This window comes from Lycium barbarum, chromosome 8 (genome assembly GCF_019175385.1).
Source record: "Lycium barbarum isolate Lr01 chromosome 8, ASM1917538v2, whole genome shotgun sequence".
NCBI classification, from domain to species: Eukaryota; Viridiplantae; Streptophyta; class Magnoliopsida; order Solanales; family Solanaceae; genus Lycium; species Lycium barbarum.
Window position 1 is genome coordinate 118,239,842 of NC_083344.1, and position 72,089 is coordinate 118,311,930.

The 72,089-nt window shown below is 38.1% G+C and overlaps 1 protein-coding gene and 1 pseudogene across 2 annotated transcripts; both read left to right on the plus strand.

The window, feature by feature from the left end:
- The first annotated feature begins 2,119 nt into the window (after positions 1 to 2,119).
- LOC132606891 (auxin response factor 18-like) lies at positions 2,120 to 7,142 on the plus strand. Of its 2 annotated transcripts, none has more exons than XM_060320560.1 (5): positions 2,120 to 2,440; positions 2,548 to 2,631; positions 2,822 to 3,888; positions 5,687 to 6,582; positions 6,720 to 7,142. In XM_060320560.1, the coding sequence occupies exons 3-5, from the start codon at positions 2,839 to 2,841 to the stop codon at positions 6,793 to 6,795; spliced, it is 2,022 nt and encodes a 673-aa protein (XP_060176543.1). In that variant the 5' UTR covers positions 2,120 to 2,440; positions 2,548 to 2,631; positions 2,822 to 2,838; the 3' UTR covers positions 6,796 to 7,142. The 2 variants fall into 2 exon arrangements, with proteins under 2 accessions (XP_060176543.1, XP_060176544.1); XM_060320561.1 differs by having other exon boundaries at positions 3,258 to 3,888.
- A 940-nt stretch (positions 7,143 to 8,082) lies between these two features.
- On the plus strand, positions 8,083 to 25,539 carry LOC132608206 (polyubiquitin 11-like; annotated as a pseudogene).
- Positions 25,540 to 72,089: the final 46,550 nt, after the last annotated feature.

Genomic DNA, 72,089 nt, shown 5'->3' on the forward strand with positions numbered 1-72,089 from the left:
ATATTCAGTATTGTAAAACCTCGTAGATTCGGTTTAGGTTTGAACTCATTAAATGCTTGTCGTTAGACTTGAACCTTGGAGATCAAGCTAAATGTACAATAACATTGGACTTGAAAAGAATTAAAAGAAACAACATAAACTAACAATATCATTTTTAGAGAATTGTCTGGTGAGTTACAACGGACAATGAGATACAATATTTATTTACATTACTTAAATAAATATGTGTTTATTTTGATGTCAATTATATTGTAATTAAATTTTATATTTATTTTTACTGATTGACGTGAGACACACGTGTAGCCTCATTTACACTAACTCAGGCTTCATTTGTTTGCACTTAATGGAGGTTTGAATCTAAATTATTCAGATCTGTCCTATTAAGTGCATTTGTTTTTGTTAAAATTTTACCTCTTATTCGGTCTTGAAAGATCTGATTCGGTCAGATCTGGGGTAAAGTCTTAAAATCGTTCAGAGCTTAGCACACACTTTTTCTTAATTATTAATTATTAATTTTGTATTAAATGCCTTGAAGAAAAACTGACACTACAACCCCTTTAAACCTGATTCTTCCACAACCCTTTTTACCACTATATCTGTTCTCTTTTGGAAAATAACACAGCATCAGATCTTATACCTTCATCGGACTTTTTTTTTTATATCTTCCACATATTCTTCAGGTGAAGAGGCATTCTTCTATGTAAAGTAACAGACTCATTGAAGATAAAGAATACTATCATGAATAGATACTTTGGGTCTGGTTTAGAATACAAGGATTAAATTATGGCAAATTATAAGTCTTTGACCTTGAATGATTTTGGTGCTATTATTCTTTACTATTTTGTTCTCTTATTTCATGACAAATTCTGATGGGATTAACCTTTTTCGTTCAGAAATTTTGGGGGGTATATAGGAACACAATATATAAGAAAGGGAGAGGGGGAACAAGAGGGAGAGAGGCCTCAACGTACATTTATGGCTTTTCAATCAAATCTTGCTTGCATCTACGTATTGTTTGTAGTTTAGATATATTGAATTGTTATCAAATAGATATTATGTCAAATTTAAATTTTATGATTACATTTTATTACAATATCCTTTTTTATCGATATATATTTTTTAATAATTCAGATAGTTCAATAATTGTATCAAATATAAAATATTCATTTATATCTTTAAACACTTTAATGTATCTATCAAATAATAATTTTGGTGTTTAAGTTAATATTCTATCTAATATCTTCTTGATATAATGTTTAGTTACTTTTTTATTTGAATTACATATTTATTATGTTTAAATATTAATATATTACGCACATTCAAATGATGAAAAACAAACACACTTAATCATTCAGTCTTCAAATCTATAGACAGAATCATAATATTTAGATATGCATTCATATTGAGAGATGTTAGATCTTAAAAAAACAAATGCAACCTTAAGTACTAATAGTAAACATCTACCAGGTAATCGTATAACCAAGCTCTAACCCAACTAACCAAACTTTAAACCTGGAGTTAGGCAAACGTACAGTTAGTTAACCCCAATAAAAAGTTAAACTTCTTCCTAACCATGATTTATTAAATTTTTACTTTCATTAATATGCCTACTTAATTAAGCACAGCATTCGCCTTGCTTTTAATTTTTTGTACTATTGAGTGTTGACTTCACCTTCTTCACTCACCATCACATCTTGATATAATCAAATATCAGGATAATTACAATAAACTATTCCAACCTCTCTTATAATTAAATCAAAGAGAATAAATATATTAATTTTTTATCAATGGAAGAATTATAAATATGACACCCGAAACATGTAAGTACATATATATTATTAAATAAAGTGAATGTGTAAGCTTGCTTTAAGATCTTTCTTGTTTTGTTGGCTTCTGGAAGATAGAGTATGCTTTTCAGATCCGAAGAAAAAGGTCAGAAAAATCATTATTTAATCATGAAAATAGAACTGTAAATAACGCTTCCAAAGAGAGAGAAACAAAGAAAAAGACTACTACAGTACTTCATCCATATTTTGACACATAAATAAATGTCAACATGCATATATATATATATATATATATATATATATATATATATATATATAGTACTCCGCATAGTTGTATGAGATGAATCATGAGTATTTCTTTTTTGAAACATAAAGATGACAAGAATTTTTTAGCAAAAAAACACATCAAGTCCACCTCTTCCGATTTTCACTAGGGTTCTCTTTTTTTTTTTTCTTTCTTTTTCTCTTTCTATTTTTCAGCCTTGATTCTTGTGTTTTTGTTTTCTTCTTTTTGGTGAATTGTTAGTGGTTTCTGTTATTTTTTGTTGGTGCTAGAGAAACAGTGTCAAAGTTGGTTCTTGGAGAAGTGAATTGCTATTAGTTTGGATTCTTGATTTTTGATTCTTTTTTCTTGCTTGATTTTGTACTCAAAGGTGAGTCATAGCAGTTTAGACTTCAAGATTTTGGAATTTTTTGTGTTTCAAATATGTTTTGCTATTCTGAAGTGATCATTGAATTCTTTTTTGTGTTAAATTTGCAGCAATTCAACAATTTTTTTGAGTTTTGGAGGTACTTTTCAAGAATTTGACTTTCAGATACTTATGAGTAGTTCAGATATAGAAAGGTATGAATATTTCTAATCCATTCAAGTTGAATTTATTTGTTTTGTTTACCTTTGTTTCCTTCTATTTTGGTTTTCCTATTGGTACAATTAATATACCAAAAGAATGTGTTCAATATGACGATAGTAACATATTCCATTACAAGTGTGAAAATACGTCAATTAATGAAAAGGGTGTTTTCCATTTCTACAGAATCTGTTAATTTCAAGATGATTACTTTTATGGATTCAAAGGACAAAGTAATGGAAGAAGAGAACTTGTTAGATTCTCAATTGTGGCATGCCTGTGCTGGTACTATGGTAAAAATGCCGGCAATTAATTCGATAGTGTTCTACTTTCCTCAGGGACACGCAGAGCACGCGTGTGGAAATGTAGAATTTAGGAATGACATTAGGATTCCATCATACATGCCTTGTAGAGTCTCGGGTATTAAATACATGGCAGAACAAGAAACCGACGAGATTTTTGCCAAAATTAGGCTAACACCTATTAGTCATAATGAAGTTGAAATTGCTGACGATGGGATGGTTGCGAAAATCGGGTCGGAGAATCCGTATAAACCCCCTTCATTTGCTAAGACATTGACTCAATCAGATGCGAATAACGGTGGGGGTTTTTCTGTCCCTAGGTATTGTGCAGATACGATTTTCCCTCTCTTGGACTACGATGCAGATCCTCCTGTTCAGACCCTCATAGTGAAGGATGTTCATGGGAATACATGGGAATTCAGGCATATTTTCCGAGGGACACCAAAGCGTCATCTTTTAACGACCGGTTGGAGTAATTTTGTGAATGCAAAAAAGCTCGTTGCAGGTGATTCAATTGTGTTCCTAAGGGCTGAAAATGAGGACGTTTGTGTAGGCATCCGCCGGGTAAAGAAGGGAATTACAAGTGGTGGGATTCCACCTGGTGGGATACCATATGAGAATAAATTGATGAGATATGGAAATACGAACTTGAACGAGAACTTGATGAACAGGAGAAAAGTGAAGGCAGAATCAGTTATTGAAGCTGCAAATCTTGCAGCTATCGGAAAGCCCTTTGAAGTTACCTTCTATCCCAGTGCTAGCACTCCGGAGTTCTTTTTGAATGCGTCGCGTGTGAAGGCAGCGTTGCAGATCCCTTGGTGCTCGGGGATGAGGTTCAAGATGCCCTTTGAAACCGAAGACTCAATGTTGAGCTGGTTCATGGGAACTATATGTTCTGTTCAAGTTGCTGATCCCACTCGATGGCCAGATTCGCCCTGGAGGATTCTTCAGGTAATATGATCTCTATTCAGTGTATCATGTTATGATCTGTCATACTACATCTAATGTAACTCGTTGGCATTTTTGTTAAAATCATTTATTACTTCCCAAACTTTGTTAAAGAGTCGCTGGGCTAGGATTCTAATGTGATTGACTTTCCCGTAGCTTATATAAATTTTGGCTTTTGAATTACAGCAAAAGATGCTTTTCTAGTCTCCTAAAGTAGCTTACTCTGTGTTTCTGGATAGCACTAGGCTAATTGATAACCACCTTCTTGGCATCAAACTACCGGAAATGACCCACAATCAACATTAAAATGATGAAACTGCCAGCAAAGTATCCTTCTTGAAGGGTTTGATTTAACGTCTTTATCATCAATCTCTCAGTTATTAATCTGCAATTACTGTCACGTTTATTTTTAAATGTATTACCCTTTAATATAGAAAAACATAGACTCCTGTTGCATGTCAAGGATCAACCAGTGCCAGATTCTTAGTTCCGACTGAACCAAGTGGTTCAGATTAGATTGGAGATTGCTTGATGTTAAAACTTAAATGTTCCCCAAGGTTAGAGGCTGTCATTAAACATGCATAATTTATAAGAGGTCCACTTCTTGGGTATTTTGCTGTTTCATGCAACCTTACAAGCCTTCATCACTCTAATAGCTGAATGGGGAAGTGTAGTGCATCTTGTTTTTTCTAGCAGAGAAACATTTACCCTGCATTTAAAGATCCAAGATAACTTATACTTCTCTTTGATGCATTATATGGTTTTGGTTTGGCCATATTTTTGTTGGATTCTCCATAGACAGTTAGAAACGTAAGGCTAGTTATATTTGTTGCAATATGTATTTGCTAGTGCATATCGGTGTATCTCATTGTTCTTCTGACATTATGTTTAGGCCCTTTAAAATCATTTGAGAAAAAAGAAAAAAGCTCCACTTTCATTGTGAAACGTGTTTGCTCTCTGCTGGAGTTGCTGCAAATTATATTCTTGTGTCATATGACGGTTAAGTCGTCAAATCCACATTCCTTTAAACTGGTTCTTGTTCGGATTAGCTGTTTGTTTATAAAAGGTTCAATGGTTTAAGAGCTTTCCAAGTTTTCGCTTTAAGATTTGATGTGGGTCATTTCGGACAGATTGACACTAAGGAGGTCTTGTTCAACTACCTAGTATCTCCAGGTAAATCTTGTAGGCTGCAGTCGATGACCGTGTAAAAGTAGGTTTTAAATGTCCTACAAAGACATCTAGTTATATGTTCGTTCTTGTTATTGTTACGTTAATTGTAAACAATAATGTTAATTCAGTCGTGTTTAGTCATTGAGCTTTTCCTAAAACCCATTAGGCAATAATTTTATACATCTTTTTGCTGGCTCTTTCTTTCTCTTCCTTAGGATTCAAGTCCATCCAGACCCCACTTGTGGGATCACACTTGATATGCTATTGTTGTTAAAATCTTTTCTAAGGAAAAAATACTCTTTTTCTTATCTTTGTTATTCAGTGAGCTTTTATGCTGCAACGAGCATTTTGATGAGTTGTGACCTCATGAAGTTAGAGAGTTGGGATAAATTTTATGTGAACTCACTTGAACAATAACTGCAAACTTTATCTGTATGACTCTGTATAATATCCTTTACCAAGTGGTAAAAGATGTTAGGTGTTATTTTCCAAATAGGGAGCTGATTTACACATTGATTCTTTTTTTGGTAAACTTTTAGCAAATGATAATTCATTTCTAATGTTCAATTCAAAGTTCACTCTTTATGCTTCTTTAATATGTTTATCTCTAAGTAAAGGTGTATTGTTGCAGGTGACATGGGACGAGCCAGAATTGCTTCAAAATTTGAAATGTGTCAACCCATGGCTTGTGGAATTAGTCTCAAACATGCCCACAATCCACTTTTCTCCCTACCAGCCTTCACTAAAGAGACTTCGATTACCTCAAGATTCATATTTTCCTTTTAATGGTCATCTTCCTATGTCAAGTTTTCGCGGCGACCGCCTTTTGAGGCCTAATGGCCCCTTTGGTTGTCTTCCTAACGACACCCCTGTCGGCATGCAGGGAGCCAGGCATGCTCAATATGGTTTATCATTACCGGATCTCCACCCCAATCAGTTGCACTCAAGTCTGTTTTCTCTTGGTTTTCCTCCACATGATCGTGCAGCTACAACCTCTACCCCCTCCAATAGTACAATGATTCCCAAGCCAAGTAACAACCATCATATGTCTTGTTTGCTAACCCTTGGAAGTTCCACCCAAACTGTGGTGAAATCTGACTGTGAGAAAGCACCACAACTCGTACTCTTTGGTCAACCCATAGTTATTAATCATCAGATCTCTCTAAGCAGCCCAGGGGATACTATTTCTCCTGATCGTGCAGGGAATAGTTCTTCAGATGAGAATGCATGTAAAAAAGGGAACATATCTGATGAATCGGTTATGACATTTGATCACCGCAGCCTACCAGACCGCTTACCATGTGAATCATTTCAATCAAAGCATACTGTGGAGATTGAACACTGTGAAGTTTTCATAGAATCAAAAGATGTAGGAAAAACATTGGATTTATCATTGTTGGAATCATACGACGAGTTGCACACGGAGTTGTCCAATATGTCAGGCATTGAAATTTTAGAGATGCTTAATCATGTCATTTATGAAGATGTCACTGGTGCAGTGAAGCAACTTGGTGATGAACCATTTAGGTATGTGTTTAACCTCCTTAAGTGTGATACTCTAGACTCTGACTTCACAAAAATTTACTCGAATATTTCTCAGTATTGGTGTTGTAAGGAGCTATCGTTGATGCCCTTTTGTTTGTGTGTTTGCATTTGTTTTGTAGTGACTTCGCGAAAATAGCACGGAGGTTAACAATTTTAAGGGATGCAAGCAATGATAATATAGGAGCTAGGGAGTAAAGAGATCTCCTTTTTCATATCAAACTGTATAGCTGATGATTGTGAGCGCTATTTTGCAACTTTTCAGTCTAAATCTCCTTATGTTGGTCACATTATATTGTCTAGGTTTCGCGATTATTTTACGTTTTGTTTTCAGACAATACCTCAAACAAACATGATATGTGCTTTTTGTAGGCTGTCTGCTCATTCTAGAGTTGTTGATGAAGCCTTTTAAGAAGAGGCTGCTTTTAGCGTGTTTGTTACTTGATGGTGGAATTGTATATGGTTTTCAGTTTAGTACATTTAGTGCTTTATGTACAATTTAAAATTTGAGAAATATAAACTACCATGTTGGCTTTGACTCTTCATCAATTATTTCTTGATAAAAAATTCATGATCATACTCGTAAGAAAGGCGGGGCAAATAATATAATCAAATAGGATTATGTTAAAAGAAAAAATTCCACCAGTTACATTTTATTTCAATGAATGAATTTGGAATAATTCGAGTTGACCTTGTTAATTGTGCTAATCTATTAATATAATCAAATAAGAGGTCAATGGAAAGTGATGAAAATAATATACAAAGATGAGGAATATGCAAGTACATGGTAATTGTGAATCGAACCTTGGTAGAAACATTGAGAAGATCAATGATGTGGATCAAACTTGGTAGAATGCTAGCCATGTGTTTGCAATACATTACCTTGGATGTTATTGTAAACCTAAATTGTAATATGAAGATTTAAGTAGTTTAATATAAAGATTTCAAATATTTTTAATGTTAAAAAATAGTACTTCCTAACCAGGTAACCAAACAACCCCTTAAGTTTCCCTCACTATCGGTTAGTAATTTTATGAGTTGGGCTTGGAATTTCACTTGTAATCTTGAGTTGGGAGACTTGGGTGTTGGAACAATGTAACCATGATAGATTTGGTAAACTTTAGCAATAATAAAATATAAAATTGATATGAGTAATATTAATTATGAATTATTATGGAGTTATTTGATTAACAATTCCTAGGTTGTGTTTGTAGGAACTGGTAAAATACTAACCGCACATGTTACACCAAATTAAATAATTTAACTATAAGTGAGATACATTCATCCAAGTGTCAGATAAATTTTTATCATAGGAAAAAATTGTAGAGCTAGGATTGACGGGGAGGAATAGCCTAATTAAGGCCATTTCGAGTGGCTGAATGGCTGTATATATTTACTTAATTACGAGTTTTTCTCCTAATCTTTGATTTGACAATTTCTTAGGAGCATCTCCTATTTAATGGCTCCTTCATCATTAGCTTTAGTGTCCTGTTTTTTCCTCGTTAATTCTCTCTCTCTCTCGCTCACTTGATTTACAGAAGCTTTTAAGGTAAGTTCTTTTGTTGCTCATCTCGATCCTTTGTTTCCTTCTTTTTCATTTCGTTTTCCTTGATTCCCTCCATCTCGAAAAAGAATGGCGAAATTCAAATTATGATAATTTACCATCTAATTTTCTTTTTAATTAGAATGTTTAATATATATATATATTAAAACACTGCAAAAAAAAAAAAAAACGAAGTTTGAAGAACAACGATTCTCAACACGCACTTGTTTTGAGTGTCTATTATCTTCTATTTGTATATATGAATTATCACAAGTTGAAATATAGTTAGAGCTCTATTATGTGTTTTGAATTTACATTGGATACAGTTAATATAAATTTTGTAACATTTTCTTACAGTAATTGTACCTTTTTCTTTTGATAAAAAGTAAACTACATTTTATGTATCGATTTGATCATCTTATTGTTCAATCAATGTTGGTGTCTGCTTCTTGTCTTTTATCAATCTAACACTGTTAGTTTCGTCCTGATCGATCTCATTCTGGTCTCATATCAACTTTTTTTTATAGTTCGTAAATTCATATAGCTCTATAAGACTCTGTAATCTGATTGGCTCCATGTAAATTTTTGAATTTGCTTGGTTATCAATATTGTATCGCAGAGGCAGATCTAGAAGAGAGCCTAGGGGTTCATGAGAACTCAGTATGAAAAATAACTTTATATTTATAAATATTTAATTGTGAATCTAGTCATTATTATATAGTAACTTGAAGTTGATGTAGGATCCATAAATTCTAAATTCTGAATCTGCCCCTCTTGTATCGTGATCTAATGATGATTTTTTTGGTATGGGAAAAGCGTTTGAAAGTTTTAATCATATTTGTGTCATTAGTCAAGCCTAAATCTTAATATATCATCTATTTTTTAAAATCTCGTTCCTAATTATATAGTCTTATCATATACTTAGTCATACTACCTCTCTTTCATCGATTGTGTAAAAAAAATTCAAAGTGTTTACAACGGTCTTACTACTTCATCTATTGCCTGATTAGGATTTTGAAGATTATTAGATTCTTTCACATGTTATTAAAGGCATTCTTTGGTAAATCGTTTTCAACAATCGCTTTCTCCCTATGAATTCAACATGTAATAAATAATTAGCGATTGTTTTAGACAATATGCTTGTCTCACCTCTGTTTTGTATAGTTCAAAGGAGTTTATTATGTGGTTAGTTACTTCACATGCATTTTTAAGTTGTTGAGTTTAGATGTTCAATTCTTTCACCCGTTCTAACTTTTTCATTTTTAAATATTAACACCCTTTAATTGAATATTATTTAGATTATGTTTGCCATTTGAATGTATTGTAATAAGTTATTGTGCTCTAAACTTAATAATGATTTTCTATAATATCAAATAGTTTCTCTTTTTGTATGCAATTCCAGATGCAAATCTTCATTAAGACCCTCAATGGAAAGACCATAACTCTCGAGGTTGAGAATTTTGACATCATTGATAATGTTAAAGCAAAGATTCAAGATAAGGAAGGAATTCCACGAGATCAGCAAAGGCTGATATTTGCTGGAAAACAACTCGAGGATGATCGATCACTTGTCGATTACAATATTCAAAAGGAGTCCACCCTCCATCTTGTCTTACGTCTTCGTGGAGGTTATAGGGAAGATGAAGTTTATCCAATTATTATTAGAACATATAAGGCGGAAAAGTATATCTTAGAAGTCAGGACTAGCTTTACAATCGAAAACATTATAAAGGAGGTTCAAGAAAAAGGAGGTTATAAGGATAGGCTACATATGCTCTTAGATGGTCGACATCTACGAAATGACAAGAGTCTTTCTGAGTATCACATTCGAAAAAATTGGATACTCCATCTTATACGTCGATAGAATGATGGATTTCAAATCCTTGTCAAGAATCAGAATGTGAAACAGTGACAGGATTTTTGCTCGAGTTTTTTTTGTGCATGTTATTGTCAATGTGATTCATTTTGTAAAACAAATTAGACCTTTTATTTTATCCAACACTAGGTCCCGCTACCTTCATGAAAACTTTTTAAGTTATTGGGTTAGCGCTGCTCAATTCTTTCACATTTTCTAGCATTTCCCTTTTTAAATGTTAACTCCCTTTAATTGAATAATGTGTTTTCCAATCGACTCTACATCCTGTTAAAACTTGAATCTATGGTCAGTGGAAGCCATAGACAGTTAAGAAGTAGAGAAGAGAGGAGAGCCAAGTAGAGAGAGAGCAAAGTAGAGAGAGAATATTTGTATATTGATCTGTGTAAAAATGAAAGTTCAATTCTTACAAAATATCTCCTAGTCTATGTATACTGTTGACTACATCTAAACTAATTGACCAATCATAATCAGCAATCCAACTAATCTCCTACTTACTTTACTCATTAATGGTGTACAACATAATTAACCACGTGTATAATCCTAATACTTCTAACACTCCCCCTCAAGTTGAGAATGGAAAATGTTTTTCATTCCCAACTTGGAAAGCAGATAGTTGTGCTGTTGATGTCCAAGTGCTTTTGTTAGTATGTCTGCCAGTTGCTCCTTGCTGCCTACATGGTCAGTTTTGATCAAGCCTTCTTGTATCTTGTCTCTAATAAAGTGGCAATCAATCTCAATGTGTTTTGTTCTCTCATGATACATTGGATTGGCTGTTATTTGAAGTGCAGCTTTGTTGTCACAAAATAGTTTCATGGGTAACTCAATTTGCATTCTCAATTCTTTCAACAACCCTGCAATCCAGACCAGTTCAGAGACAGTGTATGCCATAGCTCTATATTCAGCCTCTGCTGAGCTTCTAGATACAGTGCTTTGTTTCTTGGACTTCCAGGAGACTAGTGAATCACCAATCTTAATGCAATATCCAGTGACTGGCCTTCTAGTCATTGGACAAGAGGCCCAATCCGAGTCACAGAAGGCTACTACATCAGTTGACCTTGTACTTGGCATTATCAGCCCTATACCTGGCTGTTTCTTGATGTATCTTACTATGTTCAGTGCTGCTTCATAGTGAGATTGTTTGGGTGATGACATAATGTAACACCCCGTACCTTTAACCTAAGCTTTGACCATGATCCTAGACTTAGAAAACCAGATAAAGAATGTGGGAATTGGAAATTTCCTCTTCAGCTGTAAGATGGTGGTTTACGCCCATGAACAGTGACCGTATTTCAGTTTACGGGCCGTAAATCAAATCGTAAACTGGTAGTTGAATGTCATATGGTTAAATACGGACCATATTTCACAATACGGCCCGTATTTCAAATCGTAAACTGAAACCAAGGATTTCTGAGCATTCTGGAATTTGGCAATTTGATGTCAAATGGTTAAATACGGACCGTATTTCAAAATACGGCCCGTATTTGAAAATGTATTTGGAATTGGGAAAAACTTCCTTCATGAGAGTTGTATAGATTTGAAACACCTTTCCAACGGTATATTATGGGCGTCAAACGGACATCTGTGCAAAGCGTTATGGCCATTTTACTAAAGAGACGCAGTGCAGTCCATATGTCAAAATACGGTCAGTATTTAACTGGGCCGAAAATCTAATTTTTTCAGAACAGTATATATTCATCCATATCAGTTCAAATCATTATTTTTCATTCCTTCAAGCCCTAGAACGACTTCCTACCCTCTTCCATCATCAAGAACACCAAGGTAAGCCTACTCTAATTATTCCAAATCAATTCTAATACCTATCCTTGTAATCTAAACAAGAAATTATCATTCCTAAACTAGGGTTTTCAAGAAAACCCATCTCAAGGTTCAAGAATTCAAGATTTTGGAAATCTTCTTCAAAGCTCAAGTCTTTAATTCAAGTTTTGGAGCAATTAAGGTATGTAGAACTTCCATCCACATGTGGGAATCTCTACGTTCTTCCCCATGCTCCGTTTCTTGATATCCATGAAGTTCAAACCCTAGGGCATTAAACCCAACATATTGGTAGCCCGTATTTATGTACATGAATTTTGTATCTATATTCGTTATTGTATTCCTAATCTTTCATTACGGTTATTAGGAACCCTAGCTTAATCCATGAATCATGAATTCTTCCTCATGTATTCTCATTATGTTTATATGAAACTTTATGATTTTATGTAGCAAGTTACAAGCATGTTTTCAATTCAATTATATATATATAATTATGAACTATTGTTATTACTCATGAATCAAGAACATGTTTGCAAAACTATGACAAGTTATCTCATGAAACCATATTACAAGATATTTCATGAAACCATGTTTACAAGTTATTTCATGAAATCATGATTACAAGTTATTTCACGAAAATCATGGGCTTCTTAGCCAACTATATCATGTTCATGTTTTTGGGAATTGCTTAGTTAACCGAGAAGGCTCAGATAGCCTGAAACTACGTTGCCACCGTAGGATAAGGGTTGTCAGCAAGGAGGCAACACCTTCATTATGCAGTTTGGATCCTTACATGCTTATTATTACTTAAATCTCATATCCCTGGCAAGGTTGTGAGTGTTCTGCTGGTAGGACGCAAGTACCAGACCATGTTGTCGGTTATACTATAGCATTCCCCACGTTACAAGTAGTTTTACATACAAGTATTTCTATTAATTACTGTTTTAAGACTTCACTCACGTTTCATGTTCATGTTCATGTTCAAGTTACATTCAATTTCAGTTCATATCCTATACCTATACTGTGCCATGTTCTTCATTTCAGCAGGTTTTACATACTAGTACTATTCACCATGTACTAACGTCCCTTTTGCCCGGGGCCTGCACTTCACGGTGCAGATACCGGTTTTCAGGAGCATACATCTGCGCAGTAGGATCACTTCAGTTATCAGCTTATTGGTGAGCCCGACTTCTCTCGGGGTTCAAAATGGAGTCTGCATTAGTATTCAGTTTATGGTAGTCCAGGGCCAGGTCCTGATAGTTAGTATTCAGACATGTTTTTAGAGGTTTCATAGACAGATATTAGTTCACAGAGTCAGTGGTGTTTTTCCTATTTGCAGACTATTATGTTTTCATGATATTTTATGCTAAGAGATAAATTCAAGACTTTATTCCGCAAATTTACATTTTCATGATTTATTTAAATTGCATCATATAGATTATATTGTTTTGATGCCCATGTTGACAAGCAAGCCATGAGGTTCGCTCGGACACATGCAAGCAAGGCCCGAGTGCCGTGTTACGCCCAGGCCATGGTTCGGGGCGTGACAAAGCTTGGTATCAGAGCCCTAGGTTCAAGTGTCTTAGGGAGTCTATGAAACCGTGTCCAGTGGGGTCACTTTTATATGTGTGTGGCGCCCACACATATAAACAGTTGACCACCAAGACATTTAAGATTGTCTCACTTCTTTCAAACTCTAGATCATGCAATAGAGCTGTGTTCTCAGAAATCACTCGAACTCATGTTTATTTCCCATTCTACCGAATACGCCTAGTCTCAATGGATGAGGAAGATGTAAATCTAGTCGTTATCGATGTGTTTCTCTCCGATAGAGGCATCAGGAATTATTCTAACTCGTGTCATGAAGCTTAGAGTAGTAAGTAACATTCTCTTTCCATCGAATTCTAAACGTATCGAATGCGTAAGTGGCGAGAAGGAAAATTCGAGACCCAAGACTTACCAAATAGTGCATGGTGTGTTTATCAGGTGATAATACCCTTTTAAAAACAAGTTTCGGCATGGCAGTATACATAGGTGATATACCTTACAGAATAAGCTTATTTGGATTATCTAACCATGAAGCTACCATATAAGGGTGATGGTTCATATTTAAGACCCCACGAGGTAGGATGTTATGAAGTTAACCGCAGCAGGCATAAATTGTCCACGATAGTTTTAAGTAGGAAATAGCCTAAGAGCCAATCACCTGTAATACTAGAAAGTATCGACTTTTTTTTAAGGATATGTATATTTTTGTCATATGATCTATGCACAGGACTAAGAAGGGACTGATGCAATAAGAAAACCACGAGCAGACGATATAAATTTTTGTAGGGCTAGTTTTAAATTATTTCAGCTTATTCAGATCAGACCTAGAGAGTATGACGTTAGTAAGCTACTAAAAGAAGCAGATATTACTACGAGATAAAAGATATGACAATTCTCTCTTAGGTTATGTGATTAAATATTTATCCCTGGTGTATAGTATGATATAAATTTTGAAAGTGTATAGAGAGTTTGGGGTTAGTTGATCCAATTCCTTGTTTAAGACAGATGAAATTTCCCTAAGTGTGATCCATGTCTATAGTTCAGAAAGATAGTATACAACTCCAGAATAGAGTCAGATAAGGAGGAAAAGTTAGAAATAACCTTATGCTTCACTTTAGTACTCAGAGAAGAATTAGAGATTATGATGCTAGTAAGTGGTCAACAGAAGCATAGTGAGTAAGTTTGAATAGACACAGTGAATTAGAAAATTTCAGCAGAGTTAGTAGAAGTACGATTTGAGTTACTTAGTCAAGTTAGCACTACTAAGGTAACTGCCTGAATACACCGAAGGCGTGTTCGAACCCAAAGGGTTTAAGATAAATTTGAGGTATAGAAATTGGTGAAAGAACAAAACCATCTAAGAAGTAAGAGAGCAAGCTACAGAAGAAGAGTCTTTAAGATTTATCATAAAAGAGTTTTCCCCAAGACTGACAAAGCTAGCATGCGAGTTATGTACATTAGAAACCCGCTCATTTAAGTAATCCAGTTTTCCCTGTAAGTAAGACTTGCTTGAAGTAAGCGGAAGAAATGAGTCGTCAGTATTTTTGAGGAGATTAGCAGAGCCACTAGATGACCACTTATCGCTAACTCGAGAGATCCACAGGCTTTAAATGTTAAGTTTTGAACTAAGGGGGAGATTGTGTGATAAGGTACCGATATAGATTATGTGTTTCGTAAATTGATAGGTGTTGAGGAGATTATGTTAGAGCATCACAGTTTTATGAACCCAAAATAAGATGCATAAAATGTGATTTTTATCATATTGTTGAGATCAAGTACTAGGTAATTATGTTATAAGATAAAGTTCTAGAGCGAATAGTGGGTTTTAAGGGTATAACGGTTCCAATTCCAGAGTAATTCATGTACTATGTGGTACTAATGCCCAGACGTACTCTACTCTAGCCTTTCGTACCCATATCATGCCCATGTTAGAGATTGATACTCTGCGTTTAAGATACAAGAATTAAGACTTCATACGATAGTAAGGTATGCAAGGGAATGTCCTTTCATGTTTCGCACATCAGGTGTGCTCGTGTCTAAAGTTAAAAAAAAACTGCATTCAGGTCTCACGTATCTGTCATGCTTTTATACTCATGTCCATGTTCTAGCATCTAAGTGCTTTTCAAATCTGATGATGATCTTGACCCCTATGATTATGTTATCCATGTTACCACATACTCGTGCCCCAATTCATTTCGCTATGCATTCCATTTATAACGGTATTGTAACAATGATTTTGTGAGATAATAATGAAGGTGAACCAAGATGGATGTCCTACCCATGCTTCTATGTAATTCATGCTTATGTTCCTTTAGCTAATGTTTTACGATCATGACGACATGATTCCTTTTTTCCTTTCGCTAAGTATCTAGGTCTCGTTATGTTCAAGGTGACTTTCTATCCATGTCTTAGATGCTCGAGGAACGAGTTATACATGCCTATAATCCATTCTTTCATGTGCCTTATTTATAACACGAGCGTTTACTCACGGTGATAAGAGTAAGCTATGTTGAACCATGTCCTATTTTTTCGGTATATCTAAATTCTAAAGGTAATGTTTTATCCATGCCTTAGTCTCTGAGTACCCAAGAGTTAGCCTACAACTTGTGCTCTATGCAAGTCAGACTAACGCCTTAGTCTTACTTCAATACTCATGAACACAAGTCCATATGCTATGGTATGTAGGTACTCATATAAACGCCATATTCTTCATGGTCCTATGCCCCATGTCATCCTATTCACGTTTCATGTCATATGAATCACGTTCCTATATACGCATGTTCCATGTTACGTCCTCCATGTATAATGCACCATGCCATGTCTGTTCTCTAGAGCAAAGTATCTCATGTGAATAGTACCAATAATTCTTTTTCTCTCAGTCCTCTATAATTCGCTTATGATAATGAGCAAGATGAGCTAAGGAATTCATAATCATGATTAACAGCTAACAAGATAAGCAGAAGTAAGATGCATTCCTATATTCAAATAGATAACTTTTCATATAACATGTGGTACTTATCTCAAGAGTATTCTACTCAGATTTGACGTATTCATGTCATGCCTATGCTAGAGATTTATGAATACCTATGTTAGGATCATATTCTTGTTATACGACTCAAGTCTGTTGCATTCGCATCGAGTTGCGCTTACATTCAAAGCCTAAGTCAAACTCCTATCTCATATTACCATGGTGACATACGAACGCCTATAATTAAGTCTCTAAGTATCCATTCCTACGCGCGCTTAGTATTCAACCCTCATGTTGTAACAATCATGTTTTCGACATTCAGATCCCATGTTACGATATCCATTTTCACACGTATTCGTATCTCATGACAGTTTAGCACTCATGTATTCATGTCATTCAGTATTCGTGTATTTATGTCCCACGTCATGCGTCTCATGCCTAGGTAATCATGTCATGTTCGTGCCTATTTCCAGTACTTCTGTCATTCATACCTATGGATTTTCTTCCAAACCCCATGCATAGTAATCATGTAATCATTCAGCCAATATCCGTGTGTTCAAGCCAGCTCAGTATATATGTTAGCTACATTCAAGATCCAGTAATCACGTTATGTCACATCAAGCGTATTAAGATACCGTGTGAGTTGTGTGTTGGTACTTTAGTTAGTTGGCAGGCGTTTGAGAAATGTCGTGAGGGTCCGGATTATGAAGGAAGTCCTACCATAAATTTTGTAGATTCCAGAGTTAGTAGCGATTCTTAACCACTAGTCATAAATCGAGGACAAATGTTTCATGATTCTCATTCATGTAGGCGCTACTCAGTTTCATGTTCCCCATGTACATGTTTCCATGTAATCACGTATTCAGTTCTCATGATCCATGACCATGTTCCCATGTAACCATGTCAAGCTCTTATGTTTTATGTCATGTTTCTTTCATGTTCATGAATTCAAGCCATGTCCAGCCATGTTCTTAACCATGACCCATCATTCGAGGACGAATGATCCCAAGGGTGATGACATAATGTAACACCCCGTACCTTTAACCTAAGCTTTGACCATGATCCTAGACTTAGAAAACCAGATAAAGAATGTGGGAATTGGAAATTTCCTCTTCAGCTGTAAGATGGTGGTTTACGCCCATGAACAGTGACCGTATTTCAGTTTACGGGCCGTAAATCAAATCGTAAACTGGTAGTTGAATGTCATATGGTTAAATACGGACCGTATTTCACAATACGGCCCGTATTTCAAATCGTAAACTGAAACCAAGGATTTCTGAGCATTCTGGAATTTGGCAATTTGATGTCAAATGGTTAAATACGGACCGTATTTCAAAATACGGCCCGTATTTGAAAATGTATTTGGAATTGGGAAAAACTTCCTTCATGAGAGTTGTATAGATTTGAAATACCTTTCCAACGGTATATTATGGGCGTCAAACGGACATCTGTGCAAAGCTTTATGACCATTTTACTAAAGAGACGCAGTGCAGTCCATATGTCAAAATACGGCCAGTATTTAACTGGGCCGAAAATCTAATTTTTCCAGAACAGTATATATTCATCCATATCAGTTCAAATCATTATTTTTCATTCCTTCAAGCCCTAGAACGACTTCCTACCCTCTTCCATCATCAAGAACACCAAGGTAAGCCTACTCTAATTATTCCAAATCAATTCTAATACCTATCCTTGTAATCTAAACAAGAAATTATCATTCCTAAACTAGGGTTTTCAAGAAAACCCATCTCAAGGTTCAAGAATTCAAGATTTTGGAAATCTTCTTCAAAGCTCAAGTCTTTAATTCAAGTTTTGGAGCAATTAAGGTATGTAGAACTTCCATCCACATGTGGGAATCTCTACGTTCTTCCCCATGCTCCGTTTCTTGATATCCATGAAGTTCAAACCCTAGGGCATTAAACCCAACATATTGGTAGCCCGTATTTATGTACATGAATTTTGTATCTATATTCGTTATTGTATTCCTAATCTTTCATTACGGTTATTAGGAACCCTAGCTTAATCCATGAATCATGAATTCTTCCTCATGTATTCTCATTATGTTTATATGAAACTTTATGATTTTATGTAGCAAGTTACAAGCATGTTTTCAATTCAATTATATATATATAATTATGAACTATTGTTATTACTCATGAATCAAGAACATGTTTGCAAAACTATGACAAGTTATCTCATGAAACCATATTACAAGATATTTCATGAAACCATGTTTACAAGTTATTTCATGAAATCATGATTACAAGTTATTTCACGAAAATCATGGGCTTCTTAGCCAACTATATCATGTTCATGTTTTTGGGAATTGCTTAGTTAACCGAGAAGGCTCAGATAGCCTGAAACTACGTTGCCACCGTAGGATAAGGGTTGTCAGCAAGGAGGCAACACCTTCATTATGCAGTTTGGATCCTTACATGCTTATTATTACTTAAATCTCATATCCCTGGCAAGGTTGTGAGTGTTCTGCTGGTAGGACGCAAGTACCAGACCATGTTGTCGGTTATACTATAGCATTCCCCACGTTACAAGTAGTTTTACATACAAGTATTTCTATTGATTACTGTTTTAAGACTTCACTCACGTTTCATGTTCATGTTCAAGTTACATTCAATTTCAGTTCATATCCTATACCTATACTGTGCCATGTTCTTCATTTCAGCAGGTTTTACATACTAGTACTATTCACCATGTACTAACGTCCCTTTTGCCCGGGGCCTGCACTTCACGGTGCAGATACCGGTTTTCAGGAGCATACATCTGCACAGTAGGATCACTTCAGTTATCAGCTTATTGGTGAGCCCCACTTCTCTCGGGGTTCAACATGGAGTCTGCATTAGTATTCAGTTTATGGTAGTCCAGGGCCAGGTCCTGATAGTTAGTATTTAGACATGTTTTTAGAGGTTTCATAGACAGATATTAGTTCACAGAGTCAGTGGTGTTTTTCCTGTTTGCAGACTATTATGTTTTCATGATATTTTATGCTAAGAGATAAATTCAAGACTTTATTCCGCAAATTTACATTTTCATGATTTATTTAAATTGCATCATATAGATTATATTGTTTTGATGCCCATGTTGACAAGCAAGCCATGAGGTTCGCTCGGACACATGCAAGCAAGGCCCGAGTGTCGTGTTACGCTCAGGCCATGGTTCGGGGCGTGACACATAAATTGACTGAGGCATTGTACTGAGTATGAGATGTCAGGCCTAGTTATTGTTAGATACAACAACTTCCCAATCAATTTTTGATAGCTCCCCATGTCTTGAAGCAAGGGATCTGTCACCGCTTCACCAACATAAGCATCATACTCCCTACTTGTAACTTTCACATGCTTTTCCAATGGTGCATTTTTGGGTTTGGATCCTGCTAACCCCAACTCTGAGATCAAACTGAGTGCATACTTCCTTTGCGACATCACAATCCCATCTTTGGATCTTGCACATTCTATACCCATGAAGTACCTAAGCTCCTCTAGATCCTTCACTTTGAAGCTTTGTTGCAGTTGCTGCTTTGCCGTTTGAATCTCTGTACTATCATTTCCTGTTAATAGAAGACCATCAACATATACAAGCAGAATAACAAGTTTGCTCCCAACAGCTTTGGTAAAAAGTGAATAGTCATGTTTGCTTTGAACAAATCCTGATTGCAAAAGCGACTCAGTTAATTTTAGATTCCACTGTCTACTAGCCTGTTTCAATCCATACAAGGATTTGAGCAATCTACACACTTTCTGAGAGGACTCCCCCTGAGTGCCAAATCCTTGGGGTAAAGACATGTAGACCTCCTCACTGAGGTCACCATTGAGGAAGGCATTGTGTACATCCATCTGGAGAATGGGCCAAGAGTAGGAAGCAGCTAAAGCAATAATAGTCTGAACTGTTACCATCTTGGCAACAGGGGAAAAGGTGTCATGAAAGTCAAGGCCTTCCTGTTGGGTGTAGCCTTTAGCCACCAATCTGGCCTTATACCTCTCTACCGAGCCATCAGCATTATATTTGACTTTAAACACCCATTTACAACCTATTGGGGTCTTACTAGGAGGCAAGTCAACAATGTCCCAAATATGGTTGTGTTCAAGGGCATCAATATCAAGCTTTATAGCCTGAACCCAGTTATGATCCTTGACAACCTGAGCATATGTAGAGGGTTCAATGTGAGCAGAAAAGGCTGAGAGTGAGGACTGATAAGGTTTGGATAGATGAGAATAGGAAACAAAAGATTCAATAGGATTAGGAGAAGAAGCAGAGGAGGCTGTTGAAGGTAACGGGGGGTGGACATAATCTGTCAACCAAATGGAAGGTTTGGACTGTCTAGAGGACTTCCTAGTTGGCAAAGGAAGTGTAGTGGATGAAGGAGGAATACTAGCAGGAGCAGGAGAAGGAGAAGGAGCAGGTACAGATGGAGAATCACAAGCATCAGGAGAAGAAGAAGAGATAGGTGTAGAAGTAGGAGAAGAAACAGAATTATCAGAGGAATGAGAGTCCGAGAGAGCAGGACAAGGGCTGGGAAAAAGGGAGGAATCAGAGGTAGAAGGAGATGGAACAACTGGAGGGAGAGGATCAGAAAATGGAGCAGGAGAGGAGGAATGGAGGAGAAACTGGGCTTTGGGGTGTTTGAAGGGAAAAATGTATTCTTTAAAGACAACATCCCGATTAACAAAAAATGTATTGGTTTCAATATCAAGAAGCCTATAACCTTTTTGTGTGGAAGAATAGCCCATGAAGACTGCAGGAATAGATTTAGGAGAGAATTTATCAGAAAAGTTTGGTTTGGTAGCATAGCAGAGACAACCCAGGTTCTAAAATGATCAAGACTGGGTGTGTGACCATGGAAACACTCAAAAGGACTTTTGTCATACAAAACAGAAGTTGGAAGCCTATTTATAATGTATGTAGCAGTCAATATACAATCCCCCCAGTATTTTAGAGGAATTTGAGCTTGAAATCTTAAAGCCCTAGCAACTTCTAGCAAGTGTCTATGCTTGCGTTCCACAAGGACATTTTGTTGGGGGGTATGGACACAGCTACTTTGATGGATGATTCCCTTAGAAGAAAATAAGGTGGAACAGTGTTGATTAAAGAACTCAAAACCATTATCAGATCTGAATTTCTTGATAGATTTGTGAAACTGTGTCTCAATCATTTGAATAAAATTTCTCAGAACCACAATTGAATCACTTTTTAATCTCAAAAGAAATGTCTAAGTGAGTCTGGTACAATCATCAACTAGAGTAAGAAAGTACTTGAAACCATTATAAGTACAGACTCTATATGGACCCCAAGTGTCCATGTGAATGAGATCGAAAGGATTTAAGGACTAATGGACATACAAGACAATCACAAAAATTGAAATAAGGAACATATTGCTTCAGAGTTGGAATTTTTTGCAACACTGAGGTGGGGGCATGACCCAGTCTGCAATGCCATACAGCTGGAGAGGATGATGTAGAGGTAGTAGCCAAGCAGTGAGGAGGTGGTGTAGCAGTCGATGTGGAAGGATTGAAGATGTACAATCCCCCTTTCACTCTACCAATCCCCTTCACCTGACCACTGGACAGATCCTAGAATAGGCAGAAATCAGGAAAAAATGAAACAAAGCAATGTAGTTCCCTGGTTAGTTTGGATACTGATAAAAGATTGAATTTAAAATCAGGAATGTACAGTACATCATGAATGGACTGGTCAACAGTTAAAGAAAATGAACCAGTGTGTGTAATGCTAGTACTAGTTCCATCTGGTAAGTGGACTGATTTAGGTATGGAAGCTTTGATAGGATCATTTAACAGGCTCAGTGATGAAGCCATATGATTGGAGGCTCCTGAGTCCACAATCCAAGAGTTATGGTTCGTAGTTAACTTACCTGCCATGTTGCACATGTCTGCAGTTTATTTGTCCTTTTCCAGCATGTGCAAGATCTGCCGGTATTGATCTGGTGTGAAGTGCCTCGGTGTAGCAAAATTGGCAGAAAGTGATGGTGTGAATGCATGATCCACAAAGGTAGCACTGTTAGCTGCTGCCCCCGCACCCTGGTTTTGATAGGCCATGCTGGTGTTTCCATAGTTTTGAGGAATTGGAGGTGGTTGTGTGTATGCATATCCATGACCCCAGCATTATTAGCCACTGGCCTCACACCATTTCCTCTATATGCCTTGTTTCTACCCCCAAATTTGGTATTATTGCTCTCATTGACCTTGTTTTTATTACTGGTGTGCTTGAAATTGTTTGGATATCCGATAAGTTTATAACAAAAGTCCATTACATGCCCTGATCTCTTACAGAAGGTGCAGTATAATTCTGCATTTGAACTTGAACTGGTGTTAGGTCTATAATTGGGATAGACATTAGGCTTGTAGTGGTTGGGAGTGTGATTAGGTTTGTAATTTGTGTTTGGCTTATAATTCGCAGCATTGACAGATATCATAGCACTACTCTCCCCTTCTATATTCACGTTGCCTAGAATTCCAGCTTGTGCTGAATATACATCACTAACTCTTTGGCTCTCTTCATGTATTATCATGGAATATACTTGGTTGAGTCCCGGTGTAGGATCCATCATTAGAATATGGCTTTTCTGTGCCGACTAAGTTTCATTAAGCCCAATAAGGAATTTCATAGTTTTCTGTAAGTGCAGATATTCCACGAGCCTTCGACTTATCACAGTCACATGGAACTGGGATTATCGCTTCAAACTCATCCCACAAATCATTCAACTTTGAAAAGTAAATGGATACACTCGAAGTCCTTGAGCTAAGCAAGCTATTTCTTTGTTCAAATGATAAATTTTGGTAGCATTTACCTTGTCGAACCGCTCCTTGAATGCCTTCCAGACTTTCTGTGCACTATCCGAGTATACAATTCCTCTCCGCAACTCCTTTGCTACAAATGACATGATCCATGACTGCACTATCGCGTTGCAGCGATCCCATTGATGCAGCTTATACTCATTCCCTGCATATTTTTCTCTAGTGCATGTGCCATCGATGAATCCTATCTTATTCTTCACAAGCAGCGACAACTTCACCGCTCTACTCCACTCTGAATAATTCTCTGTTCCCACCAACAACTGAGGAACTAAAGATATTCCCGGAGCATCGGATGGATGAACATAAATAAAATCATTACAATCAATTTTTTGACTGGTCGCATTCATTGTTCCAGCCATTTCAACATTAGAATCGACCGCCATTGTAGAGAATTAGGTCAAACTCAATATTTGAGAAACAAATTAGGGCAAATTGATATCGAAAATTTGGGGAAAAGAACTAGAATCAATTAATTGTGAGATTGAGACAATGAATCAAAGAATAAACCGAGGAAATAATGGCAGCAAAAGGACCAAATTTCGATCGTACGCGAAATCGAAGAAGAGCAGATTGAAGAGCAAAATTTGGGTAAGAACTAAAGAAATATCTAGGTCTCGATCTTAATTGATGAAGCCTAGCTCTGACACCATGTTGAAACTTGAATCTATAGTCAGTGGAAGCCATTGACAGTTAAGAAGTAGAGAAGAGAGGAGAGCCAAGTAGAGAGAGAATTTTTGTATATTGATCTGTGTAAAAATGAAGGTTCAATTCTTACAAAATATCTCCTAGTCTATGTATACTGTTGACTACATCTAAACTAATTGACCAATCATAATCAGCAATCCAACTAATCTCCTACTTACTTTACTCATTAATGGTGTACAACATAATTAACCACATGTACAATCCTAATACTTCTAACACATCCATTTCATAAGTTATAGGCTTTATGAGTTTAGTTTTCCTTCTCTTCACTTAATAATGATTTTCTATAAAGCCCAATATTTTCTGTTTGTATGCAATTACAGATGCAAATCTTCGTTAAGACCCTCAATGGAAAGACCATAACTCTCGAGGTTGAGAATTTTGACATCATTGATAATGTTAAAGCAAAGATTCAAGGCGAGAAGGAATTCCTTCACAAAGGTTAATATTTGCTGGAAAACAACTTGAGGTTGATCGAGCAGTTGTTGATTACAATATTCAAAAGGAGTCCACCCTCGATCTTGTGGTGCGTCTTCGTGGAGGTTATAGGGAAGATGAAGTTTATCCGATCATTATTAGGACATATAAGGCGAAAAACTTTATCTTAGAAGTCAGGATTAGCTTTACAATCAAACATTATAAAGGAGGTCCAAGAAAAAAGAGATTATAGGGATAGGCTACATATGCTCTTAGATGGTCAACATCTAGAAAATGAGAAGAGTTTATTTGATTATAACATTCGAAAAAATTGGACACTCCATCTTAGAGTCCGGAGCCTAAAGGTATAACAATACACGGTATAAACCAAAAGGGGGTAGCAAAAAATTTACAGACCAAAACGGGTATAACGTGGACTGCTCCACGTTATACCCCAATTTGTTTTCCATTGTCAGATCACGGAAAAATTAAAAAAAAATTAAAAGGTATAACGTGGACGGATCCACGTTATACAAATAATTTTGTATAACGTGGATCAGTCCACGTTTTATAAATATATGTTGTAAAACGTGGACTGATCCACGTTATACAAAATTATTTGTATAACGTGGATCAGTCCACGTTATACCTGTCATTAATTTTTTCCCCCAGCGTTTTACAAATACTTTGTAAGACGTTGCCTCTATTTAAATCATATTCGGCTGTGTTTTTAATTTTTTTTTTTTAATTTTTAAAGCATATAGGTAATTTCAGTGATTAACTCAAATAAATATTTTAACACATGCAATAATTAAATATGTGTTATAAATGCGAACATAAATAAAAAATAAAATATAAGTTAAATAAACGTCACACATTAACTGAGTAGTAAATGTTAAATTACATACTAACTATTAAACGGCACAAGACATGTTATATATTCGTGGAAGATTACATAAGGAAACAACAATCGTACAACTTAAGAAAAACATAAAAACCAACAAGCAACAACAACTACTGATTTCTGTCGGGGCAGCGATTCTTGTTATGACCTGTTTGCTTGCACGTACTACACTTTCTAGCCATGCGAGCAGGAGCTCTATCCATTTCATTCCTCCTTCTAGTTGTAGTCCGCGCTCCTGAAGTTCGCTCGTATTCAGTATTTGCAATTAAACTGAAGGGAGAAGGTGGCCAATATGCCTCATCACCCATCGGTGAAAAATTTTCACTGTACGTTTGCTTGTAAAACCTGTAACTGTGGTACTTGCTAACATAGGTCTTTGATTGAATTCCGCGGATATCACAAAATTTATGTTCCAAAGTAAGCAAGGACAAATTCTCACTTCCAACTCTCTCTCCCTTTCAATTTACCTTTCCCAATCCAATTAGGGTTCTTCTACAAACTTCCTAATTCTCTATACTGAATTCCCCACAAATGTCTAAACTATAATTCCAAGTATAAAAGGGGACACACGCAGAGAGAATTATACTAGTGAAAGTTAGGAAGTACTCATGAAATAGTTGAGTTGCAATCAACTAATTGGAGCTGTAAATAAGTCATCTCGAATAGTTTTTGTGAATATGTGAATTAATGCAATTGTCATCTTAGCAATTTTCATGTGCATTTTCTCTTCTCAATAAAGGAAAAATAATATATGTGTGGGTATATATATATATATATATATATAATATTAAAAGTTAAATTACTAAAACACCCCTTTCAATCCACCTAAATACCTTATTTAATTTTTTCTTAAAAATTATCCAACAAAGATACTCAACGTTTCAAAGTTTTGAAGAGAAGCCAGAAACGTTGTTCCTCTAGCAGTTGCCATCGCTTGCGATAACGATACACTAATTTTTTAGTTTGTGTCAAGCGTTGCTACCTGCCTTTCCAAAGAGAAATTGGCGGTTGGTTTTATAAAATGAATCCATATTTATTATACCACTCTTTAAATATTTATAATGGTCTAAGGTGCTTGATTTAGGCTTTGGTCCGAAATGATATGCTTGATATACAACTAACTGTACATGTTAGAGGATGCCTTCTTTAATTTTCGGTGTATGAACATTGTGTCAGTTACATGTGCAGTGTTTCTCATCTTCACAATAATGGTCATTACCCTTGTTCTCAATAATATACTTGCCTACAAATGTCCCTTCTAAAAATAAATGAAACAGGGATACACATTGGGGATTCGAAAGGAATATAATTGACATACAGGTGAAGTATGATGACCAACATTATGTGGTTATAAAGGTTTACATGGATCTGTGTATTTATTTATTTGCACGGAGAGACGGATTTCTTGCGCATGATGTCTTTGCCATGTTTCAGGTTCTTCAACCATTCGGACAACAAATCTTGTAAGAATATAAATCAAATACTCTTCGCAATCATGCAACGTTAGATACATGAGATACCGACCAATATATCTTCATCTTAGCGAAATAATCAATTGTGGTTGTTTTATAAGATATATGATTTTGATTTCTTCTTCTTCATTCAGGCCATGAAAGGAAATATTTGATGCTACCACTCTGGAAGATCATCTTTTGAGAAAAGGATTGTAGAAAAAGTGATAATGAAAATCAGATCCTAAAATTAATTCTTAGTACTTTTGGTTTTACTCATATTAATTTCCTACCATCTGTGAATTTTATGAAAATCATTTGCATGAATATTATTTTAGATGAACTACTTCATGATGATCATGAAAGACATAATGTTAAGATAAAATTAACATTTATGACATATTTTAAATTATTATTCCTTCTCGGACAAAGTATTTAATTACATACACATATAATAATATATTTAATGTATGAAATCATGTAGAGTTTACTTTCTTTTGCCCCGCCATATGGAGTTTACAAGCAGTAAAATGATATGAGGTACATTCTTCGCATACATAATATCTATAATTGAAAGTTCTTGTTACATCCCTTTGAGATCTTGAAAAGGAAAATGATGACATTATATATATATATATCTACTTTTAAAAGTTTAAAATATGGGTTTATATTAAATAACGTGTGAATTATTTACAACTCCAAATTTATTTTGAAGCTAGAATATTATAAATAAGCTAATAAAGTTATGTGTCTCATGTCATAATGTATTTTAAGCTTATGCTTATCAGAAATCAAATTTTAATATGTGGTGAAACATCATATTGTTACATTGGTTGAATCATACGAAGACAAGTGTTAAAAATAACATTTGGTTGAAGTTTTCTATAAAATAAAATTATTATAAGCAAGCATGTATTTCTCACCTCTCTCTGTCTCTCTCTGTGTATATATATATTTAAATTTTGACATGATAAACTTTAATGTGACTACGCAATAGTTGCTAATGAAAAATGCAATAAAAAGATATATTTGAATGAGCAAGAGAGACATGCAAGCTAATTAAGATAGCATAATGCCGACCACAAAAGGATATGGTGCAGCAGATGAGCTACTCCTCCCTTAACCAAAAGTTTTGGGTTCGAGTTTTAGGCATGAATTTTTTTTGGTAGGAGCGTTTTCCCTCCTAATGGGGCCTTACTCGGCGCGAATCCGGATATAATTGAGCTCCAATGCGAATACCCGACGCCGGAAAGAAAAAAGAAAAAGAAAAAAGATAGCATAATGCCAAATTAAATATTTCAGGATACTCGCGTTGAATTATATTCCTTCTTCAATAAAATATTACAGATCCACTCATGAGAGAACTTGCCAAAAAGCAGTCATAGAAATTATCGAAAGGGGTGGGACTAAAGCCCTATAATAAAAAATTATCGGCGGTGACAACCGAATCTTACTAATTGAAGCTATCATGACGAAATTTTAATGTGGTAACATTGTCTAGTAACATGATAATTGAGTCACCATATAACTTTTCATATTACCTTATTCCCATCTAAATTAATTTATGTGGCACTTAATGTAACCATTCAGAAGGACACAAACTTTGATTGAATTCTTCAAAAATTATAAAGGGCATGTTTCCGTTACACTTCCTTGGAGAAGCAAACAACAAGATGCTAGTGTAATTTCACAAGTGGGATCTGGAAAGGGTAAGATGTATGCAGACCTTACCTCTAACTTTATGGGTCCATGGAGAAGCAAAATTGAATATTATATGATAGCATACACATGCAATGCACGTGATAAACAAGAATTGAAAGTCTATCAATGGGATAAGGGCGTAATGAGCCAGTTTACTATCAGCAAGGGTAATTTGATCATATTTCCAGTTAATTCAAACGTATTCTTTTACCAAAATTAAATGAAAGGCATTTTTGTTTTTCGACCATATTCCTAATAAAAATATGTTCGTGAAAACAACACCTTACATAAATGCAGGATAAGACTGCGTATAGTAGATCCTTATAGTCCAGCCTTTTTCCAGATCTCATGCGTAGCGGGAGCTTAGTGCACCAGACTGTTTTTTGCCTAATAAAAACGTGTCACGTTAGATTCATGTATTTAGCCTTTTGTTGTGTTCCAAGGCAAGGGGGCAAATGTAACTAAAGTGTCATTACATTACACTTTCAAAGTCTCAAATTTCCAAAGTCCAACTAAAATTGGCTTCTCTTTCACTAATAATAACAACCAAACAAATTCTGACCTCCACCTCTTCCTTTTCCTTTACTATTACCAAAATCCCATTTAGGGCCTGTTTGGAAAGCTACCCAGGTAATTGGAATTGAGTATAATTACACAGTTTGACCTGTTTATTAGACCAAGTAATTACTTGGCTAGGTGGGAATTGGGTGTAATTTAGAGGGTGTAATTACACTCTCCAATTCTCAAGGAGGGGTTGAGAATTGGTTGTAATTACATACTGTAGTTACGGGGTTACTTTTTAGTTTCTTTCTTCTTTGTTTCTTAAAATTAAAAACGGATGGAGTTGTACTCACTATCAAACATGTATTGGACACTGAGGAATATTTCAGGACTTAAATTGTAATTGAATTTTGGATTCGCTACTCTCTTCTTACACATACATCTTTAATATTGAATTATATGCCCTATACAAAGGCTTACAAATTGCAGAACAACGCAGCTTCCAAAAGTTGGTAATCTCTATTGAAGCCAAGGAAGTAGTAATACTACTCACATCACACACCTTACACACTAACAATCTGCTTCATGACTGTAGGTCCCTCATGCACAAGCTGGGCAACCTAATCGTCTTCCATTCATATAGGAAAACTAATTGTGTAGCGGATAAGTTAGCTAGTTATGGTAGCCAACTACGCCCTCCCACAACCATCATGTATTTTGAAGAACCATAACCTTTTCTAACTAGAATTCTCAAGAAGGATACAACAGGCAACTCACTCCCACGTAGTATCAATATGAGCCACGAGAATACTCTCCCAGACTTTACTTTTGAGAAGCAGTAATGCACTAGTGTAGAGAATATACCACATCATAGACGGACGAGAACCTTGGACTTTTAGAAGGCTTGGGCAATCCTTTAGCTTTTGGGGTGTGAGTTAGGCCTCAATGCCTAATTTGACATGGTATCAGAGCCAGACCCATGCCTAATCCGATGTGAGTCCTCGAAAAAAAAAGAGGCAGAATGTCCCGGACCGATGAGAGGTGAAAATGGCCCCGACCCATTAATTTGCACGCTCTAGTCCAGACATTGGACCCCGGATAAAAAAAATGTTTGGATCTGGGCGTGAGGGGGATGTAGAGAAATATACCACATCGTTGACGATCGAGAACCCTGGCTTCTTAAAAGGTTTGGGTAATCCTCCTCCCTTTGAGCTAGCTTTTGGGGTGTGAGTTAGGCCCAATGCCTAATTTGAAAACTATTATTAGTACTAACCCCCCCCCCCCCCCTTCCTCCCAAATTTTGTACTCATACTTTCTTTGGAAGTTCTCCCCCTTTTATCTCGAATAGTAGTAGTAGTATTGTTCCCTCTATTTTTTTCTTGTAATTATACCAGTTGTTGCTTACTTACTGCTTTTCATTGTCATGTAATATTCCCATACATGTGTGTATAGGCCCCTCTGTATGAGTATAACATAATATCAATATCTGTTTGGAAAAAAAAAACATTTTTATCTTATTTCTAATAGTTTATAGACATTTTTTACTCTATTCCGAGTTGGTGTTTGGACATGAACTAAAATCATGATTTGAAAATATTAATATGGGTAAGGTTGATTTGAATTTGACATTGTATTTGAACGTGCAATTTAGCTTTAAAAAATTATACTTTTTCTCATAAACATGAAAAGTTCACAATTTATAAAGATTATGAAAACTTCCCCGAATTACCGTCAAAGAGTTTTGTCGCAAATGATGGTGCTGCTAGAGATAACTCTTGTCGGTGGATTGGGAAAACCACAACTTAGCTGAATTGAGCAGATTCGACCTTTTGGAGAAGCAGATTGGGCCCAAGATTTGAGAGTAGTGTGGGCACTACTAGTCTGTGGCTACAAAAATGTCGGGAAATTTTGTTTGTGCAGATGTTCGAGTGGGAATCGATCCTAAGCCCGCAAACAAAAGGATCATTTGTTCACCTTGTATCATCTCATGCAACTATCGACCCTTGTGAATGAGGGTGTCTATCAAAATATATATCTCTTTTAATATATATATATATATATATATATATATGTATTTTTTGAGAACCGGGGTCCCCTAGTCTAGGGGTAGGTCCGCCTCTGTGGCGAAGGAGACTTGTTTTTACTAAATTTAAAATTTAAAATTAAGTTTTAAATTCCCAACCCGTCTACAAAATGGGGCTATCACATATTTGAAATTCTGACGTTTAGAAATGTTTTATTCAAAATGTCATAAATAAATATAAATTTCAAATTCAAAATCTAAATTACTTGTCAAAATTCCAAACATCTCGTAAGTGACGGTCATGTATTCTGTCTTTTGTTCTGTTCCAAAGTAAGCAATGGGACTCCAAATGTCATTTTGTTTGGCAAATGTCACTACTAAAGTTCCATTACAAATTTACATACACTTTCAAAGTCCTACTTGGTTTGCTTCTCTTTCACTAAAATAACAAGGACAAATTCTCACCTCCACTCTCTCTTTCTTTCCCTTACCTTTACCAATTTCATTAGGGCTCTTCTAACAAATTCTCCATACCTTAATTCCTCACAAATGTCTAAAACTATAATTCCAACTCGAAGTATAAAAGGGAGACACACACAGAGAGAAAAATACTAGTGGATATATATATATACACACACTTTATATTTTTCATGCATAATTATTTCTCAACTTTCTCTCTTTTACTCTCTCTCTCCTCTCTCTAACTTTTTCTCTCCTCTTCCCTTAACCATTCAGATCTGAGATTTAGATCAGATTAGATCTGATATCTGATATTTCAGATCCTTTTCCGGCCACTATCACACCCAGGTAATACCGGCGACCAGGTAACGCCGGCGACTTTTCCGGCTACATTTACTTTGCTTTCGTTTTTTCCTTTTTCTTCTCCTCTTCTTCTTCTCTTCTCCTTTTTTCCCTTTTTATCTGCCAGATAGTCGTTGCTCAGTCGCCGGTGAATTTTTCCGGCAGCTTTTTTTCGGACAGTAGTTTTTTTTTTTTTTGGTTGTTGCTGTGAACAGTACCCCCGCCGTGAACAGTACATCGTGAACAGTATTTCCCGGCGGCGATCAGGTTCATTTCGACTGGAGTTGGTACCTCCGGTTCTCATATCTATGCTTTGTTCATACATTTGTAGCTACATTTTGCTGACTTTAGACCTTTGACTAATTTATTAGTTCAAATGCGTTTTCGTGGCTTTGGATATTGATGGTAGACTAGGGTCATGTTCTCGTTCAGGGACGGGGACGGGGACGAGGGTTAGGAGGAGTAAGTGGGTTAAAGGAGCATCTAGACTGAGAGTAGGTTCTTGGAACATTGGGACGTTAACGGGAAAGTCCATAGAGCTAGTTAAGATCCTTAAGAAGAGGAAGATTAATATAGCTTGTGTCCAAGAGACCAAATGGGTAGGACCTAAAGCTAAGGAGGTAGACGGGTATAAGCTTTGGTTCTCTGGTAGATCGAAGTATAGGAATAGGGTAGGCATTTTAGTAGATAGTGATTTAAGAGATCAGGTGGTGGAGGTTAGGAGAGTCAACGATAGGATGATGTCGATTAAGGTGATCATTGAAGGGACCACTTTGAACATTATTAGTGCTTATGCGCCGCAAGCGGGCTTACGCGAGGAGGAGAAGAGGCGCTTTTGGGAGGATTTGGACGAGTTAGTGGGAGGCATACCGCCTACTGAGAAACTTTTCGTGGGAGGGGATTTCAATGGGCACATCGGTTCTATTTTGGGAGGTTATGATGATGTGCATGGAGGCTTTGGCTTCGGGGACAGAAATGGAGGAGGAGTTTCACATTTGGATTTCGCAAGAGCTTTTGGGTTGGTGATAGCCAATTCGAGTTTTCCAAAGAAGGAAGAGCACTTGGTAACCTTCCGTAGTTCGGCGGCTAAGACTCAGATAGATTTTTTACTTCTTAGGAAGGATGATAAAGGTTTGTGCAAAGACTGTAAGGTCATTCCGAGGGACAACCTTACAACCCGACATAAGCTCTTGGTGATGGATTTAGGGATCAAGATGACGAGGAAGAAGAGGGTCGGGGATGATCGACCTAGGATTAGATGGGGGAGTTTGACCACGGCTAGTGCCTTGGAGATGGAAGAGAAATTGAAGGATATGGGGGCCTGGGATAGTAGTGGGGATGCGACCAGTATGTGGGATAGGACAGCTAGTTGTATTAGGGTTGTAGCAAGGGAAGTGTTGGGAGTCTCGACAGGTAGTCGTGGTCGGCATCGAGGGGACTGGTGGTGGAATGGAGAAGTGCAAGGGAAGGTGGAAGCAAAGAAGATGGCGTATGCGAAGCTGATAGAAAGCAAGGATGAGGTGGAGACGTGGACGAATAGGGAACTTTATAAGATAGCGAGGAAGGAGGCGAAGTCGGCGGTTTCGACGGCAAAAACGGCAGCTTTTGAACGCCTCTATGCTGAACTAGAAGAGAAAGGTGGGGATAGGAAATTGTTCAGGCTAGCCAGGGTACGGGAGAGAAGAGCGCGCGATGTGGATCAAGTGAAGTGCATTAAAGATGAGCATGGAAAAGTATTGGTAGAGGAGACTCTCATTAAACAGAGATGGCAGTCATATTTTTACAAACTCTTGAATGAAGAAGGGGAGAGAGACATCGTGTTGGGAGATTTGGAGCATACAGGGAGGCGTCACGATTTTGGGTATTGCAGGAATATTAAGGTCGAGGAGGTTAAGGGTGCTGTCCGTAGGATGCGCAGGGGAAGAGCGACCGGACTTGACGAGATCCCTGGGGAATTTTGGAAGAGCGCGAGCTCGACAGGTTTGGAGTGGCTGACTAGGTTGTTTAATGTCATCTTTAAGACGGCAACGATGCCCGAAGAATGGAGGTCGAGCGTAATGATCCTTCTATACAAAAACAAAGGGGATATCCAGAGTTTCGAAAACTATAGAGGTATCAAGCTACTAAGCCATACTATGAAAGTGTGGGAAAGAGTGGTGGAGATGAGGGTGAGGAGAGGCGTGTCTATTTCAGAGAACCAGTTCGGATTTATGCCGGGACACTCAACTACAGAAGCCATTCATCTTGTGAGGAGACTGGTGGAGCAGTATAGGGAGAGGAAGAGGGACTTGCATATGGTATTCATCGACCTAGAAAAAGCTTACGATAAAGTTCCAAGAGAAATCCTATGGAGATGTTTGGAGGCTAAAGGTGTACCTGTAGCATACATTAGGGTGATCAAAGACATGTATGAGGAAGCCAAAACTAGAGTAAGGACAGTAGGAGGGGACTTAGAGCACTTTCCAGTTGTGATGGGGTTGCATCAAGGATCAACTCTTAGTCCGTTTTTATTTGCCTTGGTGATGGATAGATTGACGCGACAAATTCAAGGTGAGGTGCCATGGTGTATGCTTTTCGCGGACGACATAGTCCTGATCGATGAGACTCGTAGCGGAGTTAACGCTAAGCTGGAGGATTGGAGACATACCTTGGAGTCTAAAGGATTTAAGCTGAGTAGGACCAAGACAGAGTACTTAGAGTGTAAGTTCAGTGAGACACCTCAGGAGGTTGGCGTGGAAGTTAGGCTTGGTGCTCAGGTCATCCAAAAGAAAAGTAGTTTCAAGTACCTTGGGTCTATCATGCAAGGCAGCGGGGAGATTGACGATGATGTCACACATCGTATTGGGATAGGGTGGATGAAATGGAGGCTAGCTTCCGGAGTGCTATGTGACAAGAAGGTGCCACCACAACTCAAGGGCAAGTTCTACAGAGTAGTGGTTAGACCGGCTATGTTGTATGGGGCGGAGTGTTGGCCAGTTAAGATCTCTCACGTTCAAAAGATGAAAGTTGCCGAGATGAGAATGTTGAGATGGATGTGTGGGCACACTAGGAGTGACAGGATTAGAAATGAGGCTATTCGGGATAAGGTGGGAGTGGCCTCGGTGGAAGACAAGATGCGGGAAATGCGACTGAGATGGTTTGGGCATGTGAAGAGGAGAGACATAGATGCCCCAGTGCGAAGGTGTGAGAGGTTAGCCATGGATGGTTTCAGAAGAGGTAGGGGTAGGCCAAAGAAATATTGGGGAGAGGTGATTAGACAGGACATGACGCAGTTACAACTTACCGAGGACATGACCTTAGATAGGAGGGTGTGGAGGACCCACATTAGGGTAGAAGGCTAGTAGATAAGTCTCGTTATCTTTCCTTATTAGTAGGCGCATTAGCGCATTATAATTTCTTGTGCTCTGATTTATGTTATTATTTGCTACTTTGATTACTCTATTTTATCTGTGCCGCTGTCGTTATTTGCATTTCCATATCGCTTTGAATTCCTTGATTATCCTGTTTTACTGTGTCGCTTGCATTATTTCATTGCAATATCGTTTTGAATCTTTTAACCTTATCTGACTCCCTTTTTATGCTTCTATTGAGCCGAGGGTCTCTCGGAAACAGCCATCCTACCTTGGTAGGAGTAAGGTCTGCGTACATTCTACCCTCCCCAGACCCCACGATGTGGGATTTCACTGGGTTGTTGTTGTTGTTGTTGTTGTATGCATAATTATTTCTCAAACTTTTGTTTTGATAATATCAATATTATTTTGTAAAATCGTGTAGTGCATGACTCGGTATACACGTGCAATGCACGTGTCGAGAAACTAGTGTGTATATATATATATACACACACTATGTTGAAAATTTGAATTACCAAAATGTCCATGCAAAGTTGAAAGACATTTTTGCCCTTCAATCAAACATTATATCAATATTATTTTTGTACAAAGAGGTAAGTGTACATCTAATAAAGATAATAAAAAACTGAATTAGAAATTAGAAAAGGAAAACGTGGGACATTAAATGGTCAAGCTTTTGGTTTTCTTGAGAAAAATGTATCTAATTTTGGAGCGATTTATTTCTTTAGAGTAATTAATAATGACTATCAACCTTTTCATCCCATCTTCCACGTACATATCACTTTGTCATAAATTTACATTTTAGTTTTTTGCCTTATATCTTCCACCTTGTAATAATCAGTTATAAATTTGTTAATAATTAGTCATAACCATTTTCACTTACACATTTTCTTTCATCTTTCACTGTACAACACGCTTTATTTTACACTATAAAGTGCACAGTAATTACCGAAGCACTGCATCATTTTTTTTCACTTAAAAGACTATCGATTTTGCAGCAAGTATACTTTTTTGCCCTTTTCCACTTTTCCACTTTTCTTTATTCACTTACGTCTTCATCTCTATGTGTGTGTATGGGTTACTGGGCTTGGAATTGTTTTGCTCCATAGTCTACTTACTTTTCAATTTCTTATCCAATTTGTGGCTATCAAATTACATGAGTTCTTTACATTCAAGTATGAAAAAAAAAAAAAAATTAAGACCATTTGGGTTATACACTAAACATTAAAATACAAAATACTGATATGAAACCGCACTTAGAAATAGCCTAGCTAGCTACTTCCAAACGAATTCCCTAAAAGAATATACAACCCTTAAATTGATTGCAATGGGTTTTTCGCAAGAAAAAAATGATTGATTATTGTGTTATATTTCATAATATGATTATTGTTTACCCCGAATTTAGGTAATTAATTAAATTTATGAGTGAGGTATAGGATATGTGGTTGAACTTTAGTCTATTTGGTTGAAAAAAGATATATATGGATATGCTATGAAGAAGTGAATAATAATCGAAGGTTTACACTAAATATATGTATTTAATAATGTATGAATATTGTCTAATTGAACAAAGCTAAAGAATAACACACTAAATCCGGACCAAAATCAGAGAATGAGAGAGAGAGATTTTATATATTTTTCTATTACAATGTTCTAGAACTTAAGAAGTCAACCCTTGAAAGTAAAATAATGCCTCATATTTATAGCTTTGCCTTATGGGCCTCTTACAACATAAAGCCTTTTTGAATAAAGAAAAACCCTAAAAGGATAAGGTTGGTCGTACGGTCTGACACCCGTACGATTGGCAATACAATGTGGAAAAACGGTCTTGAGGCGTGGCAATTGTGTAACGGATCACCCGGACCAACGGCCACGATCAACTGGGCCAACGGCCACGATTGTCACGCCCCGAACCATGGCCTGGGCGTAACACGGCACTCGGGCCTTGCTTGCATGTAGGGCTGTTCACAGTTTTGGTTAAAACCAAAACCAAACCGAAAATTTAACCAAACCGAATAAAATAACCGACACTTGGTTTAGTTTGGTTTGGTTTGGTTTTAAATTTGAAAAACCGATAATATTTGGTTTGCTTATGGTTATAGTAAAAAATAACCGAATAAATAACCGAACCAAACCGATAATTATATACATAAAATTTATAATTATTTATATGCATAATATTAGCTTTTATAAATAATTAAAGATAGTTTATACCTTTTAATTATTAATTTAATTTTGGTATACTTATTTTTAAGGCCCATGTCTTAAAAGAATATGTCCAACAATCCAAACTCAACTCTAATAAGTCGTAAGCATAAGGGTTGTTTGTATTTTGAAACCTCTGTTTGACTTGTTCTTTTGAATCTAAACTGCGTTGCAAGTTTGGTCCACCTGATTTGCCAACAACGTGTCTTTCCCTCAATATGCAGCAAAGTTCACCCTTGTGGGCTATGAGGAAAAAAGAGTTTCATAAGAAATTTGAAGAATGTAGAGAGAGAATATTTGAATTGTCACGGCTAGTCATAAACCGAAAAACCGAACCAAACCGAACCAAACCGATAATTATATACATAAAATTTATAATTATTTATATGTATAATATTAGCTTTTTATAAATAATTAAAGATAGTTTATACCTTTTAATTATTAATTTAATTTTGGTCTACTTATTTTTAAGGCCCATGTCTTAAAAGAATATGTCCAACAATCCAAACTCAACTCTAATAAGTCGTAAGCATAAGGGTTGTTTGTATTTTGAAACCTCTGTTTGACTTGTTCTTTTGAATCTAAACTGCGTTGCAAGTTTGGTCCACCTGATTTGCCAACAACGTGTCTTTCCCTCAATATGCAGCAAAGTTCACCCTTGTGGGCTATGAGGAAAAAAGAGTTTCATAAGAAATTTGAAGAATGTAGAGAGAGAATATTTGAATTGTCACGGCTAGTCATAAACCGAAAAACCGAACCAAACCGAACCAAACCGACAATAACCAAACCGGTGGTTATTATTTTACTTGGTTTGGTTATGGTTTTAGACATTTAAAAACCGACTAAATTGGTTTGGTTATGGTTTTAACCAATAACCGACCCAAACCGAACCATGAACACCCCTACTTGCATGTGTCCGAGCGAACCTCATGGCTTGCTTGTCAACATGGGCATCAAAACAATATAATCTATATGATGCAATTTAAATAAACCATGAAAATGTAAATTTGCGGAATAAAGTCTTGAATTTATCTCTTAGCATAAAATATCATGAAAACATAATAGTCTGCAAACAGGAAAAACACCACTAACTCTGTGAACTAATATCTGTCTATGAAACCTCTAAAAACATGTCTGAATACTAACTATCAGGACCTGGCCCTGGACTACCATAAACTGAATACAAATGCAGACTCCATGTTGAACCCCGAGAGAAGTGGGGCGCACCAATAAGCTGATAACTGAAGTGATCCTACTGCGCAGATGTATGCTCCTGAAAACCGGTATCTGCACCGTGAAGTGCAGGCCCCGGGCAAAAGGGACGTTAGTCCATGGTGAATAGTACTAGTATGTAAAACCTGCTGAAATGAAGAACATGGCACAGTATAGGTATAGGATATGAACTGAAATTGAATGTAATTTGAACATGAACATGAAACGTGAGTGAAGTCTTAAAACAGTAATTAATAGAAATACTTGTATGTAAAACTACTTGTAACGTGGGAAATACTATAGTATAACCGACAACATGGTCTGGTACTTGCGTCCTACCAGCAGAACACTCACAACCTTGCCAGGGATATGAGATTTAAGTAATAATAAGCATGTAAGGATCCAAACTGCATAATGAAGGTGTTGCCTCCTTGCTGACAACCCTTATCCTACGGTGGCAACGTAGTTTCAGGCTATCTGAGCCTTCTCGGTTAACTAAGCAATTCCCAAAAACATGAACATGATATAGTTGGCTAAGAAGCCCATGATTTTCGTGAAATAACTTGTAATCATGATTTCATGAAATAACTTGTAAACATGGTTTCATGAAATATCTTGTAATATGGTTTCATGAGATAACTTGTCATAGTTTTGCAAACATGTTCTTGATTCATGAGTAATAACAATAGTTCATAATTATATATATATAATTGAATTGAAAACATGCTTGTAACTTGCTACATAAAATCATAAAGTTTCATATAAACATAATGAGAATACATGAGGAAGAATTCATGATTCATGGATTAAGTTAGGGTTCCTAATAACCGTAATGGAAGATTAGGAATACAATAACGAATATAGATACAAAATTCATGTACATAAATACATAAATACGGGCTACCAATATGTTGGGTTTAATGCCCTAGGGTTTGAACTTCATGGATATCAAGAAACGGAGCATGGGGAAGAACGTAGAGATTCCCACATGTGGATGGAAGTTCTACATACCTTAATTGCTCCAAAACTTGAATTAAAGACTTGAGCTTTGAAGAAGATTTCCAAAATCTTGAATTCTTGAACCTTGAGATGGGTTTTCTTGAAAACCCTAGTTTAGGAATGATAATTTCTTGTTTAGATTACAAGGATAGGTATTAGAATTGATTTGGAATAATTAAAGTAGGCTTACCTTGGTGTTCTTGATGATGGAAGAGGGTAGGAAGTCGTTCTAGGGCTTGAAGGAATGAAAAATAATGATTTGAACTGATATGGATGAATATATACTGTTCTGGAAAAATTAGATTTTCGGCCCAGTTAAATACTGGCCGTATTTTGAAATAGGGGCCGTATTTTTAAATACGGGCCGTATTTTGAAATACGGTCCGTATTTTGACATATGGACTGCACTGCGTCTCTTTAGTAACATGGCCATAACTCTTTGCACAGATGTCCGTTTGACGCCCATAATATACCGTTGGAAAGGTATTTCAAATATCTACAACTTTCATGAAGGAAGTTTTCCCAAATTCCAAATATATTTTAAAATACGGGCCGTATTTTGAAATACGGTCCGTATTTAACCATTTGACATCAAATTGCCAAATTCCAGAATGCTCAGAAATCCTTGGTTTCAGTTTACGATTTGAAATACGAGACGTATTGTGAAATACGGTCCGTATTTAACCATATGACATTCAACTACCAGTTTACGATTTGATTTACGGCCCGTAAACTGAAATACGGTCACTGTTCATGGGCGTAAACCGCCATCTTACAGCTAAAGAGGAAATTTCCAATTCCCACATTCTTTATCTGGTTTTCTAAGTCTAGGATCATGGTTAAAGCTTAGGTTAAAGGTACGAGGTGTTACAATATCTCCCCCTTGGGATCATTCGTCCTCGAATGATGGGTCATGGTTAAGAACATGGCTGGACATGGCTTGAATTCATGAACATGAAAGAAACATGACGTAAAACATAAGAGCTTGACATGGTTACATGGGAACATGGTCATGGATCATGAGAACTGAATACGTGATTACATGGAAACATGTACATGGGGAACATGAAACTGAGTAGCGCCTACATGAATGAGAATCATGAAACATTTGTCCTCGATTTATGACTAGTGGTTAAGAATCGCTACTAACTCTGGAATCTACAAAATTTATGGTAGGACTTCCTTCATAATCCGGACCCTCACGACATTTCTCAAACGCCTGCCAACTAACTAAAGTACCAACACACAACTCACACGGTATCTTAATACGCTTGATGTGACATAACGTGATTACTGGATCTTGAATGTAGCTAACATATATACTGAGCTGGCTTGAACACACGGATATTGGTTGAATGATTACATGATTACTATGCATGGGGTTTGGAAGAAAATCCATAGGCATGAATGACAGGAGTACTGGAAATAGGCACGAACATGACATGATTACCTGGGCATGAGACGCATGACGTGGGACATAAATACACGAAACTGGATGACATGAATACATGAGTGCTAAACTGTCATGAGATACGAATACGTGTGAAAATGGATATCGTAACATGGGATCTGAATATCGAAAACACGATTGTTACAACACGTGGGTTGAATACTAAGCGCGTGTAGGATTTGGATACTTAGAGACTTAATCACAGACGTTCGTATGTCACCATGGTAATATGAGATAGGAGTATTACTTAGGCTTTGAATGTAAGCGCAACTCGATGCGAATGCAACAGACTTGAATCGTATAACAAGAATATGATCCTAACATAGGTATTCATAAATCTCTAGCATAGGCATGACATGAATACGTCGAATCTGAGTAGCATACTCTTGAGATAAGTACCACAGGTTATTGAAAAATTATCTATTTGAATATAGGAATGCATCTTACTTCTGCTTATCTTGTTAGCTGTTAATCATGATTATGAATTCCTTAGCTCATCTTGCTCATTCTCATGAGCGAATTATAGAGGACTGAGAGAAAAAGAATTATTGGTACTATTCACATGAGATACTTTGCTCTAGAGAACAGACATGACATGGTTCATTGTACATGGGGAACGTAACGTGGAACATGCATACATGGGAACGTGATTCATATGGCATGAAACGTGAATAGCATGACATGGGACATCGGTACATGAAAAACATGGCGTTCACATAAGTATCTGCATACCATGGCATATAGATTTGAGTTCATGAACATTGAAGTAAGACTAAGGCATACGTGTGACTTGCATGGAGTACAATTGTAGGCTAACTCTTGGGTACTCATAGACGTAAGGCATGGATAAAGTATTACTTTTAGAACTTAGATATACTGAAAGAATAGGACATGGTTCAACACAGCTTACTCTTATCACTGTAAGTAAATGCCCTTGTTATAAATAAGGCTCATGAAGGAATGGATTATAGGTAGAATAATTCGTTTCTCGAGCATCTAACACATGGGTAGAAAGTCACCTTGAACATAATGAGGCCTATATACTTAGCAAAAGGAAAAAGGAATCATGTCATCATAATCGTAAAACATTAGCTAAAGGAACATAAGCATGAATTACATAGAAGCATGGGCAGGACATCCATCTTGGTTCACCTTCATTATTATCTCACAAAATCATTGTTACCATACCGTTATAAATGGAATGCATAGCGAAATGAATTGGGGCACGAGTATGTGGTAACATGGATAACATAATCATAGGGGTCAAGATCATCATCAGATTTGAAAAGCACTTAGATGCTAGAACATGGACATGAGTATAAAAGCATGACAGATACGTGAGACCTGAATGCGGTTTTTTTTTTTTAACTTTAGACACGAGCACACCTGATGTGCGAAACATGAAAGGACATTCCCTTGCATACCTTACTATCGTATGAAGTGTTAATTCTTGTATCTTAAACGCAGAGTATCAATCTCTAACATGGGCATGATATGGGTACGAAAGGCACGAGTAGAGTACGTCTGGGCATTAGTACCACATAGTACATGAATTACTCTGGAATTGGAACCGTTATACCCTTAAAACCCACTATTCGCTCTAGAACTTTATCTTATAACATAATTACCTAGTACTTGATCTCAACAATATGATAAAAATCACATTTTATGCATCTTATTTTGGGTTCATAAAACTGTGATGCTCTAACATAATCTCCTCAACACCTATCAACTTACGAAACACATAATCTATATCGGTACCTTATCACACAATCTCCCCCTTAGTTCAAAACTTAACATTTAAAGCCTGTGGATCTCTCGAGTTAGCGATAAGTGGTCATCTAGTGGCTCTGCTAATCTCCTCAAAAATACTGACGACTCATTTCTTCCGCTTACTTCAAGCAAGTCTTACTTACAGGGAAAACTGGATTACTTAAATGAGCGGGTTTCTAATGTACATAACTCGCATGCTAGCTTTGTCAGTCTTGGGGAAAACTCTTTTCTGATAACTCTTAAAGACTCTTCTTCTGTAGCTTGCTCTCTTACTTCTTAGATGGTTTTGTTCTTTCACCAATTTCTATACCTCAAATTTATCTTAAACCCTTTGGGTTCTAACACGCCTTCGGTGTATTCAGGCAGTTACCTTAGTAGTGCTAACTTGACTAAGTAACTCAAATCGTACTTCTACTAACTCTGCTGAAATTTTCTAATTCACTGTGCCTATTCAAACTTACTCACTATGCTTGTGTTGACCACTTACTAGCATCATAATCTCTAATTCTTCTCTGAGTACTAAAGTGAAGCATAAAGTTATTTCTAACTTTTCCTCCTTATCTGACTCTATTCTGGAGTTGTATACTATCTTTCTGAACTATAGACATGGATCACACTTAGGGAAATTTCATCTGTCTTAAACAAGGAATTGGATCAACTAACCCCAAACTCTCTATACACTTTCAAAATTTATATCATACTATACACCAGGGATAAATATTTAATCACATAACCTAAGAGAGAATTGTCATATCTTTTATCTCGTAGTAATAGCTGCTTCTTTTAGTAGCTTACTAACGTCATACTCTCTAGGTCTGATCTGAATAAGCTGAAATAATTTAAAACTAACCCTACAAAAATTTATATCGTCTGCTCGTGGTTTTCTTATCGCATCAGTCCCTTCTTAGTCATGTGCATAGATCATATGACAAAAATATACATATCCTTAAAAAAAAGTCGATACTTTCTAGTATTACAGGTGATTGGCTCTTAGGCTATTTCCTACTTAAAACTATCGTGGACAATTTATGCCTGCTGCGGTTAACTTCATAACATCCTACCTCGTGGGGTCTTAAATATGAACCATCACCCTTATATGGTAGCTCCATGGTTAGATAATCCAAATAAGCTTATTCTGTAAGGTATATAACCTATGTATACTGCCATGCCGAAACTTGTTTTTAAAAGGGTATTATCACCTGATAAACACACCATGCACTATTTGGTAAGTCTTGGGTCTCGAATTTTCCTTCTCGCCACTTACGCATTCGATACGTTTAGAATTCGATGGAAAGAGAATATTACTTACTGCTCTAAGCTTCATGACACGAGTTAGAATAATTCCTGATGCCTCTATCGGAGAGAAACACATCGATAACGACTAGCTTTACATCTTCCTCATCCATTGAGACTAGGCGTATTCGGTATAATGGGAAACAAACATGAGTTCGAGTGATTTCTGAGAACACAGCTCTATTGCACGATCTAGAGTTTGAAAGAAATGAGACAATCTTAAATGTCTTGGTGGTCAACTGTTTATATGTGTGGGCGCCACACATATATAAAGGTGACCCCACTGGACACGGTTTCATAGACTCCCTAAGACACTTGAACCTAGGGCTCTGATACCAAGCTTTGTCACGCCCCGAACCATGGCCTGGGCGTAACACGGCACTCGGGCCTTGCTTGCATGTATCCGAGCGAACCTCATGGCTTGCTTGTCAACATGGGCATCAAAACAACATAATCTATATGATGCAATTTAAATAAATCATGAAAATGTAAATTTGCGGAATAAAGTCTTGAATTTATCTCTTAGCATAAAATATCATGAAAACATAATAGTCTGCAAACAGAAAAAACACCACTGACTCTGTGAACTAATATCTGTCTATGAAACCTCTAAAAACATGTCTGAATACTAACTATCGGGACCTGGCCCTGGACTACCATAAACTGAATACTAATGTAGACTCCATGTTGAACCCCGAGAGAAGTGGGGCGCACCAATAAGCTGATAACTGAAGTGATCCTACTGCGCAGATGTATGCTCCTGAAAACCGGTATCTGCACCGTGAAGTGCAGGCCCCGGGCAAAAGGGACGTTAGTCCATGGTGAATAGTACTAGTATGTAAAACCTGCTGAAATGAAGAACATGGCACAGTATAGGTATAGGATATGAACTGAAATTGAATGTAACTTGAACATGAACATGAAACGTGAGTGAAGTCTTAAAACAGTAATCAATAGAAATACTTGTATGTAAAACTACTTGTAACGTGGGGAAATGCTATAGTATAACCGACAACATGGTCTGGTACTTGCGTCCTACCAGCAGAACACTCACAACCTTGCCAGGGATATGAGATTTAAGTAATAATAAGCATGTAAGGATCCAAACTGCATAATGAAGGTGTTGCCTCCTTGCTGACAACCCTTATCCTACGGTGGCAACGTAGTTTCAGGCTATCTGAGCCTTCTCGGTTAACTAAGCAATTCCCAAAAACATGAACATGATATAGTTGGCTAAGAAGCCCATGATTTTCGTGAAATAACTTGTAATCATGATTTCATGAAATAACTTGTAAACATGGTTTCATGAAATATCTTGTAATATGGTTTCATGAGATAACTTGTCATTGTTTTGCAAATATGTTCTTGATTCATGAGTAATAACAATAGTTCATAATTATATATATATAATTGAATTGAAAACATGCTTGTAACTTGCTACATAAAATCATAAAGTTTCATATAAACATAATGAGAATACATGAGGAAGAATTCATGATTCATGGATTAAGCTAGGGTTCCTAATAACCGTAATGGAAGATTAGGAATACAATAACGAATATAGATACAAAATTCATGTACATAAATACATAAATACGGGCTACCAATATGTTGGGTTTAATGCCCTAGGGTTTGAACTTCATGGATATCAAGAAACGGAGCATGGGGAAAAACGTAGAGATTCCCACATGTGGATGGAAGTTCTACATACCTTAATTGCTCCAAAACTTGAATTAAAGACTTGAGCTTTGAAGAAGATTTCCAAAATCTTGAATTCTTGAACCTTGAGATGGGTTTTCTTGAAAACCCTAGTTTAGGAATGATAATTTCTTGTTTAGATTACAAGGATAGGTATTAGAATTGATTTGGAATAATTAGAGTAGGCTTACCTTGGTGTTCTTGATGATGGAAGAGGGTAGGAAGTCGTTCTAGGGCTTGAAGGAATGAAAATTAATGATTTGAACTGATATGGATGAATATATACTGTTCAGGAAAAATTAGATTTTCGGCCCAGTTAAATACTGCCGTATTTTGAAATACGGGCCGTATTTTGACATATGGACTGCACTGCGTCTCTTTAGTAAAATGGCCATAACTCTTTGCACAGATGTCCGTTTGACGCCCATAATATACCGTTGGAAAGGTATTTCAAATCTCTACAACTTGTATGAAGGAAGTTTTCCCAAATTCCAAATATATTTTGAAATACGGGCCGTATTTTGAAATACGGTCCGTATTTAACCATTTGACATCAAATTGCCAAATTCCAGAATGCTCAGAAATCCTTGGTTTCAGTTTACGATTTGAAATACGGGCCGTATTGTGAAATACGGTCCGTATTTAACCATATGACATTCAACTACCAGTTTACGATTTGATTTACGGCCCGTAAACTGAAATACGGTCACTGTTCATGGGCGTAAACCACCATCTTACAGCTGAAGAGGAAATTTGCAATTACCACATTCTTTATCTGGTTTTCTAAGTCTAGGATCATGGTCAAAGCTTAGGTTAAAGGTACGAGGTGTTACAATGATCAACCGGGTCAACGGCCACGATCAACCGAGCCAACGGCCATGACCAACTCGGCTATGGAGAAACCGGACCAAACGATGCCCTTCATTTTCTTCGGTTCAAGCACTCCTCCGATCCCGAAAGAAAGTTTTCATGCTCGTGCTTGTTTCTTTCTTCCCTCGGTCTCCGGTCTTACCGGTTTAGCATATATCCGATTTTTACCGTATACAGATAGTCCCCACACTTTCCGGACCGTAGTTTTATTGGAGTAACGGGAAGTGGATGTATCAAGAAACCAGTGGTTCCATATGCTCGTTCTAATCTTTTCATTTTGGCGGGAACAATTGCGTCACGTCCCTCTGTCATCGGCCACGTGTCTCATCCCGGATGGTCAGCACTGACAACCGCCATAACGCACGTCGTTTCAAGTCACTTCTCATTAATTATGGGACACGTGACACTGCCCGGTTGGCTGGGATCTGTAACCGCCTCGATCCCATGTCCATATAACGCCCTTCACCACCTCATTTTTTCATTTTACGATCCATTTTACTTCTCCATCTTCAGTTCTTCACTTCATCTTTCCATTTCATTTCTTCATTTCATCATTTCTAATCATCTTTCATCTCATATTTCTCGTTGATTCATTGCTTATACTACGTGAAAGGAAACAACTCTGCCAACTTCTTCACTAGCCGTTCTTGTTGAGTGTGTTGCTGCTGCTTCTTACTCTTTACCATTTTGAATTCTTTCTTGTCTGTTCCCTCTAAACTGTTTAACTTCCCCTTCGAATTTGCGCAATTTCTTTTCTCATAATCTCCAAATGTCTGCTAACACCGAAACCACTTCCCATGATGTTCCCTCGGTTTCTTCTCAAGGAACCGAGCCGACTTATCAACCCAATGGGAAGATCGCCTTCGAACCCACTGCTTTGGACATTGTACCGTCCAAACCTAACTACAACAAATATTTCAAAGTTGAGAAACCTTCCCTGGTTTCCGATAGAGGGTTCGATGTAAAACGGTATCCTTCGTCCATTACCGAGGACAAACTCGATTTAGTTCGGGCTGATTGCGGATGGGGTAACCATCCGGTTCAAGTTTTTGCCCCCGGACCAGATGAATCATTCACTGACCATCGGGAGGGCTTCTTATACATTTACACTTACCCTTTCACCCCCAAGCTCGACCCCCCGATCGATCCAGTCATTTTAGATATGTGCCGGACATACAACGTTACCCTGGCCCAGATTGGTCCGATTGTATGAAGGACCGTGGCCTGCCTCCGGCTGTTGGCCAAAAATATGAAAAAGGAGTTCACGCTGGCCCACTTCATACGGTTATACTCCCCGAGGTTATTCCGGGGTGGTGTGATAAAGCTCGCTAAGCGAAGCCCGAATCCAATTTTTTTAAAAATGGACGAAGACAGAGACCGAGGCTGGTTGGAGTGTTATGTCCGGGTGAGGACCACGGACATTATTCCGGCCAGTTACATGCCCTTTCTGGAGTTTGACAAAGCATTCAAAAGCAATTATTAGAACTGAGACTTACGATTATCATTCTGATTATTCCGGAAAGGGCATGTAACTGGCCGGAATAATGTCCGTGGTCCTCACCCTGACATTATTGGCCGATGGGTCGCTCAAAACCACGGTAATACTTTGCTTCTATTGGTATTCATGACATTTCTACCTCTCCTTTGCGTAACATCTTCGGCTTTCAGGTTTGCCCAAGGGCTCCCGTATCTATCTTTACTGCCGCCAACAAGAGAAAAAAGCCCTCGGACAAAGGGCAGAAACCGAAGAAGAGGGTGAGGAGCATCGTTCAGACTTTAAGAGATGAAACAGAGCTCGAGCTCCTCGTTCGGAGGATCGGCGTGGCCCCTTTCGTTGCTTCTATTCCGGAGGGTATCACTATTTCATCACTTCCTTCAGCCGGGGAAGGACCTTCAGCCTCGACATTACACACAGGTGGGGAAGAAATTCATTACCCAACTCCTCTAAGGTCGATTGAATTCGTCGATATTTCAGGTGATGCTTCTTCCGAAGAAACCCCCCTGCAAAGGACAAGAAGATCCGGGAAGGCACCTGCTGCCAAAGTCGGTCAAAGGACTGAGCCGGTCCCCGAGATCGATGTTCCAACGGATTTTGGTCTGCTTCCCGATTATGAGACTGCTGCAACTTCGGAGATCCCTGCCTTTGCTGAAGCTGCTGAGGCCGTTCCGAGTTCTCCAACTCCGGCTTCAAGGTCGGATGAGTTTGATGACATGTTCTCGGACACTCCTCCTACTACCGGCGAAGCTGCTGGTTTTGGACATCTCTCGATCCCTCGAGCCACGAAGGCGGCTAGCCGGACCACCGAGACTGGATCTAGGGATAGCCTAGTGCGTGTCTTCCCGGCCCCCAACGTGGAACCAAGGAGGACCAGATCGGCCGTAATCACCGTTCCCGAGGATTGTAGCTTTTTATCTCACCCAGTGGGAGTAGCAAGATACCTGAGGTCGCTCGTCTCGGACTCGGACAAACGGAAGATGAATGGAGTCCCCTGGCAGTGTGTCATTAACGAAGGCATGCACGCGGGCAATCGAGTAAGTTTATCGGCCATCCTTTGCATAATTCATTGCGAATTTTAGTTTCTCGTTTATCAGAGTTTTAACTTGCTTCTTTTACAGAGTGTGGTGCTTGTTAACGAAGCCTTCGTCTGTGCTCAGCAAGAGGTTGACTATCTCAAGGGCCAACTGGATGCCCAAGGTCGAGAAACGGAGAAGTTTCAGCACCTTTTGCGGGTGAAGGAGGATGAGTTGAACCGAGCAGTTACTCTTTCCAACCTCCAACCCGAGCTCGATGCGACAAAGGCCGAAAATCTTCGATTAAAGGATGAGCTTGCATAGATGGTAAAAAAGAACCGGCTTCTAGAAGCGGACAAAGTCGGCCTTATCCAGGACAGTGCCCGTTTTTCATCAAGGCTTGGTGAGCTTGAAACCACCATCTCTCAAATCCGGGGGGAGCTGGACTCGGTTAAGTCCGATGCCACGAGCATGGCCGAAAGGCATCGGCTGCTCGAATCTGAGAGTGCCACGTACAAAGAGCAGATGAGGGTGTTTGAGCAGAAAGCAGAGGACAGGGCCCGGGTATGTGATGAGCTGAAAACCGAGCTCGAGGAGGCGGCCAATGCTAATGACCTTCTCAAGGCCGAGCTCGAGTCGGCCACTCAAGTCCAAAGGGTCTTCAAGGAAGAGCGGGATGAGCTTATGGCAAAACTAGCCCAGGCTGAGGCCGATTTGGCAGAAGCCCTTAAGAGTGTGGAGGCTGCCGAGGCTTATACTACGATTGCTGTGGAGTATGAACGGTAGAAGTCTCGGAGGATCACCCTTGAGCAAGCCCGGCATGGCTTTGCGGATCTTCCGGCCTTGATACTCGAAGCTAAAAGGGTCGAGCAAGAAGCTAAGAGAGCCCTCGAGACTGACTCCGGCGACTCCAAGCGGACAGTGTCCGAACACTCCGGATCCAGCCATACCAGATAGACCAGGGCCTGTACTTAGCCTTTTGTTTTTTGCCTTTGTAGGGGTTTCCGGTATAAAAACCTTTGTATAAATGGGAAATGCATTTTTCTTAATATTTCTTTATTCTTTTGTTTGAATATATGTTATGACTTTTGCCCGAATTGTCGGTTTGTTCTAAGGACAAGCAGACTTGGAATCATTATTCCGCACTGTGCCTGAATATCGGCCTTTTTCTTCGTCCGGTACGTTTTGTCCAGGAATTTGATCGAATTTTTTGCCCATGGGACTTATCTAATTCTTTGTGAATTCAGATGTCTCCGAATCACGATAGGCATTTTTAGGGCCAGTATTTTTCGGATATTTTTTAGGGCCGATGTTTTTCGGACAACTGAATCCCAGCCTTAGCTAAATTTAATGTAGCAGTCTCCATTCGAGGGAGTTTAAAGACTTTTGCTCGGTTCACTGTGACCTTGTTGCCTTTGTCGAATTTCGACCGTGGTGCCCGGAATAGGGTATATGAATGAAGCAATGCCGAAATACGGTGACAATCACCGGGGTAGGGTATTTTAGCAAGAAGTCATCCGAAATACCGTAATCCAAACTTTCGATAATTTTTGTATTGCAATATTTGTACATACATGATATGAGAATTTTGTTTCCTTCTGCTTTTACCGCAGCAAATACTAAATGGACACGATTCATGCTGATCGTTTGGTCCTTACATCGAAACCTAATATAGAAGGTCCGATTTTGATTTGTTGAGCTCCTCCGTTTTCCACTAACCGGAGTAAACCTCGATGTGGGTATAATAGTCCCCTAGTGCTTATCCGAGCTGCAAGATCAGGCAAGCACTATTAAGCCCCCACTCGTAGGCCGTGACCCCGAGTTTTCGGGCGTTTGTCCTTGTCTTTGTCAAGTAACACGTTGTACTTGTTGCCTCATTAAAAACCTTATCGGAAAACCCATTTTGGGACAAAACCGTACTAAGGAAAAGAGTGCAACACGTGTTTTCAGACCTAGATTCTAACTTTATCCGGTACTTGACTTCCTACAAAAAATAAAAGGGTTAATAGTAAAACACGAGGTGTTCATACCTTAGCAGTAGTATCTCTTCAAATGGGCCACATTCCAGTTATTGCGCAATCGTTGTCCGTCCGTGGATTCCAGCTGATACGATCCTTTGTTCGTTACCTCGGTTATCTTGTACGGTCCTTCCTAGTTCGGACCCAGTTTTCCTTCGTTGGGATTCTTGGTGTTCAAGGTAACTTTCTGAAGCACCAAGTCCCCAACTTGGAAATGTCGAAAATTGGCTCTCCGATTATAGTACCTTTCCATTCTCTGCTTCTGGGCTGCAATACAGACCAACGCGTTTTCACGAAGTTCATCCGTGAGATCAAGTTTTACGTCCATGGCCTCCTCGTTTGACTCCTCGGTGGTGTACCTGAATCGGAGACTCGGTTCACCAACTTCTACGGGAATGAGGGATTCGGCCCCGTAGACCAACGAGAAAGGTGTTTCCCCCGTGCTTGATTTCGATGTGGTTCTGTAAGCCCACAGTACCTCCGGTAGTATTTCCCTCCAGTGATGCTCTGACGCTTCAAGTCTTTTCCTCATATTTTGAATTATTGTTTTATTCGTGGATTCCGTCTGTCCGTTCGCACACAGATGGTATGGAGTTGATACGATTTTCTTGATCTTCAACCCTTCAAGAAAATCATTGACTTTGCCGCCCACGAATTGAGGACCATTATCACAAGTTATCTCGGTCGGGACGCCGAAACGACAAATGATGCGCTTCAACCCATTTGGAGAAATAATCAGTCATAAACAGAATAAAACGGGTTTTGCCTGGTGCCCATGGCAACGGACCAACAATGTCCATTCCCCACTTCATGAAAGGCCAAGGTGACACCACCGAATGCAGCAACTCCCCGGGCTGATGAATCATCGGGGCATGTCTTTGACACCAGTCACATTTCCGGACAAAATTCTTCGAATCTTCCTCCATCCGGTTCCAGTAATAACCGGCTCTGATAATCTTTCGGACCAGGGCTTCAGCACCGGAGTGGTTTCCGCAGGTCCCCTCGTGCACCTCTCTCATCACATACTCCATTTCCCCGGGACCCAAACACTTGGCCAGGGGTCCAAAGAAAGACCGTCGATACAATTGGCCGTCTACCAAGCAGAAACGCGCAGCTTTTGTCCTCAGTGACCGTGATCCTTTTGGGTCACTCGGGAGCTTTCCGTCTTGCAAGTAGTCGACGTATTTGTTGCGCCAATCCCAAGTTAAACCCAATGAGTTTATTTCGGCATGTCCGTTTTCTATTGCTGAGTTCATCAAGTGCACCGTAGTCTCGGGGTTGATTTCTTCCCCTTCGACTGAAGATCCCAAATTGGCCAATGCATCGGCTTCGCTGTTCTGCTCCCTCGGTGCATGCTGCATGGTCCATTCTTTAAACCGGTGTAGTATCACTTGGATTTTTTCCAGATACCTTTGCATTCGTTCGTCCTTGACCCCGAAGACGCCGTTCACCTGGTTAACGATCAAAAGAGAATCGCACTTTGCCTCGATTATTTCGGCCCCCATACTCCGGGCTAATTCAAAACCTGCAATCATAGTCTCATACTCGGCTTCATTGTTAGTCAATTTAACAGTTCTAATGGATTGTAGAACGGCATCCCCGATCGGGGTTCTAAGGACGATTCCTAGCCCGGAACCTTTGAGGTTCGAGGCTCCGTCCGTGTGTAGCGACCAAATACCCGAAGCTTTCCCCGAGGTTACCACAAGTTCTTTCTCAACCTCGAGGACCATAGTCGGGGTGAAGTCCGCCACAAAATCGGCCAAGATCTGGGACTTGATGGCCGTCCGAGGCTTGTATTCGATATCATATCTGCTAATTTCTACGGCCCATTTAGTTAGTCTACCCGATAATTCCGGTTTGTGCATGATGTTTTTTAGGGGGTAAGTAGTCACTACACATATCGGATGGCATTGAAAGTAAGGCTTGAGCTTTCTAGAAGCACTTACCAATGACAATGCCAACTTTTTCAAGTGGAGATAACGGGTCTCCGTATCCCCCAAAGTTCGTCTTACATAATATATAGGGTAATTGCGTACCTGATTCCTCTCGGACCAAACGCCACTTACCGCTACCTCGGAGACACCAAAACGCCACTTACCGCTACCTCGGAGACAGCAAGGTAGAGAAAAAGTTATTCGTCCGCTTTTGGTGTGTGCAACAGCGGTGGGCTGGACAAGTACCTTTTCAATTCTTGTAAAGCTCTTTGACACTCTGGTGTCCAAACGAAGTCGTTCTTCTTCTTAGTAAGGAGAAAAAGCTGTGACTCTTGTCCGAGGACCTCGATATGAAACGACTCAGCGCCGCTATCCTTCCGGTGAGCCTCTGCACTCCTTTGACGCTATTCACCACCTCAATATCCTCGATGGCTTTGATCTTGTCCGGGTAGATTTCAATCCCCCGGTTTGACACCATGAAACCCAAAAAAAAATCGGACCGGACACCGAAGGCACATTTTTTCGGGATAAGCTTCATGTTATACTTGCGGAGTACATCGAAGGTTTCCTGCAAATGCTTTAAATGGTCCTCTGTTTCCAGGGACTTGACCACCATGTCGTCAATATAAACTTCTATTGTTTTCTCTATTTGTTCTTCGAACATTCCATTAACTAGGCGTTGGTAAGTTGCACCGCATTTTTTAATCCAAAAGGCATGACATTGTAATAGTAAGTCCCATATCGGGTAATAAAGGATGTTTTCTCTTGATCCTCCGGGTGCATCCGGATTTGGTTATACCCGGAGTAAGCATCAAGAAAACTTATCATCTCATGCCCGGCCGTCGCATTGATCATTCTATCGATGTGAGGCAACGGAATTGAATCCTTCGGACATGCTTTTTTTAGATCCTTATAATCAACGCACATTCGAAATTTATTACCTTTTTTCGGCACCACTACTACGTTAGCTAGCCAGTCCGAGTATTTTACCTCCCGGATAGAGCCTATTTTTAAAAGCTTCGTTACCTCATCCTTTATGAAGGGGTGTTTTGCCTCTGCCATAGGCCTTCTCTTCTGCTTCACCGGGGGAACCTCCCGTCTAAGCTGAGCTTGTGTGAGTTGTTACTTCCGGTGGCACACCTGTCATATCTATATGGGACCATGCGAAACAATCGGCGTTAGCTCGAAGAAATTTAATTAACTTGTTCCTGAGCTCCGTGGTTAACCCCGTGCCCAGGTATACCTTTCTATCCGGTAGGAATTCGAACAAGACGACTTGCTCCAGCTCCTCTACTGTTGACTTGGTCGCATCCGAGTCATCCGGCATGACGAATGATCTGGGTACACCGAAATCATCCTTTTCATATCCCGAATCCAACCCCGTGTACTTTGATTGCTATTTGGTGTCCTTTTCCCCGGTTGAATCTTCTTCCTTTTGATTTGATTTTTTGGGCAGAGGTGTCGTTTCCTCAACCACGAACATCTCCCTTGCAGCAGGTTGTTCACCTCGGATGGTTTTTATCCCCTCCGGGGTCGGGAATTTCAGCAGCTGATGTAATGTCGACGACACGGCCCTCATGCTATGTATCCAAGGTCTACCCAACAATGCATTATACTTCATATCTCCTTCGATTACATAGAACACCGTTTGCTGGATAGTGCCATCAATGTTTACCGGCAATGAGATCTCCCCCTTTGTGGTTTTGCTCGCCATATTGAACCCATTGAGTACCCGGGCTACCGGTACGATCTGATCGAGTAGCCTTAGTTGTTCGACCAATCTCCACCGGATGATGTTGGCCGAGCTACCTGGGTCAATCAAAATACGTTTAATTTGAGTTTTAAAAATAAATATAGAGATTAGCAATGCATCATTATGCGGTTGGATGATGCCTTTTGTATCCTCATTGCTAAAAGAAATGGAACCCTCGGATAAATAATCCCTGCTGCGCTTTTCACGCACAATAGAAACCTTGGTCCGTTTCATCACCGGCCCTCGTGGGGTATCGGTACCCCCGATTATCATGTTGATTATATGCTGAGGTTCTACTGGTTCGGCCCGTTTATGAGTCTCCCTTTCCTTGTAGTGACTTTTGGCTCGTTCACTTAGCAATTCTCGGAGATGGCCGTTCTTTAGTAACCGAGCCACCTCCTCTCTTAGCTGGCGACAATCCTCAGTTCTGTGTCCATGGGTTCCATGATATTCATACATCACACTTGGATCCCGTTGGGCCGGGTCTGACTTTAGTGGTCTTGGCCATCTTACATCTGCGATACGGCCAGTAGCTGAGACGAGGTCCGAAGTGTTGACGTTGAATTTGTACTCTGATATCCTCGGCAAGTCTTTGTTGTCGGCCGAGCTTCCGGCATCGCTCCTGAATGAGAGACCTCGACTGTTTGATGGGCGCTCGACCCGTTTATCACCCCGACCGGAGAAATGACTCGGGCCAACCCTTGATTTTTCCGACCTGAAGCTTGGTTTTTCCGAATGAGAATATGGCCGATACCTTTACCTTGATGATCTGGCCTCCGGTTCGTATTTTTTTCTCGGTCTCTCCAAACGTTTGTTCATATTTACGGGCCCCGGGAGAAGCTCGAGTTGGTTATCCTTTACCCGAATATTTGACTCGTATCGGTTATGGACATCCACCTAGGTCACAGCCTCGTATTCCAGCAAGTTTTCCTTCAATTTGAACGAGGCCGTCGAGCTCCGAGGATTGAGCCCCTTTGTGAAAGCTTGTGCAGCCCATTCCTCCGAAACCGGAGGGAGCTCCATTCGTTCCCTTTGGAATCGGTTGACAAATTCATGCAATAACTCATCGTCTCTTTGGGCTATACGAAAAATATCTGCCTTACGGGCCTGCACCTTTTTGGCACCGGTGTGAGCTTTTATGAAAGCATCGGTGAGCATTTCGAAAGAAGTAATCAAATGCTCGGGCAGATGGTCGTACCAAGTCAATGCTCCCTTTGACAGAGTTTCCCCAAACCTTTTCAGCAACACGGATTCGATTTCATCCTCTTCAACGTCATTGCCTTTTATAGCGCAGGTGTATGAAGTCACGTGTTCCTGAGAGTCCGTTGTGCTGTCGTATTTCTGGATATCCGGCATCTTAAACCTCTTCGGGATCAATTTCGGAGCCGCACTCGGAGGAAAAGGCCTTTGAATATACCTCTTCGAATTCGGTCCTTTCAGAATAGGCGGAGCCCCCGGTATTTGGTCCACCCGAGAGTTATATGTTACCACCCTCTTTTCGGTCGAGTCTACCCGCTTTGCCAATGTTTCGAGCATTCTAAGAACCTCGGTGGATGAACCAGATCTGGACCCATTGCTCTCAACCATCCGCGCCTCATCCCTTCTGGGTTCAGCAACACCCTTCGCCTTCTCCGGGGTCATTTTATCACTTCTGTTTTGCAACTGGGCTATTGCGATTCCTTGTTCGGCAATCGCTACTCTCTGTTCCTGCAACATTTCAAAAATCAAACGTAAGTCAATATTATCATCCGGGGTATCCGGTTCTTTCCGGCCCAGTGTCTGGGACAAAGTAATTGAATTGTGAGTATTTAAAGGATCGGTGGCCGGTGGGGCGGCATTCTCCTGATTCACGGTGTTTTGCCGGTTGAGGCCCTCCATCGAATCAATAGGGTTCGGGTCAGCGGGATTTACTGGTAATCCTCGTGGCCCACTATCTTCATTTTCGGCCACAATCTCATTGTTGTTGACGTGACCAGATTGTCCACTGTTAGCCATTTGGTTCGTTTTTACAGAGACGAACAAAAGATTTTTTCGATTCTGATGGGTAAGAGATAGAAATTGAGATCAAAGACCACTATTATCCTAGCCCCACAATGGGCGCCAAACTGTTTACCCCGAATTTAGGTAATCAATTAAATTTATGAGTGAGGTATAGGATATGTGGTTAAACTTTAGTCTATTTGATTGAAAAAAGATATATATGGATATGTTATGATGAAGTGAATAATAATCGATGGTTTGCACTAAATATATGTATTTAATAATGTATGAATATTGTCTAATTGAACAAAGCTAAAGAATAGCACACTAAATCAGGACCAAAATCAGAGAATGAGAGAGAGAGATTTTATATATTTTTCTATTACAATGTTCTAGAACTCAAGAAGCCAACCCTTGAAAGTAAAATAATGCCTCCTATTTATAGCTTTGCCTTATGGGCCTCTTACAACATAAAGCCTTTTTGAATAAAGAAAAACCCTAAAAGGATAAGGTTGGTCGTACGGTCTGACACCCGTACGATTGGCAGTACAATGTGGCAGGACGGTCTTGACGCGTGGCAATTGTGTAACAAATCACCCGGACCAACGGCCACGATCAACCGGGTCAACGGCCACGATCAACCGGGCCAACGGCCATGACCAACTCGGCTATGGAGAAACCGGACCAAACGGTGCCCTTCGCTTTCTTCGGTTCAAGCACTCCTCCGGTCCCGAAAGAAAGTCTTCATGCTCGTGTTCGTTTCTTTCTTCCCTCGGTCTCCGGTCTTACCGGTTTAGCATATATCCGATTTTTACCGTATACAATTATATATATTGTTTAAGTAATATTCTTCTGTGAAATTCACAGATGATAGGACTCATAAGTTTGAATCAGGCAAAGATCCATGTACGTGATAATATGATTTATATATACATTAATTGTATTTTTTGATATCACTAACTATTAAGTATCTCTATAACAAATATATAACTACTACTTCTTTGCAATTGTACATAATGAAATTAACAGTGATCTTCTAGCCATTCTAATGAAGATATATATTAATCGAATACAACGGAACCTCTACAAAGTACTATTTTCATTCGACAACAACTTATTGATATGTACGCAGTTATAAAGAAACAGAGGTTATAATTTTTTAAAGACAAGACACAAATTTAAAAAACATGAAGCATTTGTAACCATAACCACAGTTGCGCATGTCCACGTTTAAACTATATATTTTTCAAATGTCAAAAAACGCATAAGACAATAAATAGTGATCCTATAGGCTCATTCTTCATTAGGTTGAGCATATACTCATCCCGTTCAAATTTGTGTGATTCACTGAACACTTATTCTAATATTATGTATATTGTTTTTAAAAAAAATAAACTAATTAACATGGAATACATGTGCAACGCACGTGTCCAAACACTAGTATAGGAATACACGTGCAACGCACGTGCCAAACACTAATTAGCCTTTTTTTTAGTTCAAAAAGAGTGTCTACTTACCAAATCAAGAAAAATAATTTTTCAGATTTATCGTTATTTAGTGTTACGTGACCAAATCTCAATAGCTATTTGATTAGGGATAGTTTAGTCAAATTATCTATTTTTGCTTAGCAATTAATATTTTTCTTAAGGAGCGTGTAAATAGCTAAGTGGACACTACTCTTTAACTGGAGGGAGTAAGGAATTTTGACCATATTCCGAATAAAAATGTGTCACGGTAGGTTCATGTATATTGCCTTTTGTTGTTTTCCAAAGCAAGGGGGCAAATGTCACTAAAGTGCCATTACATTACACTTTCAAAGTCTCAAGTTTCCAAAGTCCAACTAAAATTGGCTTCTCTTTCACTAATACTAATAACAAAACAAATTCTCACCTCCACCTCTTCCTTTTCCATTACCTTTACCAAAATCCCAATGAATGAAAAAGCATATTTTGTTTCAAAATAGCAAAAACTATTTGTCTTCAGTTATTGTTGAGTTCTTGGTGTATCAAGCAAGTAAAATTGTAATGATGCAGAATCAGTGACAAAATTTGTGGTGTATCATAGGTATTTTTATTTTTAATGTTATAATTTCTTACATTTCATTTATTTTAAGTTTGTTGTTTTCTCTTTTAACATTTGGGGTGTGTTTGGTATGATGGCAAATGTTTTCCTATTTTCTCTTGTTTAGTTGCACTTAAGATTTTGGAAAATGTTTTCCTCCAAATGGGAGAAAATGTTATCCATAAAAATTTGAGGGAAAACATTTTCCGGATTAGCAAATACACATCAACGCATTCCCCAACCCACTCTCCCACGTGCCCACCCCACCACCCCCAACTTCCACCCCCACACCAATAAATCCAACCCCACCACACCCTAAACCCCCCACCCCACCCCAAGCCACACCCACAACCCTCACACCCCACCTTCCACCACCCACCCCATCCCAAACCCCACTCCACTACCCGCACCACCACACCAACCCCTACCTTTGTCACGACCCAACTCGTGGGTCGAGCGAGCACCCACACTAATCCCCATGGTAGGCGAACCCTTCCCTTACTTTACCAATTTTAGAATTAACAATGCGGAAGGTTAAATTATGTAAGCAGTCTCAATATCATAGATAAATAACTAAGTGCGGAAACTATAAATGACACCCCAATGATCTGGTCAAGTCATAGTACAAGAGCCACTACACAAGTACATAAGTCTGAATAATGGAGAGTACTTAAGTGTCTAAAATACTGTTCGAATAGAAAGACGGATATAGCAAGAGAGAGAGAATTCTTCGAGCTACTGTCTGGAACAATGCTCACCCTAGAAACTCTAATATGATGCCTCGGGAATCACTCACGAGGGCCTGACGTGGATCCTGTAACGAACTCTGCCCACAGAAAGAGTACAGTAAGATAGCATCAGTACAAAAACTATATACTCGCAGGTATCATAGCCCGACAAATGTACTGGCAGGTATCATAGCCCGACAACAATTAGTTTACATATATGAAGAAAGAAATCGACAAGTAGACATGTAGCAGTCAAGTGCAGTCACTAAGCATATTCAAGCAACTCACAGTAATAGGAACCCCAGATCTCAGTAGCCTCAATTCATATCCTAGGAGAAAGTCTCTAATCCTCGAGTCCGTCAAGTCTCTAAGTAAACACCTTACAAGCAAGCATTAATTCAATGAATTACCAACCAAGAAACCAATGCAGAAACGTACCATGCAACGATATAAATGAAAATAACAGAATCAATGATATGAGTGGATTTAATATGAATGCATGTGAGATGCAATGCAATACATTGGCCAACTGTCTCATACCGTACACACATGCTACAGACAGAAATCCTCCACGTCTCGACAGTCATGACCTATGAGGGACCCGCGAAGTCCATGTACCAGTCACTCCGCACAGAACCCAGAAGTGACTTCCACAATACTAGCCACTCCGCACACAGCCCAGAGGACTTTCATCTTTCACTTTCTTATCATACGTTTCCATAATCTTTTTCCATCAATTTTCCCATTGGAACCACATCACATTATCATGAGAAATACAGGATGAAATGCATGCATGAATGTCAAATTCAACAACAATCATGGGGGTGAATAACCGTAACAACATTCGTAAATCAACTACCAATACACACTTATCCCTAAATTTGTGCAATGCCACGTCCGGAACAATTTCCCTTCAAACCACATAGGTAACATCAAATAATATATGTATGAGATGCCATATGAAATATGCATGTAGCAAACACCACAATAAGAAGCCTCGGATGTTTTACTTCCTCACTTATCATCATTAGTATCAAGTCACATTTCAAACCAATGTATCAGATGAAATGAGAATGCATGTTGTGCAAGATAACCTCATTAACCGTAAATCATAATTAGGATCTCACTCGTGTCTTATCATAAGTGCACATCACAATTCCAACCTAAATCATTATTCTTTCCTTTTTTCGATGATAAGTGGCATAATAAGAGAGAGATGAATGCATCGCAAAACACAACATAGTAAATAGGGCGACAAGCCCAACATATCACATACGGCGACAAGCCCAATCACGATAACAACGCAACAAGCCCACATAGTCAACAACAATACCAACCTAAAAGTATCCATCCCAACTTCATACCCGAAGGCGTAACATGCTTTCCTTGTCAATAACTAACTCCTACATATGCTTCACTAATTGGAGTCTAACCGAAAGGTAAGCCGTAACCTACCTCGATGTCGAGTTGCTGCCATGAACCGATCCACTTGAGCCTTGCCATTCCTTTCAGGAGAGCCTCAGAACGATCAATGTCTATCAAATATGAATTCTACAACAAATTACGAATCTATGGATACTCATTTTGTCATACTTTTACCCGAAATCCAAAATGGACCCAAAATAGCCAAACCCGAGCCCCAAGGGCAAAACTGTAATTTCATTAAAAATTTGGATTCAATATAGTCAAAATAGTACTATACTAGTTTAAATGAGTTCAATGATACCTATATTGCTATACTTTAATTCGAAATCCAAAACGAACCCAAAAAGGTAACCCCGAGCCCGCAAGGGCAAAATTGGAAATTTATTTCATATTAGTTTACCCATAGCTTAATTAGTCTAAATCCAGAAAACACATTCAAAAAGCCATCATCTTGATCTTTAAAATCATGATTTACCACTTTTCCACTTTTGGGTTCAAAACCCCAATTTTCCCCAATCAAACTCGGATAAAATTGATAACCAACAAAAATAACCTTGAGGAAACATCAAAATAAAGGTTAGATACTTACCCCCTTTTCGAGACGAGAACAACGCCGCGAAAATCACCTCAAACAGAGCTCTAAAACTCAAGATATGCTCAAAATACTAAATGAACACAATCTAATTTTTAATACAAGCGATTTCCGCTTCCGCAGACCGATTTCCGCTTCCGGCCCTAGAAGTCCGCTCCCGCGACCACACAACAGTGGTCCGCGCTAAAATGACCATAACTCCTTCATACGAAGGCGAAATGCGATGATTCTTTTTGCTATGGCTTCGTAATTACAATATGGATCTAATGGTTCTATCCAAACACAAAACAAAGGTTGTTTGATCAAATATGATAACCCTGATGGCTAAAGAAACTACGCCAAAAACATCGAATACGAGCGCGACACAACCTAAATCCATCTGAGACTTATCGAAATCTCACCAAAACTTGCGGACAAGTCCAAAATCATCATACAAACTTGTTGGCACTTTCAAAACATCGACACAGGGTCATTTTGACCCGATGTTGACTATGGTCAACTCCAATTCTTTAACTTAACTAGTTTCTCAACCAATGACCCAAATCACACCCGAACCCTTCGGAAACCAAACCAATGACTCCACTAAGTCATAAATCACATTCCGGAGCTAATGGAATTGTCGGAATTCAATTACGAGCATGTTTAACTAAAAGTCAACTTTTGGTCAAACTTCTCAAACTTAGATCTTCCAAATTCCAAAACATAGATTTTCTTCACCGATTCTCATTCGATCACCTCCGGAATAGCGCTACCCTTCCCCACGAGTCGAAACTACTCTAACAAAGGCGGGAGAAAGGTCAACATGGGTAAAAGAGGTAAAATACCCTAAACGACCAAACGGGTCGTTACAACCTTCCACCACCCCCCATTTTCTTTTTTCATATATTTTATTTTACTTTTATAAGAAATGGAAAAAAAATTCTTCCCCTCCCCCCACCCACTATCACCCCCCACCACCCAACCCCCCTCCCCAAGACCCCACCCCTACCACCCTCCAAAAAAAATTAATTTTCATTTTTTAAAAAAGTTTTTAAAAGTTTTTTTAAAAAAGATTTTTACACCCATTACACCCCCCCCCCCCCCCCGTCCTACCCCAGCTCCCAGCCCGTACTCCATACCACCAAAAGTTGCACTCCGAATTCAAAAACTTCATAGTGATTTTGCTTTGAGTATATGTAAATGCTTTTACAATAACATTTTTCAACTTGCGTGCCGAAGACAAAAAAATGAGTAGAAAAACTACTTATTTTCCGAGAAAAATATTTTCCGTGGATAACATTTTCCTTCATATCAAACACACCCTTGATTTAGTTGAAACCCTTCACTTTCTTCCGTTCTCAACAAGTTAACAGAAATGTCTATACTTGAAAAGAGTAGCAGACACCAAATTAAACAAAGCAAGACTATATTCCTTATTATTTCTCTTATATGTATTCAACATTCCGCTATTATAATTTATAAACTATTTATACTTTAGTTTGTAAAAAAGCCGAGGAAAAGAATGTAATTTATTACTCCCTCCGATTCAAAATAAGTAGCCACTTAGCCTTTTTCACACCCCTTAAGAAAACACTAACTCATATAAGAAACACTAACTCCTAGAAAAAATAGGTATTTTGACTAAACTACTCTTAATTAATAATACTCTAGCCTATTTATTGCCTTGAGTAAATAGGGTAAATCTGAATAAATAAAGTTAATTCCTTTTTGATTATGTAAGTGAACACTTATTTTGAACTAAAATAAAAAGACTAAATTGCCACTTATTTTGAACCGGAGGGAATAACTTTTAGTATGCAACAACTAAGATAGAATGGATGCTAATAACAGGTACATTTTAGTTATTTTATCTTCCCATTTAAGTTTTGTAACGGCCAACATAATTGAAAGTTGCACTAAACGTTTCATATATATGAGACAGAAAAAGGCTTCCTTTACTAGTAACAAACATGATTTTCATGACCACCACACCATAACCATTATATATCCTCAAAACCTTAAGGAATAACAATAATGGTCTCTTGCTCCATTTCTTTTTCCTAATTTATTCTCCTGATATATACTTTGCGCTTCGGATTTATATGACTAATAGTTTTCTCAACATTGGTATCTACGTATAATGGTAATACTTATTAGCATCAGCAATTTACACAAAAACGACGCAATATTAACTAATAATGGCTAAGTGGTTGCTGCGTATATCAAACATACGTCATGCATTTATTGATTTGGTGATAAATTTTACATTATATATTTTAGAACTTGCTATCTCAACTTTGTGTGATGACTCGGAACAATTGAAGTTATTTGTTGTTTATTCATTTATGAGGTAAAAATAGAGAGGGCACAGAGCTCAAGAAAAACAATTTGTATTTGTGATTTAATTTGTATATGAAATCAATTTTTTTTATCTATATGTATGAAGTTTATTCTTTTATCTGGACTGAAATTTTAAAGAAGATTAAGTATTTTGTTAGCAATGATTCATTTTCATAATCACGCGAAGCGTGAACAAATTTCCTAATATGTTTCAAAAGCTGATAAATAAGAACTGAAGGTCCGTTAATGGGATAAGGGCATAATGATCCAATTTACTATCAAAAGGGTATTTTGATCATATTTTTAATAATTCAAAAGTATTTTTTGACCAATTTAAATGAAATGCATTTTTGTTTTACTTTCTCTAGTTAATAAGGATTTCGACCACAGTCCTAATAAAAATTTGTTCGTGAAAACATCCTCTTGCAGAAATACAGGATAAGACTGTGTATAAGACATCCTTGTGGCCCGATCTTTCTCCGGACAGCACATAGCGGGAACTTAATGCACCGCTTTTTTTTTCCTAATAAAAATTTGTCACGTTAGGTTCATGTATTATGCCTTTTGTTTGTTTTCCAAAACAAGGGGGCAAATGTCACTACAGTGCCATTATATTACACTTTCAAACTCTCAAGCTCCAAAAAAATCCAACTAAAATTGGCTTCTCTTTCACTAATACCAACAACAGATAATTCTCACCTCCATCTCTTCCTTTTCCATTACCTTTACCAAAACCCCATTTAGGGCTCTTTCCAACAAATCCTCACAAATGTCTTAACTATAATTCCATTTATTCCAAAGTCTAAAAGACAGACACAACACGCAGAGATTGAGAAAAACATGATGAGTAGGCCATCTAGTATAGAGGACAAGTAAATATAGACGGAGAGAGTATTTTGGACCATTTATTTTAGTAAGTACGACAAGTAAAGTGGACCGAAGGAACAATTTATAACAGTATACAATACAATACTATGTACTCCCTACTTTCACTTTTACTTATCCACTATACAAAAATAAATAAATTTTTATTATTACCTCCAATTTAGCATATTAAGAGAATTTCAAACTTTTTTTTTCTTGTTTTGCCCTTATCATTAATCACTCATTTTCAAATTATTTCTCAAATCTATTAAGACTATACACCAATAAATATGAGTATTATAATAAAAATATATACTTCATTTATAACTTTTAAAGGACGTGTAAAATTAAAAATGGACAAGTAAAAATAAACGGAGAAAGTAACAACCTTCCAAACAAGTTGGTCGGTTCATGTATTTTGGCTTTTGTTCTGTTCCAAAGTAAGCAAGACTACAAATGTCATTTTTGTTTGGCAAATGTCACTAATAAGTGCCATTACACTTTCAAACTCCAATTTCGTTTGCTTCTCTTTCAGTAAAATAACAACAGGACAAATTCTCACCTCTGCTCTCTCTTCCTTTTCCTTTACCTTTACCAATTCCATTAGGATTCTTCTACTAATTCTCTATACCTGAATTCTTCGCAAATGCCTAAACTATAATTTCAAGTATAAAAGGCGACACACAGAGAGAAAAATACTAGTGAAAGTTAGAAAGTACTTATGAAATAATTGAGGTGTAATCAACTAATTAGAATTGTAAATAAGTCATATATTGAATAACTTTTGTGAATATGTGAATTAATGCAATCGTCTCTTTAGCGATTTTTAGGTGCATTTTCTCTGCCCAATAAAGGAGAGAATACTCTCTCTCTCTCTCTCTCTCTCTCTCTCTCTCTCTATATATATATATATATATATATATATATTGACAGTCCTACTCGGTACTTCCTCACTTCTTAAATATCTTTTCATCATGCATTTGTCTTTACATTTCTAAGTTTCAGTGTTTTCTCCCTTTTTTTTTTTTAAAAAAAAAAGTGGGACTTGTCCAGTCAGTCTGGACTCTTCTTACTCTGTTCATCTCTTTCTCTTAACTTTTGTTCTTAATAACTCTTTTCTTTAACCACACCCCGAACATGGCCGACATTTCATCCTTTATAATCTGAACATTTTCAAGGCCTCTCAAAACCTAGAAATTTACAGGTTAATCCATCGAGTTTATTAAGAAATTAAGAGAATAACCATATACTAAGAGTAATGAATCCATAACAACATGAATTTACTTAAACATGGATTTATATAAACATAGATTTTTACAAAAAGAAAACTAATAATATACATTAAAGGTTTTAATATTTCATAGAAGCATTAGATTATGCTAGAGATATATTAGGACCAAATTACTATATTTCTCCAGCACTCAGACAAAACGCAGAAAAGACCCCTCAATACAATATCCAGAAAGACACAGACAAAGTAATTTTCTGTGACCACTGCTCATCTATGACTGAAGCATTCAAGAGGTTAAATCAGAAGAACAAGACTTTGATACAAGAAAAGACAATACTTGTGGAGCATGTAAGGATATTGGAACACAGACTCCAGTCGGTAAAATTTGAACTAGCCCAATCACAGAGTTTTCCATCTCAAGACAAAATGGATGAGAAGGGTATGCATTTGTCACGCCCCGAACCATGGCCTGGGCGTAACACGACACTCGGTGCCTGACTGCATGTGACCGAGCGAACCACATGGCTTGCTGAATCATCATGAGGCATACATGAGCGGAGATATAACATGAGATATGATGGACTTTAAGAAAACACATAAAGTCATAATAATTTGTAAAATACTTGTTTAATCATGAGTGCGGAAATAACATGCATGAGCCAAAACGGCTAACCGACTCTGAAAGTCTAACATGACACTTGTCTAGTCTATGAAACCTCTAACATGAGTTTGAACATGGGACATGCTTGCTGGGACAAGGCCCCCAGCATACCTTTACTGCATAAAGTAAACTACTGACTAAACCCCGAAGAGAATGGGGCTCACCCAAAAGCTGATACAAGAGCTGTCCTACTGAGCAGATGCATTGTCCTGTAATTCAGTACCTGCATCGTGAAATGCAGGCCCCAAGGAAATAAACGGGGACGTCAGTACTTTGAATGTACTGGTATATAAACACATGAGAGAATAAGCGGGCACATAATACATAGACATGAAATTTAAACTGAAACTGATTGCTAAAACTGAACATGAACATGAGTACTGTAAGTATGGAGTAATCTGTAACTGAGATGAAAACATGATAATAACTGTAATACCGACATGAACCACCACGGGGAGAAACGTGGAGTCTAATCTCGGCCCGATCAGCTAAGTCATCTTGTACCTTGCCAGGGTACAAGACATGAACATGACATGGATGGATCCAAAATCCCTTAATAGGGAAAACATGAAGGAATCGTCCTAACTGGGCGGAGCGATCTTTATCCTACGTTGGCATACGTAGTTTCAGGTTGTCTGAGCCCTCTCGGTATTAATACAACTCCCGAACATGAAAGATAGCTGAAGACATGATTTCTGATTCTTAACATGAACATGGATACATGAAGACATGGCAATAAATACATATATACAAGGTTTTCATGGAAATAAGCATAATATCTCATATCTTGTGTTATAGAACCCATGGGATGCAAGTTGTGGGTTTTTCATAGATTACGGACTGAGTCTCAATCACCAAAACAGTAAATTAAGACTAAAAAAATGGAATTATAACTGACAATATGATATATCATGGTTCAAGGGTCTAGGGTTTATCATGATTATTCCTAGAACTCTAAAACCTAGTGTGTAATTATGGAATACTGAAACATGGGGAAGAACAAGGATGTTCCCACACGTGGATAACGTCTACATACCTGGTAATGCTCCAAACTTGTAATGAAAATATGAACTTTGACTAAGAATCCCAAAACCTAGTCTTGAATCCCTTTAATTGGATTTTCTTGAAAATCCTATGTTAAGAATGATAAGTTCTTGCTTAATGATCATGAACGTATGTTGGAATTGACTTGGAATGCATGGAATAGGCTTACCTTAAAGTATCTTGAAGGTTGGGAGAGAAGAGCTTCGTCCTTAGGGCTTGAGAGACTTCTTTAGGGTTCTTTACCTCAGAAAAATTGGTTTAAAACGAAGTGGGAATGAATATAACGAAGTTTGTCTCTTAAAACGTCGTGGTCGGTGCGCGGTCGCGCAGCTGGAGGGTACTTCGCGCAGGTGATCGCGCAGCGAAGGCAGTAACACTGCCTCTGGTGCGCGATCGCGCACCTGAAGGGTACTTCGTGCAGACTGCGCAACATCCAGTAAAACGGGGATAACTTCTAGCACAGAGCTCCGTTTGAGCTCTATAATATATGGTTAGAAACGTATTTCAAAGGCCTACAACTTTCATGTTTTGAGTTCTTCTCAAATTCCTAACGTCACTATCCAAAAACTGGCCATAAGTACATACTGTCTCAGACTTAGACGAATTTAGAAGGCCTTAAGAACTTCACTTTTTGGTTTGACTTCAAAACGACTATTTATCACCCGAATGGATTCATATAGCTAAAATATCATCTTTATACTAGTCTCATACATTCACTTCTAACTCGGATTTACGGAATGTTACCAATATGGTTTAGTATGAGAGTACGAGGTGTTACAGCATTCCCCAATGAATGCAATAAAATCCACTGTATCGGATAGAGATACAGCTAGTCCGGTTCAAACGGTAGCCGGTAAAGACTCATCAAATCCGTTAATGGCTGTCACTTTGCCAAAAAGTGAAGATGAAGGTTTATCCACTCAGACAAGACGAAGACTACCCAGAACATTTGTACAAGGAGAAACATTAAAGAAGAAAAACATAATTTCAAAAAAGAAAAAAAATGACTAAATTGAAGACACAGTCAAACAGACATTAGAGATGATTTTTCAAGAAAAAGAAAATCAAGACAAGCATATAGGAAAAAATCCTAGTCCAGAGATATCCCCAATACATAGTTCAGAAAACAAGGATTTCAACAAAGATTTTCAGAATGCTAATTTTTAAGATTCACAAGAGCTAAACGATGATTTAGGGATGAGCTTCGATTCAATAGCCTTACACAATCTTAACACGAAAAGGCAACAGACGTGTAATTATGATCGTTAAGAAGAAAAAGCAGACTACTAAGGAGGTAATAGCTGATAAAGCAACAAAGATGATAAGGTAGCTTTATTAAAGCAATCACAGGACCAACAAGGACAATAATTCAAGCATCTTCTGAAAACTTCATGTGACGATAGGGCCCAAAGTGTACCCGGCTGAAGTCAGAATATAAGTGAGGAAGTACCGAGTAGGATTGTTAAATTTCTGATAAATTCAAACTTTAATAAAAAAGCTTTTAAAATTTATTTTAACATTTTTAAAAAAATTCAAATTACCCATTATACTGGTATCAGAGCCAAAAGATTTTTGGACCTAAATCAGGAATATTTTTTCTTTTTTCTTTTATTTTTTGCAACTAATTTAATGGTCAAGCCCATCGACAGACACCTGTGGTCGTCCACTTCTTTCACTTGAGCACCTAAAGTGACCCTTATTCCATTTAAACACTTCAGGTGGGTCATTCCTATTCCACTTAGACACTTTGTGCACCGTTATCGGAGCAAAACCAACACCAAAGGGGGCGCCACCTCATTGCACATCCAACAAGCCCAAAAGCCCCAATTTTTAATGGTCAAAACTCCACAAATTTACAAATTAGTGAATTTACAATTAAAATGAGTTGGCACAATTTAATTGAGTTGACACAATTTAAATGAGCTGGCACAATTTAATTGGCCACTTAATCCACATAGGAGACGACTGGTGTTGGTTTTGCTCCGATAACGGTGCAAAAAGTGTCTAAGTGGAATAGGAATGGCCCACCTGAAGTGTCTAAATGGAACAAGGGCCACTTTAGGTGCTCAAGTGAAAGAAGTGGACGACCACAGGTGTTGGGTTTGGCCTAATTTAATTTCTTCAATATTAAAATGCTTTTGTCATGTGAAACCTATTTTAGAATAGAATGGTCCTGCTATTTTCCCTAAGTCTTTTATAAAATTTCTTGCATAATTTACTATTCCTAAGTTTTTTTTATAATTCTTTTATATTATCTAGTTTGTTTGGAAATTCTAAAGATTTTTTTAGCTATATGGAGTTGTAATCTAATTTTTCCATCTCCTAAGATTACTCCTGAGAAATTTATATAATTTTTACATAATTCCATCTTCTTTTTATTAATTATTATTCTGTAATCTACAAATAATCTAAATACAGTCTGAAAATTGGTGATATATATATATATATATACACACACACACACAAAAAAAAAAGTGAGGTTGCCAGTTTTTCAAGCAGCAAAAGAATATGTTTTAAACGCTGATAAATAAGATCTAAAGGTCTGTTAATGGGATATAAGGGCATAATGAGCCCGTTTACTATCAACAAGGGTGTATTTTTTTTTTTTATCATATTTCTAATTAATTCAAAAGTATTTTCTGACCAAAAATTAAATGAAAAGCATTTTGTTTTATTTTCTCCAGTTAATAAGGATTTTGACCATATTCCTAATAAAAAATTGTTTGTGGAAACAGCTTCTCGTAGAAATGCAGGGTAAAACTGCATATAGAGCCTGTTTGGAGTGGATTTTAGGCGCTTTTAAGCCAAAATAGCTTTTAAGCACTTTCGTAGTATTTGGTAAAATACAAAAATGTTTTTAAGCCAAAACAACTAAAATAAGCCAAAAGCATAAGTCCATCCAAACGGGCTCATAATAGACCCTTGTAGTCCGATCTAGTGTTTTAAAAGGCGAGGGTGCGAGGCGAGGCGTTTTATGCAGTACAGGATGAGGCATAAGTCTCATGGATCTACGGCGCGTACGTCTCATGTATCTTCAATTTTATAATTTTATTACAAAAAAATAAGCAAATGTAAATTTTTCACTAAAATCACGCAAATAAATTCAAATAAATCACCAATAATATAATAATAATTATTATATTTATTATTTGACAAAGGTCACAACACATGGGGAGACAACAACAGCGATACATCATCTTCGCCGGTGAAAATCGCGGCGGCTCTCTCTCTCTTCCGGTGCTCTCGGCGTAGTTTAAGACTAACGTGCGCCGACCTTGTCCATGGCAAGGAAGAGGGCGAGAGGTCAACCAAGAAAGGTACCACTAACTGGAGAAGGAAGCTTACTCACCTTTATCCCCTCCGGTGGTAAATCTAAGGAAACATCGGGAAAAAAGCTCTCTTCTCTCTCCTCCCATGCAAACCCTAATTTGAAAACCCTAAAAGTTCTATGGCCACTCGGGCCACTGGCTAGCCACCGCGTCTGGTGGTTGGTCAACCTCTCTCTCCTCAAGATTTCCCTCCTCTCTCCTTGTCCAGCAATCCTCAACAACCAAAAACAGTAATCCCTACGAACACAGAACAGAAATATCTCCAAACCCTAATGCATGACACTGTTGAAAATCCCATGCAAACGTGTGAATCCATTCCTATGAAGAAGGTTGAGATTATTGATGGTAAACATGTTGTAAGATGGTCTTCCTCTGAAGTCCTACGAATGGAGAGGATTGAAAACCTACAAAATGCCATTGTTGGTAAGTTTTTGTATGGATGGCCTGAGTTAGATGAGTTGAGATCTATTATACCTCAACAGTGAGGAGTAAAGGGTAACTGTCGTGTAGGCATTTTGAGAGATAGACATGTTTTAATAAGATGTGATTTAAGGGGAGATTTTATTACTATCTCATCAAAAAGTTTCTTTTGGTTGAAATCAAAAGATGGTCACTCTTATCAAATGCGACCATTGATATATGATTCTAAGTTCAGTATTGAAAAGGAGACTTCAATTGCTATGGCTTGGATTTCGTTTCCAAACCTTCTTCCTACTTTTTTTGTCAAGGAATCCTTGTTTACATTAGCATCAGTTGTGGGAAATCCAATTCAACTAGATGCTACTACTATCAATAAAACTAGGCCAAATAGTGCAAGAGTGAAAGTGCAGGTAGATTTGCTTGCAGCTTTGCCTAAGTCTGTATAGATGGAGATTGAAGATGATGTTACAAAGGATATCAGGTCCATTAAAGTTAATATTCAGTATGACTACCTACCAAAGTATTGCACAAAGTGTTTTTTGCAAAGTTATTCCAATGAAGATTGTTGGGTGCTTCATCCAGAATTGCTAGAAAAGGAGGTGGCAGACAAAGAAGAAGTGGTTCAGAACAAGGGAAAGGCTTTATTTGTAGCTGAAGAACCTGGAACAAGTAAACAAGGGCAAGTCCAACAAGGAAGATATAGAGGATATAGGGGTGGAAAAAGCCAATGCAATTAT

Bases quoted from the DNA above. Each gene is read 5' to 3' on its own strand.
- LOC132606891 (XM_060320560.1), top strand. From the start codon at position 2,839: ATGATTACTTTTATGGATTCAAAGGACAAAGTAATGGAAGAAGAGAAC. The intron at 3,889-5,686 runs GTAATATGATCT...GTATTGTTGCAG, and splicing joins CGCCCTGGAGGATTCTTCAG to GTGACATGGGACGAGCCAGA. The intron at 6,583-6,719 runs GTATGTGTTTAA...TTTGTTTTGTAG, and splicing joins CTTGGTGATGAACCATTTAG to TGACTTCGCGAAAATAGCAC.